A 72,089-nucleotide genomic window follows, 5' to 3' on the forward strand; every position below is an offset into this window, starting at 1 on the left:
AAAACACACATTAAATAATGTAAATGCGTACGTAAAATAACCAAAATTTGTATAAAACTATATACAAAAATACACAAAAATAATTTAAATTTGTCTGAAAAGAAATATACAAAATACACATAAAATTAGGTTAATTTGTATTGAAATACATATACAAAATACACATAAAATAATGTAAATTTGAAAGAAAATATATAAACAAATACACATATAATAACGTAAATTTGTATGAAATATATATACAAAATACAAATTAAATAATGTAAATATGAATAAAAAAAATATATACAAAACACAAATAGAATAATGTAAAATCGTATCAAAATATATACCTACACAGAATATTAATAAAATAATGTAAAATTGTATGAAAATTAAGATGCAAAATACCTATAAAATAACGCATTTTTTATAAAATTATTGATACCAAAATACACATAAAATATTTGAACTTGAATTAAAATAAATATACAAAATGCACATACAATAAGGTAAATTTGTATTGAAATAGATATGCAAAATACATATAAAATAATGTAAATTTCTTTCAAAATATATATACGAATACACATTAAATAACGTAGATTTCTATAAAAATACATATACAAAATACACATAAAATTAAGTAAATACGTATAAAAAAATGTATACATAATACACAAAAAATAATGTAAATTCGTATAAATGTAAATAACCAATATACCAATAAAAGAATGTGTATTTGTATAAATATAAATATACAAAATGCACATAAAATAACGTAAATTTATATAAAACTATATACATAAAATAAAGCATATTTCTATAAAAATATATGTACAAAAATGATCATTAAATAAATTTGCATAAAAATATATATACAAAACACACATTAGATAATGTAAATGAGTATAAAAATATGTATACAAAATACCTATGAAATAATCTAAATTCGTATCGAATTAAATTAAGAAATACCAATAAAATAATGTAATTTTGGATGAAAATATATACAAAATTCACATAAAATAACCTAAATACAAATACAAATATACACATCAAATAATCTAAAATTGAATGAAACAAATATACAAAATAAACATAAAATAAGATAAATTTGTAATGATATATATGAAAAAATACACATAAAATAATATAAATTTGTATGAAAATATATATACAAATACACATTAAATAACATGAATTTGTATAAAATTTGTATCAAAATATATACTTATACACACAATAAAATAACGTAATTTTTTATGAAAATGTATATACAAAATACACATAAAATAATTTAAATACGTAGAAAAATATATATACAAAAAACACATAAAATAATGTAAATATGTATGAAAATATATCAACAAATACACATAAAATAATGTAAATTTGAATAAAATATATATACAAAATGAACATTAAATAATGTAAATATGTATACAAAAAATATATACAAAAAACATATAGAATAATGTTAAATCGTATCAAAATAAATAAAGAGAATATCAATAAAATAATGTAAATTTGTATGAAAATAAAGATGCAAAATATCCATATAATAACGCATATTTGCATAAAAATATATATACAAAAATACATATAAAATAATTAAATTTGTATTAAAATAAATATACAAAATGCACGTACAATAAAGTAAATTTGTATTGAAATAGATATGCAAAATACACATTAATAATGTAAATTTGTATCAAAATATATATACGAATACTCATAAAATAGAGTAAATTTCTATGAAAATATACATACAAAATAGATATACAAAATACACATATAACTAGTTAAATTTGTATTTAAATACATGTACAAAAACACATAAAATAATGTAGATTTGTATGAAATGAAAACAAATACATTTTATATAAAATATATATACAAAATACACATAGAATAATGTAAAAACATATCAAAATAAATACACAGAATATCAATAAAATAATGTAAATTTGTATGAAAAAAAAGATGCAAAATACCCATTAAATAAAGCATATTTTATAAAATACATACAAAAAATACACATAGATTAATCAAATTTGTATTAAAATTAATATAAAAAATGCACATACAATAAGGTAAATTTGTATTGAAAAAATATGGAAAATACACATAAAACAATGTAAATTTGTTTCAAAATATATATACGAATACACATAAAATAACGCAGATTTCTATAGAAATATATATACAAAATACACTTGAAATAATGTAAATACGTATAAAAATATATATACAAAATACACATTAAATAATGTTAGTTCGTGTCAAAATAAATAAACAAAATATCATGAAAAGAATGTGTATTTGTATGAAAATAGATATACAAAATACACATAAAATAACCTAAATTTGTATAAAACTATATACAAAAATACACAAAAATAATTTAAACTTGTATGAAAATAAATATACAAAAAACATATAAAAATAGGTAAATTTGTATTGAAATACATATACAAAATACACTCAAAATAATGTAAATTTGAATGAAAATATATAAACATATAGACAAAATTACGTAAATTTGTATCAAATATATATACAAAAAAAACATTAAATAATGTAAATATGTATAAAAAAAAATATGTACAAAACACAAATAGAATAATGTAAAATCGTATCAAAATAAATACACAGAATATTAATGAAATAATGTAAATTTGTATGAAAATAAAGAAGCAAAATACCCATAAAATAACGCATTTTTTTTATTGATAAACATATATATACCAAAATACATATCAAAAAATTAAATTTGTATTAAAATAAATATAAAAAAACACATACAATAAGGTAAATTTGTATTGAAATAGATATGCAAAATACATATAAAACAATGTAAATTTGTTTCAAAATATATATACGAATACACATAAAATAACGTAGATTTCTATAAAAATATATATACAAAATACACATAAAATGAAGTAAATACGTATAAAAAATGTATACAAAATACACATAAAATAATGTAAATTCGTATCAAAATAAATAAACAAAATACCAATAAAAGAATGTGTATTTGTATAAATATAAATATACAAAATACACATAAAATAACGTAAATTTATATAAAACTATATAAAAAAATACACAGAAGTAATTAAATTTGTATGAAAATATATAGAAAATACACACAAAATAAGCTAAATTTGAATTGAAATATATATATAAAAATACACATATTTTGCATATCTATTTTCAAACAAATTTAAATTAATTTTGTGTATTTTTGTATATATTTATTTTTGTTATACATAGAATAATGTAAAATCGTATCAAAATAAGTACACAGAATATCAATAAAATAATTTAAATTTGTATGAAAATAAAGATGCAAAATACCCATCAGATAAAGCATTTTTTTTAAATACATATACAAAAATACACATAGAATAATTAAATTTGTATTAAAATTAATATACATAATGCACACATACAAAAAGGTAAATTTGTATTGAAAAAAAAAACGCAAAATACAAATAAAACAGTGTAAATTTGTTTCAAAATATATATACGAATGCACATAAAATAACGTGTATATTGTATATCTATTCTCATAGAAATACACATTCTTTTATTGATATTTTGTTTATTTATTTTGACGCGAATTTATATTATTTAATGTGTATTTTATATATATATATATTTTTATACGTGTTTACATCATTTGATGTGTATTTTGTATATATATTTCTATAGAAATCTACGTTGATTTATTAGTATTCGTATATAGATTTTGAAATAAATTTACACTGTCTTATGTGTATTTTGCATATTTTTTCAATACAAATTTATCTTATTGTACATGCATTTTGTATATTAATTTCAATACAAATTTAATTATGCTATGTGTATTTTTGTATATGTATTTTTATAAAAATATGCTTTATTTTATGGGTATTTTGCATTTTTATTTTCATACAAATTTACATTATTTTATTTATATTCTGTTTATTTTTTTTGAAACAATTTTACATTATTCTATGTGTATTTTGTATATCTATTTTAATACGTATTTACTTAATTTTATGTGTATTTTGTATATATATTTTTATAGAAATCTACGTTATTTTATGTGTATTCGTATCCTTCTCTCTGTACCTTTATCTCCAGTTTCCTTTCTGACCGTTCTATTTCTGCCGTGGTAGACGGTCACTGTTCTTCCCCTAAATCTATTAACAGTGGTGTCCCACAGGGTTCTGTCCTATCTCCCACTCTTTTTCTGTTGTTCATTGATGATCTTTCCAAAACGAGCTGTCCTATCCATTCCTACGCCGATGATTCCACTCTGCATTATTCAACTTCTTTTAATAGAAGACCCACCCTTCAGGAACTTAACGACTCAAGGCTGGAGACTGCAGAACGCTTAGCCTCAGACCTTACTATTATTTCCGATTGGGGTAAGAAGAACCTGGTGTCCTTCAACGCCTCAAAAACACAGTTTCTCCACCTATCCACTCGACACAATCTTCCAAACAACTATCCCCTATTCCTTGACAACACCCATCTATCACCTTCCTCAACACTAAACATTCTCGGTCTATCCTTAACTCAAAATCTCAACTGGAAACTTCATATCTCATCTCTTACTAAATCAGCTTCCTCGAGGCTGGGCGTTTTGTACCGTCTCCGCCAGTTCTTCTCCCCTGCACAGTTGCTGTCCATATACAGGGGCCTTGTCCGCCCTCGTATGGAGTATGCATCTCATGTGTGGGGGGGCTCCACTCACACAGCTCTTCTGGACAGAGTGGAGGCTAAGGCTCTTCGTCTCATCAGCTCTCCTCCTCATACTGATAGTCTTCTACCTCTTAAATTCCGCCGCAATGTTGCCTCTCTTTTTATCTTCTATCGATATTTCCACGCTGACTGCTCTTCTGAACTTGCTAACTGCATGCCTCCCACCCCTCCCGCGGCCCCGCTGCACTCGACTTTCTACTCATCCTCATCCCTATACTGTCCAAACCCCTTATGCAAGAGTTAACCAGCATCTTCACTCTTTCATCCCTCACGCTGGTAAACTCTGGAACAATCTTCCTTCATCTGTATTTCCTCCTGCCTACGACTTAAACTCTTTCAAGAGGAGGGTGTCGGGACACCTCTCCTCCCGAAACTGACCTATCTTTCGGCCACCTCTTTGGATTCTTTTTAGGAGCAGTGAGTAGCGGGCTTTTTTTTTGTTAATGTTTGCTTTTTTAATGTCTCCTTTGCTGTAAAAAAAAAAAAAAATATTTTGAAACAAATTTACATTGTTTTATATGTATTTTTGCATATCTCTTTCAATACAAGTTTACCTTATTGTATGTGCATTTTGTATATTTATTTCAATACAAATTTAAATATTTTATGTGTATTTTGGTATATATATTTTGATAAGAAATGCGCTATTTGATGGGAATTTTGCATATTTATTTTCATACAAATTTACATTATTTTATTAATATTCGGTGTATTTATTTTGTTACGATTTCACATTATTCTATTTGATTTTTGTATATATATTTTTTTTACATATTTACATTATTTAATGTGTATCTTGCATATATATTTCATACAAATTTATTATCTATTATTTATTTTCATGCAAATACACATTCTTTTCATGATATTTTGTTTATTTATTTTGACACGAGTTTACCTAGATATGTATTTTGTATATATATTTTTATACGTATTTACATAATTTCATGTGTATTTTGTATATATATTTCTATAGAAATCTACGTTATTTTATGTGTATTCGTATATATTTTTTTAAACAAACTAACTTTGTTTTATTTGTATTTTTGAATATCTCTTTCAATACATATTTACCTTACTGTATATGCATTTTGTATATTTATTTCAATACAAATTTAAATATTTTATGTGTATTTTGGTATATATATTTTTATAAAAAATGCGCTATTTTATGGGAATTTTGCATCTTTCTTTTCATACAAATTTACATTATTTTATTGATATTCTGTGTATTTATATTGATAGGATTTTACATTATTCTATTTCTTTTTTGTATATATTTTTTTATACACATTTACATTATTTAATGTGTATCTTGCACATATATTTTATACAAATTTACGTTATTTTAAGAGTATTTGTTTATATATTTTCATTCAAATTTACATTATTTTATGTGTATTTTGTATATGTATTTCAATACAAATTTACCTAATTTTATGTGTATTTTGTATATTTCTTTTCATACAAATTTTAAAATTTTTTGTGTATTTTTGTATATAGTTTTATACAAATTTAGGTTATTTTATGTACGCATTTACATTATTTAATGTGTGTTTTGTATATATATTTTTATGCAAATTTACTTTATTTTATGTGCATTTTTGTACATATATTTTTTTAGAAATTTGCGTTATTTTATGTGTATTTGTATATGTTTTCTCATACAAATTTACATTATTTTATTGCTATTTTGTTTATTTATTTTGATACGAATGAAAATAGATATACAAAATATACATAAAATAAACTAAATTTGTATTAAAATATATATACAAAATACATAAAATAATGTAAATTTGTATCAAAATATTTTAACAGATGCGCATAAAAAACGTAAATTTGTTTTAAAATATACAAAATACACATTAAATAAGGTAAATATGTATAAAAAAATATATACAAAACACAAATAGAATAATGTAAAATCGTATCAAAATAAATACACTGAATATTAATAAAACAATGTAAATTTGTATGAAAATAAAGATGCAAAATACCCATTAAATAACGCATTTTTTTATAAAAATATATATACCAAAATACACATGAAAAAATTAATTTCTATTAAAATAAATATGGAAAATAAACATTCAATAAGGTAAATATGAATTGAAAAATATATGCAAAATACATATAAAACAATGTAAATTTGTTTCAAAATATATATACGAATACACATAAAATAACGTAGATTTGTATAAATATATATATACAAAATACACATAAAATGAAGTAAATACGTATAAGAAAATGTATACAAAATACACATAAAATAATGTAAATTCGTATCAAAATAAATAAAAAAAATAAAAATAAAATAATTTTTATTTTTATAAATATAAATATAAAAAATAAAAATAAAATAACGTAAATTTGTATAAAACTATATACAAAAATACACAGAAGTAATTAAATTCGTATGAAAATAGATATACAAAATACAGATAAAATAAGCTAAATTTAAATTGAAATGTATATAGAAAATACATAAAATAATGTAAATTTGTATCAAAATATTTATAAAAATACATATAATAACGTAAATTTGTTTAAAAATATATAAACAAAATACACATTAAGTAATGTAAATACGTATAAAAAATATGTACAAAATACACATATAATCATGTAATTCGTATCAAACTAAATAAACAAAATATCAATAAAATAATGTAAATTTGTATGAGAAAACATATAATACATATAAAATAACGCTAATTTCCATAAAAATATATGTCCAAAAATGAACGTAAATAAAGTAACTTTGGATCAAAATATATATACAAAACACACATTAAATAATGTAAATCCGTACATAAAATAACCTAAATTTGTATAAAACTATATACAAAAATACAAAAAAATAATTTAAATTCGTATGAAAAGAAATATACAAAATACACATAAAATTAGGTTAATTTGTATTGAAATACATATACAAAATACATATAAAATAATGTAAATTTGAAAGAAAATATATAAACAAATACACATATAATAACGTAAATTTGTATGAAATATATAATCAAAATACACATTAAATAATGTAGATATATATAAAAAAAATATATACAAAACACATATAGAATAATGTAAAATCGTATCAAAATATATACACAGAATATTAATAAAATAATGTAAATTTGTATGAAAATTAAGATGCAAAATACATATAAAATAACGCATTTTTTATAAAAATATTGATACCAAAATACACATAAAATATTTGAATTTGTATTAAAATAAATATACAAAATACACATACAATAAGGTAAATTTGTATTGAAATAGATATGCAAAATACACATAAAATAATGTAAATTTGTCTCAAAATATATATACGAATACACATAAAATAACGTAGATTTCTATAAAAATACATATACAAAATACACATAATATTAAGTAAATACGTATAAAAAATGTATACAAAATACACATAAAATAATGTAAATTCGTATAAATGTAAATAAACAATATAACAATAAAAGAATGTGTATTTGTATAAATATAAATATACAAAATGCACATAAAATAACGTAAATTTATATAAAACTATATACATAAAATAACGCAAATTTCTATAAAAATATATGTACAAAAATGAACATAAAATAAATTTGCATAAAAATATATATACAAAACACACTTTAGATAATGTAAATGAGTATAAAAATATGTATACAAAATACCTATGAAATAATCAAAATTCGTATCGAATTAAATTAAGAATATATCAATAAAATAATGTAATTTTGGATGAAAATATATATACAAAATACACATAAAATAACCTAAATACAAATACATATATACACATAAAATAATTTAAAATTGAATGAAATAAATATACAAAATAAACATAAAATAAGGTAAATTTGTAATGAAATATATGAAAAAATACACATAAAATAATATAAATTTGTATGAAAATATATACAAATACACATTAAATAACATGAATTTGTATAAAATTTGTATCAGAATATATACTTATACACACAATAAAATAACGTAATTTTTTTATGAAAATGTATATAAAAAATACACATAAAATAATTTAAATACGTAGAAAAATATATATACAAAAAACACATAAAATAATGTAAATTTGTAAAAAAAATATATAAACAAATACACATAAAATAATGTAAATTTGGATAAAATATATATACAAAATGAACATTAAATAATGTAAATATGTATAAAAAAATATACAAAATACACATAGAATGATGTTAAATCGTATCAAAATAAATAAAGAGAATATCAATAAAATAATGTAAATTTGTATGAAATAAAGATGCAAAATATCCATATTATAACGCATATTTGCATGAAAATATATATACAAAATACATATAAAATAGTTAAATTTGTATAAAATATATATATACAAAATATACATTAAATATTTTAAATATGTATAAAAATATATTATATTATATATATTTTTATTGATATTTGCGTTATTTATGTATTTTGTATATATTTTCATAGAAATTTACATTATTTTATTGGTATCTATTTATTTTGATACGAATTACATGATTATTTCTGTATTTTGTACATTTTTTTTATGTATTTACATTATTTAATAATGTATTTTGTTTTTATATATTTATACAAATTACGTTAATATATGTGTATTTATTATAAATTTTTGATACAAATACAAATTTACATTATTTTATGTATTTTGTATATATATTTCAATCAAATTTAGCTTATTTTATGTATTTTGTATATCTATTTATTTTAATACAAAATCAAATATTTTATGTTTTTTTTGTATATATATTTTTATAAAATACGTTATTTGTATGGGTATTTGCATCTTAATTTTCATACAAATTTACATTATTTCATTAATATTTTCTGTATTTATTTTGATACGATTTTATTATTTTATTTGTGTTTTGTATATATTTTATATTTACATTATTTAATGTGTTTTTGTATATATATTTGATACAAATTACATTATTTTAAGTCTATATGTTTATATATTTTCATTCAAATTTACATTATTTTATAATGTATTTTATATGTATTTCAATATAAATTTACCTAATTTTATATAAGTTTTTGTATATTTATTTTCATACAAGTTTAAATTATTTTGTGTATTTTTGTATATAGTTTTATACAAATTTAGGTTATTTTATGTGTATTTTATATCTATTTTCACACAAATAATATTCTTTCATGATATTTTGTTTATTTATTTTGGACACGAATTAACATTATTTAATGTGTATTTTGTATATATATTTTTACGTATTTACATTTATTTCAAGTGTATTTTGTATATATATTTCTACAGAAATCTACGTTATTTTATGTAACATTCGTATATATATTTTGAAACAAATTTACATTGTTTTATGTGTATTTGCATATTTTTCAATACAATTTACCTTATTGTATAAAAGTGCATTTTGTATATTAATTTTAATACAAATTTGATTAATCTATATGTGTATTTTTTGTATATGTATTTTATAAATATATGCTTTATTTTATAGGTATTTTGCATCTTTATTTTCATAAATTTACATTTTATTTATTGATATTCTGTGTATTTATTTTGATATGTTTTTACATTATTCTATGCATTTTGTATATATATTTTATATAAAATGTATTTGTTTTCATTTCATACAAATCTACATTATTTTATGTGTTTTTTGTACATGTATTTAAATACAAATTTAACTAGTTATATGTATTTGTATATCTATTTGTATGTATATTTTCATGAGAAATTTACTCTATTTATGAGTATTCGTATATATATTTTGATATAAATTTACATTATTGATGTATTTTATATCTATTTCAATACAAATTTACTTTTATTGTACGTGCATTTGTATATTTATTTAATACAAATTTAATTATTTTATATGTATTTTTGTATATATATTTTATGCAAATATGCGTTATTATGGATATTTTGCATCTTTATTTTCATACAAATTTACATTATTTTATTGATATTCTTTTATTTATTTGATACGATTTAACATTATTCTATGTGTTTTGTATATATTTTTTTATACATATTTACATTATTTAATATTCATTTTGTATATATATTTTATCCAAATTTACATTATTTTATGTATTGTTTATATATTTTCATACATATTTACATTATTTTATGTGTTTTTTTGTATATATATTTTCTACGTATTTAAATTATTTATGTGTATTTTGTATAACATTTTCATAAAAAATTACGTTATTTTATTGTGTATAAGTATATATTTTTGATACAAATTTTATACAAATTCATGTTATTTAATATGTATTTGTATATATTTTCACACAAATTTATATTATTTTATGTATTTTTTCATATATTTCATTACAAATTTACCTTATTTTATGTTTATTTTGTATATTTATTTCATTCAATTTAAATTATTTATGTGTATATTTGTATTTGTATTTAGGTTATTTTATGTGTATTTTGTATATATATTTTCATCCAAAATTACATTATTATATTGGTATTTTTAATTTAATTCGATACGAATTTAGATTATTTCATAGGTATTTTGTATATATTTTATACCATTTACATTATCTAATGTGTGTTTTGTATATATATATTTATGCAAATTTATTTAATGTTCATTTTGTACATATATTTTATAGAAATTACCGTTATTTTATGTATATAGTTTATATAAATTTACGTTATTTTATGCATTTGTATATTTATATTTACACAAATACACATTCTTTTATTGGTATATTGTTTATTTACATTTATACGAATTTACATTATTTTATGTGTATTTTGTATACATTTTTTAATACGTATTTACTTAATTTTATGTGTATTTTGTATATGTATTTTTATAGAAATCTACGTTATTTTGTGTGTATTCGCATATATATTTTGAAACAAATTTACATTATTTTATATGTATTTTGCATATCTATTTCAATACAAATTTACCTTATTGTATGTGCATTTGTATATTTATTTTTATACAAATTCAAATATTTTATGTGTATTTTTTATATCAATAATTTTATAAAAATGTATATTTTATAAGGGTATTTTGCATCTTAATTTTCATACAAATTTACATTATTTTATTAATATTACTGTGTATATATTTTGATACGATTTTACATTATTCTATTTGTGTTTTCAATATATATATTTTTTATACATATTTACATTATTTATTTGTATGTGTATTTTGTATATATATTTATCCAAATACACATTTTACGTGTTATTATATGTATTTTGTTTATATATTTTCTTTCAAATTTACATTATTTTATGTGTATTTTGTATATGTATTTCAATGCAATTAACTAATTTTATGTGTATTTTGTATATTTTCTTTTCATACAAATCTAAACTATTTTTGTGTATTTTGTATATAGTTTTATACAAATTTAGGTTGTTTTTTATGTACTGCATATTTACATTATTTAATGTGTGTTTTGTATATATATTTTTATCCAAAGTTACTTTATTTTACGTTCATTTTTGGACATATATTTTTTATAGAAATTAGCGTTATTTTGTATGTATTTGTATATGTTTTCTCATACAAATTTACATTATTTTATTGATATTTTGTTTATTTAGTTTGAATATCCATAAAATAAAGCATATTTTTTTAAAATTAAATATACAAAAATACACATAGAATAATTAAATTTGTATTAAAATTATTATACAAAATGCACATACAATAAAATGGTAAACTCTCTATTGAAAGAGATATGCAAAATATATTTTATAAAAGCAATGTAAATATCTGTTATAAAATATATATACGAATATGCATTCGTAAATAACGTAGATTTTTTTAAAAAATATATATACTAAAAATACACATAAAATGTAATAAGTACGTATAAAAAAAATGTATGCAAAATACACGATAAATAATGTAAATTCGATAATATAATAATATATAACAAAATCTACCTCAATAAAAGAATGTATTATATAAATATAACGTTCAAAATACACATACAAAATAAAAAATAAAATAGTTTTATATTGTAATTTGAATATCCTATGTACAAATACACATAAAATAATGTAAACCCTTTATATGAAAATATATATACAAATACACATAAAATACTGTATGAATTTGTATAAATATATTCAATAATAGGTATTTTGTATCTTAATTTTCATTTTATATGTACTTTGTATATATATTTTTATAAAATGCTCACATTATTTAATGTTTATTTTGCATATATATTTTCATACAAATTACATGGTATTTTATTGATATTCTGCATATATATTTTCATATAAATTTACATTATTTTATGTGTATTTTTGTATATATATTTATTTACAAATCTACCTTATTTATGTTTATTTTTGTATGTGTATTTTGTATATTTATATTATATTCAAATACACATTCTTTAAGTGTATCTGGTTTTATATTTTTCATTCAATTTACATTTATTTTAATTCAAAATTACATTATTTATATGTGTATTTTGTATATATTTTTATACAATATTTACTTAATTTTATGTGTATTTTGTATATATATTTTTATAAAGAAATCTACGTTTTTTTTATTTGTATTTAGTATATATATTTTTGGAAACAAATTTACATTGTCTTATATGTATTTTTGCATATCTCTTCCAATACAAATTTACCTTTTAACCCAACCCGTGTATACATTTTGTATATTTATTTCCAATACAAATTTAAAAATTTTATGTGTATTTTTGAGTATATATATATTTTATAGAAGAAATGCACTTATTTTGATGGGAATTTACTGCATCTTTATTTTCATACAAATTTACATTATTTTATTAATATTCGGTGTATTATATTTTGATACGATTTACAATTAAGCTATTTGTTTTTTGTATATACTTTTTTTATACATATTTACATTATTTAATGTGTATCTTGCATATATATTTGATGGGCAAAATTTATTATCTATTATCTATTTTCATACTGTAAATACACATTCTTTTCCATGATATTTGTGTTTATTTATTTTGACACGAATTTCTACATTATTTGATATGTATTTTGTATATATATTTTCATTTATACGTATTTAAATAATTTCATATGTACTTTGGTATATATATATTTCTATAGAAATCTCTACTTTATTTTATGTGTATTCGTATATATATTTTGAAACAAATTTATTACTTTTGTTTTATATGTATTTTGAATATCTCTTTCAGCTACAAATTCTACCTTTTTGTATATGCATTTTTGTATATTTATTTCCAATACACAAATTCTAAATATTTTATGTGTATTTTGGTATATATATTTTTATAAAATACTGCGAAAATTTTTGGAATTTTGCATCTTTATTTTCATACAAATTTACATTATTTTATTGATATTCTGTGTATTTATTTTGATACGATTTTACATTATTCTATTTGTTTTTTTTGTGTATATATTTTATACATATTTATATTATTTAATGTATCTTTTGCATATATATTTTATAATAAATTTACGTTATTTTAAGTGTAGTATTTGTTTTTATATTTTCATTTTCAAATTTACATTTATTTTAATTGAAATTACATTATTTTATGTATATTTTGTATACATATTTCAATTTATACGTATTAGCTTAATTTTATGTGTATTTTGTATATATATTTTATACAAATCTACGTACTTTTTTTGTATTTTTCGTATATAGTTTTTATACAAATTTACGTTATTTTATATGTATTTTGCATATCTCTATTATACAAAATTTACTTTATTGTAAGTGCATTCTGTATATTTATTTTGATATGCAAATTTAAATTATGGCTTTATGTGTATTTTGGTATATATATTTTTTATAATGAAATTTGCACGTTATTTTATGGGAATTTCTCTGCATTCTGATTATTCAAGGCCAAATTTACATTATTTTTTATTAATATTCGGTTTATTTATTTTTGATACGAATTTACCTAATTTATGATTGCTTATTGTATTTTTACATTTTATACATTTACATTATTTAATGTGTATTATTTTGCATATATATTTTATACAAATTTACGTTATCTTATGCATTATGTATTTTCTATACAAATACACACATTCTTTTCATGATATTTTTGTTTATTTATTTTGATGAATGAATTTACCTATTTATTTAATATGTATTTTGTATATGTATTTATACGTATTTTTAGCATAATTTCATATGTATTTTGTATATATATTTCTATAGAACTAATGTATTTTATGTGTATTCGTATATATATTTTGGAAACAAATTTACATTGCTTTTACATGTATTGAATATTCTTTTCAATATATACAAATTTACGATTTTACTGTATATGCATTTTGTATATTTATTTAATACAAATTTAAATATTTTATGTGTATTTTTAAGTAAAATTTATATTTAAAAAAACGATAATTTTGGGAATTTAGCATCCTTCATATTTTTTATACGTATTTACTTAATTTTATGTGTATTTTGTATATATATTTTATAAAGAAATCTACGTTATTTAAAGTAATATTCTTATATATATTTTGGAAACAAATTTACATTTGTTTTAGTGTGTGTATTTTTGTATATCTCTTTCAACACAAATTTACCTTATTGTATGTGCAGTATTTTGTATATTTATTTTCATACGTAAATTTAAATATTTTATGTGTATTTTGGTATATTATTTTTATAAGAATGCGCTATTTTATGGGAATTTTATCTTTATTTCATACAAATTTACATTATTTTATTAATATTCGGCGCATTTTGATACGATGTTATATTGCCCTATTTGTTTTTACATACTTTTTTATATTTACATTATTTAATGTATCTTTGCATATATTTGATAAGGTAAATTTATTATCTATTATCTATTTTCATACAAATACACATTCTTTTTCTATGATATTTTGTTTATTTATTTTGACACGAATTTACATTATTTGATATGTATTTTGTATATATTTTTATAATGCATTTACATAATTTCTGTTATGTATTTGTATATATTTCTATAGAAATTACTTTATTTTATGTATTCGTATATGTATTTTAAACAGATTTACATTAATTTTATGTATTTTTGAATATCCTTTTCAACACAAATTTACCTTTTTACTGTATATGCATTTTGTATATTTATTTCAATACAAATTTGAATATTTTATGTGTATTTTGGTAAATATATTTTTATAAAAATGTGATAATTTTGGGAATTTTGCATCTTCGTTTTCATGTCAAATTTTACATTATTTTATTGATATTCTGTGTATTTATTTTGATAATATTTGTATTATTTCATTTGTTTTTGTATATATATTTTATACACATTTATATTGTTTAATGTATCTTGGTAAATATACTTTTATAAGCAAATTTACGTTATTTAAGTGTATTTGTTTATATATTTTCATTCAAATTACATTATTTGATGTGTATTTGTATATGTATTTCAATACAAATTTACCTAATTTTATGTGTATTTTAGATTTTTTCAAACAAATTTGTAAATTATTTTCGTGTATTTTTGCATATAGTTTCATACAAATTCTAGCTACTTGTACGCATTTACTATTTAGTGTGTGTTTTGTATATATATTTTTATAAATTTCTATTTTTATTTATGTATTTTGTACATATATTTTTATAGAAATTTTCGTTATTTGTATATACTTTCTCATACAAATTTCATACTTATTTTATTGCTATTTTGTTTATTTATTTTGATAAATCTACATGATTATACGTGTATTCTTGCAATATTATTTTATAATGCATCTATTTACTTAACGTGTATTTTGTTTATACATTGTTCAAATCAACGTTATTACTATATGTATTTGTATAAATATTCTTGGATTCAGATCACATTGAGTTTTATGTGGTTTTGGTATACATTCTTTAATCCAAATTTACTTATTTAGCTAGAGTTTCATGGCATTACACAAATTTAATTAATGTCTGTGTATTTTTATATAGTTTTATACAAATTTACGATATTTTATGTGTATTTTGTATATTTATATTTTACAAATACACATTCTTTTTACTGGTAATTTGTTTATTTACTGATACGATTTAAGTGTATTTTTTGTATTCATTTTTATACGTATTATTTATTTAGGTAGTATTTTGTATATATTTTCAGCAGAAATCTACGTTATTTTACATGTGTATTCGTATATATATTTTGAAACAATTTACATTAATATATGTATTTTGTATATTCATTTCAATATACCTGTAAATTCATTTTTATGTGTGCATTTTGTACATATATTTTTAGAAATTTATAAGTTATTTATGTGTATTTATGTGTTTTCTCATATAAATTTCTTACATTATTTTATTGCTATTTGGTTTATTTATTTGATAAATGAAAATAGATATACAAAATATACATAAATAAACTAAATTTGTATTGAAATATATAAACAAAATATAAAAATAATGTAGAGTGTATCAAAATATTTTAACAGATGCGCATAAAATTAACGTAAATTTGTTTTAAAATATACAAAATACACATTAAATAATGTAAATATGTATAAAAAATATATAAAACACAAATAGAATAATGTAAAATCAAAACAAAAATAAATACACAGAATATTAATAAAACAATGTAAATTTGTATGAAAAAATAAAGATGCAAAAATAATTAATAAATAACGCATTTTTTATAAAAATATATATGTACCAAAATACACATAAAAAAATTAATTTGTATTAAAATAAATATACAAAATACACATACAATAAGGTAAATCTGTAATAAAAAGATATGCAAAATATATAAATAATAAATTTGTTTCAAAATATATATACGAATACAATACAAAATAACGTTGATTTCTATAAAATAAATATAAAAATAATAACATAAATGAAGTAAATACGTATAAGAAAAATGTATACAAAATACATAAAATAATGTAAATTCTTGCATCAAAAATAAAATAAACAAAATAATAGTAGTAAAGAATGTGTATTTGTATAAAATAAAATATAAATAACGCAAATTTGTATAAAACTATATACAAAAAAAAAATACACAGAAGTAATTAAATTGCATGAAAAATAGATATACAAAATACAGATAAAATAAGCTAAATTTGAATTGAATGTATATACAAAATTACATAAAATAATGTAGATTTGTATCAAAATATTTATAAAATACTCCATAAAATAACGCATTTTTTTATTTATAAAAATATATATATACCAAAAACACATCACAAAAATTAGATTTGTATTAAATAAATATACAAAAAAACACAAACAACAATAAGGTAAATTTGTATTGGAAATAGATGCAAAAATATATATAAAGCAATGTAAATTTGTTTCAAAATATATATACGAATACATAAAGTAACGTAGATTTTGCGAAAATATATATACAAAATAATAATAAATGAAGTAAATATTTATAAAAAAATGTATACAAATACACATAAAATAACAATGTACCGTAAAAATATAAACAAACAATATATATAATAAAAGAATGTGTATTTGTATAAATATAACATACAAAATGCTAATGTGTAAAATAACGTAAATTTATATAAAACTATCTTACAAATTAACGCATATTTCTATAAAATATACAGGTACAAAAAATGAACATAAAATAAATCGTATAAAAAATATATATACAAAACACACAGACAGATAAATGTAAATGAGTATAAAAAATATGTATATGTATACCTATGAAATAATCTAAATTGTATCGAATTAAATTAAGAAAATACTAATATAATAATGTAATTTGTATGAAAATATATATACAAAATACACATAAAATAACCTAAATACAAAATACAAATATACATAAAATAATTAAAATTGAATGAAATACATATACAAAATAAATATAAATAAGGTAAATTTTAAATGAAATATATGAAAATACACATAAAATAATATAAATTTGTATGAAAATATATATACAAAGGTTACACATTAAATAATATGGGACTTGTATAAAATTTGATTCAAAAGCTATATACGAATACACTAAGCAACAAAATAACGTAATTTTTTTATGAAATGTATATAGCAGATCACATAAAATAATGTAAATTTGTATAAAAAATATAAATAAATACACATAAAATAATGTAAATTTGATAAAATATATATACAAAATAAAACCTAAATAATGTAAATATGTATAAAAAATATACAAAATACACGTAGAATTATGTTAAATCTGCATCAAAAATAAATAAAGAGAATATCAATAAAATAATGTACCAATTTGTATGAAAAAATAAAGCTGCAAAATATCCATATAATAAACGCATATTTGCATAAAAATATATATACAAAAATACATATAAATAATTAAATTTGCATTAAAATGAATATACAAAATGCAATGTGTACAATAAAGAAAATTTGTATTGAAATAGATATGCAAAATAATATCAATAATGTAATTTCTAGATCAAAAATATATATATACGAATACTTCATAAAATAGAGTAAATTTCTATGAAAATATATACAAAAATAGATATACAAAATACACATATAACTAGTTAAATTTGTATTTAAATACATAGTACACAAAAACACATAAAATAATGTAGATTTGTATGAAATGAAACAAATACATTTTATATAAAATATATATACACAAATACATATAGAATAATGTAAAATCATATCAAAATAAATACACAGAATATCAATAAAACAATGTAAATTTGTATGAAAAATAAAGATGCAAAATACCTATAAATAAAAGCATATTTTATATAAAATATATATACAAAATATATACACATAGATTAATCAAATTTGTATTAAAATTAATATACAAAATGCACATACAATAATGTAAATTTGTATTGAAAAAATATGCAAAATACAAAAAAAACAATGTAAAATTGTTTCTAAAAATATATATACGAATACACATAAATAACGCAGATTTCTATAGAAATATATATACAAAATACATTTGAAATAATGTAAATACGTATAAAAATATATATACAAAATACACATTAAATAATGTTAATTCGTGTCCAAAATAAATAAAACAAAAATATCATGAAAAGAATGTGTGTGTTTGTATGAAAATAGATATTTAAATAATACACATAAACTAACTAAATTTGGCCTTAAAATTATATACAAAAATACACAAAATAATTTAAACTTGTATAAAATAAATATACAAAAACATATCAAATTAGGTAAATTTGTGTTGAAATATATATACAAAATACACATAAAATAATGTAAATTTTTTATGAGAAAATATATAAACATAGACTTAAAATATGAAATTTGTATCAAATATATATACAAAAACACATTAAATAATGTAAATATGTATAAAAATATATACAAAATACAAAGAAAATAATGTAAAATCGTATCAAAATGAATGAGCAGTATACCAATAAATAACGTAAATTTGTATGAAAATAAAGATGCAAAATACTCATAAAATAAAGCATATTTTTATAAAAATATATATACAAAATACACATAGAATAATTAAATTTGTATTAAAATTAATATACAAAATGCATATACAATAAGGTAAATTTGTATGGAAAAATATGTGCAAATACACATAAAAGTGTAAATTTGTTTAAAAATCTATATACGAATACACATAATATAACGTAGATTTCTTTAAAGAAATATATATACAAAATAATAATAATGAAAATGATGTAAATACGAATAAATATATATACAAAATAGACATTAAATAATTTAAATTCTCGTCAAAAATAAATAAACAAAATATCAATAAAAGAATGTGTATTTGTATGAAAATAGATATACAAATACCTATAAATAATCCAAGTTTAAAGTAAAACTATATACAAAAAATACACAAAAATAATTTAAATTTGTATGAAAATAAATATAAAAAATACACATAAAATTATTTTTGTATATCTATTTTATAATAGACGTTATTTATGTGACCAGAGCTATTTCATACAAATTTACATATTTTATGTGTATTTGTACATGGTTCAAATACAAATTTGCCTAACTTTATGTGTATTTTGCATATCTATTTTCAAACAAATTTAAATTATTTTGTGTATTTTGTATATATTTTATACAAATTTTAGTTATTTTATTTGTTTTGTATATATATTTTCCTACAAATATACATTCTTTTTTGGAATTTTGTGTATTTAATTTTTACGAATTTTCATTATTTTGTGTATTTTGTATATATATTTTCTATGTATTTAAATTATTTTATGTGTATTTTATATACATTTTCATAAAATTTACGTTATTTTATTGTGTGTATTCGTATATATTTTGAAACAAATTTTATACAAATTCATGTTATTTTATGTATTTGTATATATATTTTTATACAAATTTATATTATTTTATGTGTATTCTTACATACATTTCATTACAAATTTACCTTATTTTATGTTTATTTTGTATATTTATTTCATTCAATTTTAAATTATTTAATGTGTATATTTGTATTTGCATTTACATTATTTTATGTGTGTTTTTCATATATATATATATATATATATATATATATATATATATATATATATATATATATATATATATATATATATATATATATATATATATATATATATATATCTATATATTTATATATATATATATATATATATATATATTCATTGGTATTTTGTATACATATTTTTATACTCAAATACATTATCTAATGTGTTTTGTATATATTTTTTTATGCAAACTAATTTTATGTGCATTTTTGTACATATATTTTTATAGAAACCTAAAACGTTATTTTATGTGTATTTTGTATTTGTTTTCTCATACAAATTTACATTATTTAATTAGTTTTTTGCTTATTTATTTTGATACGAATGACTTGATTGTTGGTGTATTTTGTACATATTTTTGTATACGTATTTACATTTCTTAATGTGTATTTTGTTTATATATTTTTATACAAATTTACGTTATTATATGTGTATTTGTTAAAAATATTTTGAAACGAGTTTACTCTATTTTATGTATTTTGTATATATATTTCAATTCAAATTTAGCTTTTTTTGTGTATTTTGTATATCTATTTTCATACAAATGTAATTACTTCTGTGTATTTTTGTATATTGTTTTATTCTATTTTAATTTATTTTATGTGCATTTTGTATATTTATATTTATACAAATACACATTCTCTTATCAGTATTTTGTTTATTTATATTTACTGAATTTACATTATTTTATGTGTATTTTGAATACATTTTTGTTTCGTATTTACTTAATTTTATTTGTATTTTGTATATATATATTTATACAAATCTACGTTATATTATGTGTATTCTTATATATATTTTGAAACAAATTTACATTGTTTATATATGTTTTTGCATATCTATTTCAATACAAATTTACCTTATTGTATGTGCATTTTGTATATTTATTTTAATACAAATTCAAATATTTTATGTGTATTTTGGTATATATAATTTTTAAAAAAATGTGTTATTTTATAGGTATTTTGCATCTTAGTTTTCATACAAATATACATTATTTTATTAATATTCTGTGTATATATTTTGATACGATTTTATATTATACTATTTGTGTTTTGTATATATTTTTTTATACATATTTTCATTATTTAATGTGTATTTTTTATATAAATTTTATACAAATTAACGTCATTTTAAGTGTATTTGTTTATATAATTTCATTCAAATTTACATTATTTTAAGTGTATTTTGTATATGTATTTCAATACAAATTTACCTAATTTTATGTGTATTTTGTATATTTATTTTCATACAAATTTAAATTATTTTTGTGTTTTTTTGTATATACATATAGAGTAAATTTCTATGAAAATATATATTCAAAATATATATAAAATTATGTAAATAAGTATAAAAATATCTATATCAAATACACCTAAAAAAATGAAAATTCGTATCAAAATAAATAAACAAAATTCCGATAAAAGAACGTATATTTGTAGGAAAATAAATATACAAAATACACATAAAATTACGAAAATTTGAATAACAGTATATACAAAAAAACAAAACAAAAATTTCAATTTGTATGAAAATAGATATACAAAATACACATATAATTAGTTAAATTTGTATTTAAATACATGTATATTTGATACAAATTTACGTAATTTTAAGTCTATATGTTTATATATTTTCATTCAAATTTACATTATTTTATGTGTATTTTGTATATGTATTTCAATACAAATTTACCTATTTTATATGTTTTTTGTATATTTATTTTCATACAAGTTCTAATTATTTTTGTGTATTTTTGTATATAGTTTTATACAAATTTAGGTTATTTTATGTGTATTTTGTATCTATTTTCATACAAATACACATTCTTTTCATGATATTTTATTTATTTATTTATTTAACATTATTTAATGTGTATTTTGTATATATATTTTTATACGTATTTACATTATTTCAAGTGTATTTTGTATATATATTTCTATATAAATCTGCGTTATTTTATGTGTATTCGTATATATATTTTAAAACAAATTTACATTGTTTTATGTGTATTTTGCATATTTTTTCAATACAAATCTACCTTATTGTATGTGCATTTTGTATATTAATTTTAATACAAATTTGATTAATCTATGTGTATTTTTGTATATGTATTTTTATAAAAATATGCTTTATTTTATGGGTATTTTGCATCTTTATTTTCATACAAATTTACATTATTTTATTGATATTCTGTGTATTTATTTTGATATGTTTTTACATTATTCTATGTGTATTTTGTATATATATTTTATATAAAATGTATTTGTTTTCATTTTATACAAATCTACATTATTTTATGTGTTTATTGTACATGTATTTAAATACAAATTTAACTAGTTATATGTGTATTTTGTATATCTATTTTGTATGCATATTTTCATAGAAATTTACTCTATTTTATGAGTATTCGTATATATATTTTGATACTAATTTACATTATTAATGTGTATTTTGCATATCTATTTCAATTCAAATTTACTTTATTGTACGTGCATTTTGTATATTTATTTTAATACAAATTTAATTATTTTATATGTACTTTTGTATATATATTTTTATGCAAATATGCGTTATTATATGGATATCTTGCATCTTTATTTTCATACAAATTTACATTATTTTATTGATATTCTCTTTATTTATTTTGATACGATTTAACATTATTCTATGTGTTTTTTGTATATATTTTTTTAATTCATATTTACATTATTTAATGTTCATTTTGTATATATATTTTATCCAAATTAACATTATTTTATGTGTATTTGTTTATATATTTTCATACATATTTACATTATTTTATGTTTTTTGTATATATATTTTTCTACGTATTTAAATTATTTTATGTGTATTTTGTATATACATTTTCATAAAAAAACTACGTTATTTTATTGTGTGTATAAGTATATATTTTGATACAAATTTTATACAAATTCATGTTATTTAATGTGTATTTGTATATATATTTTCATACAAATTTATATTATTTTATTAATTATTTGTTTATTTATTTGTTACAATTACATGATTATGTGTGTTTTACATATTTTTATGCATGTTACATTATTTAATGTGTATTTATTTATATATTTTCATACAAATTTACGTTATGTGTATTTATAAATATTTGATACCATTTGTTTATTTCATGTATTTTGCCTGCTAGTCAAATTAGCTTATATCGTGTGTTGACACATATATTTTATACAAATAATTACTTATGTATGTTATTTTTGTATATGATTTTTATATAAATTAACGTTATTTTATCAGCCTTATTTTATCTTCTGTCTAAATACACATTCTTTTATTGGTATTTTGTTTATTTTATTTTTGACACGTTTACATTTATTTTATGTATTTTTGTATACATTTTATACGTATTTACTTCATTTTATATAAATTTGTATATATATTATAAAGGAACATTATTTGTAACATATTCATCAGTATATTTTGAAACAAATTTGCATTATTTTTATATATTATTTTACATGTCTATTTCAATTTCAAATTTACCTTGTATGTGTTTTTATATATTGACCTAATACAAATTTAATTTTTGTATTTTGGTATATATATTTTTATAAATAAAAAAATACATTATTTTATGGGTATTTTAACTTCTTTATTTTTCATGCAAATTTACATTATTTTATTAATATTCTATTTATTTTATTCAAATTTTACATTAATCTATTGTGTTTTGCTTTTATATTTTTATACAAATTCCCATTTTTATAATTGATATAGTACATAAAAAATTTCCAATTTGTATTAAAAATAAATATACAAAATGCTTCTAATGAGTGAAATTTGGCATTGAAATAAGTATACAAAATACATATAAAATAATGTAAATTTGTTCAAAATATATATACGAATACACATAAAATAACATATAATTTTCTATAAAATACATGTACAAAATACACATAACATTAAGTAAATGCATATAAAAATGTATACAATACACATAAATAATACAAATTCGTATAAATAATAAACAATATGTAATAAAGAGATATTGTATTTATTATAAATATAAATACAAAATACACATAAAATAACGTAAATTTATATGAAACTATATACATAAAAATGTGAAATTTCTATAAAATATATGTACAAATTAACATAAAATAAATTTGCATAAAATATATACAGCACACATTAGATAGTATAAATTAGTATATAAAATATATAGAAAATACCTGAAATAATCTAAGTTCATTATCAGATTAAATTAAGAAAATACCAATAAAATAATGTAATTTTGGATGAAAATATATATACAAAATACATATAAAATATCCTAAATACATGCATAAAATATTGTGTTTTTTGTATAGCCATTTCAATTCAAATTTAGCTTATTTTATCTGTATTTTATATCATATTTTCATACTGATTAATACTACAATAATATTTTGTATAGTTTCTCTAAATTGCATTTATTTTATGTCATTTTGTACTATTATATTATACACATTCTTTATTGAGTACATTTTGTTTATTTATTTTGATACAATTTACATTATTTATGTGTATTTTATACATTTTCTTATACATATTTACTTCATTTTGCTATTTCATTTTGAATATTTTTATACAAATCTACGTTTTTATTGTTCATAACCACTGAGAGCAAATTTACATTCTTTTGTCTTATTTACATATCTTCAATACAATTTACCTTTATTATATGCTATTATTTTGTACTATTTATTAATACAAATTAATTTTTCATATGTATTTTGGTATAATATATTTAAAAAAAAAATGCACGTTATTTAATGGTATTTGCATCTTTATTTTCATACAAATTTACATTGTTTATTCTTGAAATAACATAAATTTGTATGAAAATATATATAAAAGAACATAAATAATGAATTTGTATAAAATTTGTTTTTAAAATATATACAATACACACACAATAAAATAACGTAAATTTCAGCGAAAATGTATGTATAAAATACACATAAAATAGTTTAAATACGTAAGAAAAATATACCTATACAAATATACATATAAAATAATGTAAATTTCGTAAAAATTAAATACATAAAATTACAATAAAAAGAATGTTCTTATATTTAGCAGTGAAAATATGTATATACAAAACATAAATAAGATAACTAATATTTGTGTAAAATATATGCAAAAATACACAAAAATAATTTAAATTTGTTTGAAAATAGATTCAATACACATTAAGATTAGGCAAATTGTAACATTGAAAATACTTATACAAACTCACATAAAATAATGTAAATTTGTGAGAAATATATAAACAAATACATATAAAATCACATAAATTTGGATAGAATATATATATACAAAAAATACATTAAATATTTTAAATATGTATATAAAATATATTATATTATATATATTTTATACAAATTTACATTATTTTATGTGTATTTTGTATATATTTCATACAAATTTACATTATTTTATTTATTTTGTTTATTTATTTCATTGAATTTTACATTATTTTATGTATATTTTGTATTTTTTGTATTTACGTTATTTTATGTATTTTGTATATATATTTTTATACAAATTTACGTTATTTTATGTGTATTTGTATATTTATTTTGATACAAATTTACATTATTTTATGTATTTTGTATATCTATTTATTCAAATTTACTTATTTTATGTGTATTTTGTATATTTATTTTTATACAAATTCAAATATTTTATGTATTTTGTATATATATTTTTATAAAAAATGCGTTATTTTATGGTATTTTGCATCTTAATTTTCATACAAATTTACATTATTTTATATTAATTTTGTTTATTTATTTTTATAAGATTTTACTTTATTTTATTTGTTTTTTGTTTATTTATTTTGATACGAATTTACATTATTTAATGTGTATTTTGTATATATATTTTATACAAATTTACGTTATTTTAAGTGTATTTGTTTATATATTTTCATTCAAATTTACATTATTTTATGTGTATTTTGTATATATATTTCAATACAAATTTACCTAATTTTATGTGTATTTTGTATATCTATTTTCATTCAAATTTAAGTTATATTTGAGTATATATTTTTATATAAATTTAAGTTTTTTTATCTGTATTTTGTATATTTATTTTCCTACAAATATACATTCTTTTATTGGAATTTTGTTTATTTATTTTAATTGAATTTACATTATTTTATGTGTATTTTGAATACATTTTTTATACGTATTTACACAATTTTATGTGTCTTTTGTATATATATTTTTATAGAAATTTTCGTTATTTTATGTGGATTCGATTATATATTTTGAAACAAATTTACATTGTTCTAAGTGTATTTTGCATATATATTTCAATACAAATTTACATTATTGAATATGCATTTTGTATATTTATTTAAATACAAATTTAATTATTTTATGTGTATTTTTGTATATATATTTTATAAGAAATGCGTTATTTTATGGGTATTTTGCTTCTTTATTTTCATACAAATTAACATTATTTTATTAATAATCTGTGTATTTATTTTGATACGATTTTACATTATTCTATTTGTATTTTGTATATGTATTTTATACAAAATTATTTATTATCTATTTCATACAAATTTACATTATTTTATTTATTTTTGTACATTTATTTGATATATATTTATATATTTATAATGTATTTATAATTTATATGTATTTTGTATAAATATTTCTATAGAAATCTGCGTTATTTTATGTGTATTCGTATATATATTTTGAAACAAATTTACATTGTTTTATATGTATTTTTGCATATCTCTTTCAACAGAAGTTTACCTTATTGTATGTGCATTTTGTATATTTATTTCAATACAAATTTCAATATCTTATGTGTATTTTTGAATATGTATTTTCATTAAAAAAAATGCTTTATTTTATGAGTATTTTGCATCTTTATTTTCATACAAATTTACTTTATTTTATTGATATTCTCTGTATTTATTTTGATACGATTTTACATTATTTATGTATTTTTTGTATTCGTTTTTTTATACGTATTTACTTCATTTTATGTGTATTTTGTATATATTTTTATACAAATTTACGTTATTTTAAGTGTATTTATTTATATATTTTCATTCAAATTTACATTATTTGATGTGTATTTTCTATATGTATTTCAATACAAATTTACCTAATTTTATGTGTATTTTGTATATTTCTTTTCAAACAAATTTAAATCATTTTGTGTATTTTGTATATAGTTTTATACAAATTTAGGTTATTTTATGTACGCATTTACATTATTTAGTGTGTGTTTTGTATATATATTTTTTGCAAATTTACTTTATTTTATGTGCATTTTGCATATATTTTATAGAAATTTGCATTATTTGTATATGTTTTTCATACAAATTTACATTATTTTATTGCTATTTGTATTTATTTTGATTGAAATTACATGATTATATGTGTATTTTGTACATATTTTTATACAAATTTACATTTTAATGTGTATTTGTTTATATATTTTTAAACAAATCTACGTTATTATATGTATTTGTATAAATATTTTGATACAGATTTACATTATTTTATGTATTTTGTATATATATTTCAATTCAAATTTAGCTTATTTTTGTATTTTTGTATATATATTTTCATACAATTTTACATCTGTGTATTTTATGTATATAGTTTTATACAAATTTACGATATTTTATGTGTATTTTGTATATTTATATTTTACAAATACACATTCTTTTACTGGTATTTTGTTAATTTATTTTGATACATTATTTTATGTGAATTTTGTATACATTTTTTATACGTATTTACTTCATTTTATGTGTATTTTGTATATATATTTTTATAGAAATCTACGTTATTTTATGTGTATTCGTATATATATTTTGAAACAAATTTACATTGTTTTATATGTATTTTGAATATCTATTTCAATACAAATTTACCTTATTGTATGTGCATTTTGTATATTTATTTTAATACAAGTTCAAATATTTTATGTGTATTTTGGTATATATATTTTTATAAAAAATGCGTTATTTTATGGCTATTTTGCATCTTTATTTTCATACAAATTTGCGTTTTTTTTATTAATATTCTGTGTATTTATTTTGATACGATTTTACATTTTTCTATTTGTGTTTTGTATATATTTTTTTTATACATATTTACATTATTTAATGTGTTTTTTGTATATATATTTTCATATAAATTTACATTATTTTATGTGTATTTTGTATATATTTTCATTACAAATTTACCTAATTTTATGTGTATTTTGTATATTTATTTTTCTGTATTTTTGTATATAGTTTTACAATACTTAGTTTTTTATGAGTATTTTGTATATGTATTTCAATACAATTTACATTATTTTATGTGTATTTTGAATACATTTTTTATACATATTTACTTAATTTTATGTGTATTTTGTATATATATTTTTATAGAAATCTACGTTTTTTTATTTGTATTCGTATATATATTTTGAAACAAATCTACATTGTTTTATATGTATTTTTGCATATCTCTTTCAATACAAATTTACCTTATTGTATATGCATTTTGTATATTTATTTCAATACAAATTTAAAAATTTTATGTGTATTTTGGTATATATATTTTTATAAGAAATGCGTTATTTTATGCGAATTTTGCATCTTTATTTTCATACAAATTTACATTATTTTATTAATATTCGGTGTATTTATTTTGATACGATTTTACATTATTCTATTTGTTTTTTGTATATACTTTTTTATACATATTTACATTATTTAATGTGTATCTTGCATATATATTTTATACAAATTTATTATCTATTATCTATTTTCATACAAATACACATTCTTTTCATGATATTTTGTTTATTTATTTTGACACGAATTTACATTATTTGATATGTATTTTGTATATATATTTTTATACGTATTTACATAATTTCATATGAATTTTGTATATATACTTCTATAGAAATCTACTTTATTTTATGTGTATTCGTATATATATTTTGAAACAAATTTACTTTGTTTTATATGTATTTTTGAATATCTCTTTTAATACAAATTTACCTTACAGTATATGCATTTTGTATATTTATTTCAATACAAATTTAAATATTTTATGTGTATTTTGGTATATATATTTTTATAAAAAATGCGATAATTTTTGGGAATTTTGCATCTTTATTTTCATACAAATTTACATTATTTTATTGATATTCTGTGTATTTATTTTGATACGATTTTACATTATTCTATTTGTTTTTTGTATATATATTTTTTATACACATTTACATTATTTAATGTGTATATATATATATATATATATATATATATATATATATATATATATATATATATATATATATATATATATATATATATATATATATATATATATATATATATATATATATATATATGTGTATATATATTTTATACAAATTTACGTTATTTTAAGTGTATTTGTTTATATATTTTCATTCAAATTTACATTATTTGATGTGTATTTTGTATATGTATTTCAATACAAATTTACCTGATTTTATGTGTATTTTGTATATATCTTTTCAAACAAGTTTAAATTATTTTTGTGTATTTTTGTATATAGTTTTATACAAATTTAGGTTATTTTATGTACGCATTTACATTATTTAGTGTGTGTTTTGTATATATATTTTTTTTGCAAATTTACTTTATTTTATGTGCATTTTTGTACATATATTTTATAGAAATTTGCGTTATTTGTATATGTTTTCTCATACAAATTTACATTATTTTATTGCTATTTTGTTTATTTATTTTGATACGAATTACATGATTATATATGTATTTTGTACATATTTTTTATACGTATTTACATTACTTAATGTGTATTTTGTTTATATATTTTTAAACAAATCTACGTTATTATATGTATTTGTATAAATATTTTGATACAGATTTACATTATTTTATGTATTTTGTATGTACATTTCAATTCAAATTTAGCTTATTTTAGCTGTATTTTGTATATATATTTTCATACAAATTTAATGACTTCTGTATATTTTTGTATATAGTTTTATACAAATTTACGATATTTTATGTGTATTTTGTATATTTATATTTTTACAAATACACATTCTTTTACTGGTATTTTGTTTATTTATTTTGATACGATTTTTATGTATTTTTTGTATTCATTTTTTTATACGTATTTACTTCATTTTATGTGTATTTTGTATATATTTTTTCATAGAAATCTACGTTATTTTATGTGTATTCGTATATATATTTTGAAACAAATTTACATGGTTTTATATGTATTTTGCATATCTATTTCAATACAAATTTACCTTATAGTATGTGCATTTTTTATATTTATTTCAATACAAATTTTAATATTTTATGTGTATTTTGGTATATATATTTTTATAAAAAATGCGTTAATTTATGGCTATTTTGCATCTTTATTTTCATACAAATTTACATTATTTTATTAATATTCTGTGTATTTATTGTTGATACGATTTTACATTATTCTATTTGTGTTTTGTATATATTTTTTTATACATATCTACATTATTTAATTAGTATTTTGTATATATATTTGATACAAATTTACGTTATTTTAAGTGTATATGTTTATATATTTTCATTCAAATTTCCATTATTTTATGTGTATTTTGTATATGTATTTCAATACAAATTTACCTAATTTTATGTGTATTTTGTATATTTATTTTCATACAAATTTAAATTATTTTTGTGTATTTTTGTATATAGTTTTATACAAACTTAGGTTATTTTATGAGTATTTTGTATATCTATTTTCATACAAATACACATTCTTTTATTGATATTTTGTTTATTTATTTTGACGAGAATTTAAATTATTTAATGTGTATTTTATATATATTTTTATACGTATTTACATCATTTCATGTGTATTTTGTATATATATTTCTATAGAAATCTACGTTATATTATGTGTATTCGTATATAGATTTTTAAACAAATTTACACTTTTATGTGTATTTTGCTTATTTTTTCAAAACAAATTTACCTTATTGTATATGCATTTTGTATATTAATTTTAATACAAATTTAATTATTCTATGTGTATTTTTGTATATGTATTTTTATAAAAATATGCTTTATTTTATGGGTATTTTGCATCTTTATTTTCATACAAATTTACGTTATTTTATTGATATTCTGCTCATTCATTTTGATACGATTTGACATTATTCTATGTGTATTTTGTATATATTTTTCATACAAATTTACGTTATTTTATGTGTATTTGTTTATATATTTTGACACAAATTTAAAATATTTTATGGGTATTATGTATATATATTTCAAAAGAAATTTACCTAGTTTTATGTGTATTTTGAATATCTATTTTCATACAAACTCAAATTATTTTTATGTATTTTTGTATATATTTCAATACAAATTTTAGTTATGTTATATGTATTTTGTAAATCTATTTTCATTCAAATATATATTATTTTATTGGTATTTGAATTGAAATATATATACAAAATACATAAAATAATGTAAATTTATATCAAAATACTTATACAAATACACATATAATAACGTAAATTTGTATAAAAATATAAACAAAATACTCATTAAATAATGTAAATACGTATAAAAAAAATGTACAAAATACACAAATAATCATGTAATTCGTATCATAATAAAGAGACAAAATACCAATAAAATGATGTAAATTTCTATGAGAAAACATATACAAAATACACATAAATAACGCAAATATCAATAAAAATATATATAATATAATATATTTTAATACATATTTAAAATATTTAATGTATATTTTGTATATATATTTTATCCAAATTTACGTTATTTTATATGCATTTGTTTATATATTTTAATACAAATTTACATTATTTTATGTGAGTTTTGTATATGTATTTCAATACAAATTTCCCTAACTTTATGTGTATTTTGCATATCTATTTTCAAACAAATTTAAATTATTTTTGTGTATTTTTGTATATATTTTTATACAAATTATAGTTATTTTATTTGTTTTTTGTATATATATTTTCCTACAAATATACATTCTTTTATTGGAAATTTGTGTATTTAATTTTTTACGAATTTACATTATTTTATGTGTATTTTGTATATATATTTTTCTACGTACTTAAATTATTTTATGTGTATTTTATATATACATTTTCATAAAAATTTACGTTATTTTATTGTGTGTATTCGTATATATTTTGAAACAAATTTTATACAATTTATATTTTCATATAAATTTACATTATTTTATGTGTATTTTGTTCATATATTTCATTACAAATTTACCTTATTTTATGTTTATTTTGTATGTGTATTTTGTACATTTATATTTATACAAATACAAATTTTTTTATTGGTATTCTGTTTATTTATTTTGTTTCGAATTTACATTATTTTATGTGTATTTTGTTTACATTTTTTCATACAAATTTATATTATTTTATGTGTATTCTTACATATGTTTTATTACAAATTTACCTTATTTTATGTTTATTTTGTATATTTATTTCATTTAATATAATCAAATTTAAATTTATTGTATATGCATTTTGTATATCAATTTTAATTCAAATTTAATTATTCTACGTGTATTTTTCTATATGTATTTTTATAAAAATATGCTTTATTTTATGGGTATTTTGCATCTTTATTTTCATACAAATTTACGTTATTTTATTGATATTCTGCTCATTCATTTTGATACGATTTGACATTATTCTATGTGTATTTTGTATATATTTTTCATACAAATTTACGTTATTTTATGTGTATTTGGTTATATATTTTGACACAAATTTACAATATTTTATAAGTATTTTGTATATATATTTCAAAGGAAATTTAACTAGTTTTGTGTGTATTTTGAATATCTATTTTCATACAAACTCAAATTATTTTTATGTATTTTTGTATGTATTTCAATACAAATTTTAGTTAGGTTATGTGTATTTTGTAAACCTATTTTCATTCAAATATATATTATTTTATTGGTATTTTGTTCATTTATATTGATACGAATTTACATTATTTTATATGTACTTTGTATATATATTTTTATACGCATTTACATTATTTAATATTTATTTTGAATATTTAATTTTAAACAAATTCATGGTATTTTATGTGTATTTGTACATATATTTTCATATAAATTTACATTATTTTATGTGTATTTTGTTCATATATTTCATTACAAATTTACCTTATTTTATGTTTATTTTGTATGTGTATTTTGTACATTTATATTTATACAAATACAAATTTTTTTATTGGTATTCTGTTTATTTATTTTGTTTCGAATTTACATTATTTTATGTGTATTTTGTTTACATTTTTTTATACGTATTTACTTAATTTTATGTGTATTTTGTATATATATTTTTATAGAAATGTACGTTATTTGATTTGTATTCGTACATATATTTTGAAACAAATTTACATTGTTTTATATGTACAATTAGGTAAATTTGTATTGAAATAGATATGCAAAATACATATAAAGCAATGTAAATTTGTTTCAAAATATGTATACGAATACACATAAAATAACGTAGATTTCTATAAAAAATATATATACAAAATACACATAAAATGAAGTAAATACGTATAAAAAAATGTATGCAAAACACACATAGAATAATTTAATTCGTATCAAAATAAATAAACAAAATACAAATAAAAGAATGTGTATTTATATAAATATAAATATACAAAATACACATAAAATAACGTAAATTTATATAAAACTATATACAAAAATACACAGAAGTAGTTAAATTTGTATGAAAATATATACAAAATACACACAAAATAAGCTAAATTTGAATTGAAATATATATACAAAATATATAAACAAATACACTTAAAATAACGTAAATTTGTATGAAATATATAGAAAATACACATTAAATAATGTAAATATGTATAAAAAAAATATATACAAAACACAAATAGAATAATGTAAAATAGTATCAAAATAAATACACAGAATATTAATAAAATAATGTAAATTTGTATGAAAATAAAGATGCAAAATACCCATAAAACAACGCATATTTTATGAAAATATATATACCAAAATACACATAAAATATTTAAATTTGTATTACAATAAATATACAAAATGCACATACAATAAAGTAAATTTGTATTGAAATAGATATGCAAAATACACATAAAACAATGTAAATTTGTTTCAAAATATATAAACGAATACACATAAAATAACGTAGATTTCTATAAAAATATATAAAATACACATAAAATGAAGTAAATACGTATAAGAAAATGTATACAAAATATTCATAAAATAATGTAAACTCGTATCAAAATAAATAAACTAAATGCCAATAAAAGAATGTTTACTTGTATAAATATAAATATGCAAAATACACATAAAATAACGAAAAATTGTATAAAACTATATACAAAAATAAACAAAAATAATTAAATTTGTATGAAAATAGATATACAAAAGACACATAAAATAAGCTAAATTTGAATGGAAATAAATATAGAAAATACATAAAATAATGTAAATTTGTATCAAAATATATATTCAAATACACATATATTAAAATTAATATACAAAATGCGTATATAATAAGGTAAATTTTATTGAAAAAATATGCAACATACACGTTTACTCATACAAATTTATATTATTTTATTGGTATTTTGTTTATTTATTTTGATACGAATTACATGATTATATGTGTATTTTGTACATATTTTTTATACGTATTTACATTATTTAATGTGTATTTTGTTTATATATTTTCATACAAATTTACGTTATTATATGTGTATTTGTATAAATATTTTGATACAAATTTACTTTATTTCATGTATTTTGTATATATATTTCAATTCAAATTTAGCTTATTTTGTGTGTATTTTGTATATATTTTCATACAAATTTAATTACTTCTGTGTATTTTTGTATATAGTTTTATATAAATTTACGTTATTTTATGTGTATTTTGTATATTTATATATATACAAATACACATTCTTTTATTGCTATTTTGTTTATTTATTTTGATACGAATTTCCATTATTTTATGTGTATTTTGTATACATTTTTTTTATACGTATTTACTTCATTTTATGTGTATTTTGTATATATGTTTTTATAGAAATCTACGTTATTATATGTGTATTCGTATATATATTTTGAAACAAATTTACATTGTTTTATATGTATTTTGCATATCTATTTAAATACAAATTTACCTTATTGTATGTGTTTTTTGTATATTTATTTTAATACAAATTTAATTTTTTGATGTGTATTTTGGTATATATATTTTTATAAATAAAAAAATGCGTTATTTTATGGGTATTTTGCTTCTTTATTTTCATACAAGTTTACATTATTTTTTTAATATTCTGTGTATTTATTTTGTTACGATTTTACATTATTCTATTTGTGTTTTGTACATATTTTTTTATACAAATCTACGTTATTTTAAGTGTATTTGTTTATGTATTTTCATTCAAATTTACATTATTTTATGTGAATATTGTGTATGTATTTCAATAAAAATTTACCTAATTTCATGTGTATTTTGTATATTTATTTTCATACAAATTTAAAATATTTTTGTGTTTTTTTGTATATAGTTTGATAGAAATTTAGGTTATTTTATGTGTATTTTGTATATCTATTTTCATACAAATACACATTCTTTCATTGATATTTTGTTTATTTATTTTGACGCGAATTTTATGTGAATTTGTTTTCATTTCATACAAATTTACATTATTTTATGTGTATTTTGTACATGTATTTAAATACAAATTTAACTAATTATATGTGTATTTTGTATATCTATTTTCATACAAATTGAAATTTATTTTTTTGTTTTTTTGTATATATTTTTATTCAAATTTTCGTTATCTTATAAAAATATATATACCAAAATACACATAAAATATTTAAATTTGCATTGAAATAAATATACAAAATGCACATACAATAAGGTAAATTTGTATTGAAAGAGATATGCAAAAATACATATAAAACAATGTAAATTTGTTTCAAAATATATATACGAATACAAATAAAATAACGTAGATTTCTATAAAAATATATATAAAAAATACACATAAAATTAAGTAAATACGTATAAAAAAATGTATACAAAATACACATAAAATAATGTAAATTCGAATTAAAATAAATAAACAAAATACCAATAAAAGAATGTGTATTTGGATAAATATAAATATACAAAATACACATACAAAATAAACATAAAATAAGGTAGATTTGTAAAAAACTATATGTACAAAATACACATAAAATAATGTAAATTTATATAAAAATATATATACAAATACACATAAAATACCATGAATTTGTATAAAAATATATATTCAAAATAAATATTAAATAATATAAAAGCGTATAAAAATATATATACAAATACAGATACAAAAATACACATCGAATAATTAAATTTGTATTAAAATTAATATACAAAGTGCGTATATAATAAGGTAAATTTGTATTGAAAAAATATGCAACATACACGTTTACTCATACAAATTTATATTATTTTATTGGTATTTTGTTTATTTATTTTGATACGAATTACATGATTATATGTGTATTTTGTACATATTTTTTATACGTATTTACATTATTTAATGTGTATTTTGTTTATGTATTTTCATACAAATTTACGTTATTATATGTGTATTTGTATAAATATTTTGATACAAATTTACTTTATTTAATGTATTTTGTATATATATTTCAATTCAAATTTAGCTTATTTTGTGTGTATTTTGTATATATTTTCATACAAATTTAATTACTTTGAGTATTTTTGTATATAGTTTATATAAATTTACGTTATTTTATGTGTATTTTGAATATTTATATTTGTACAAATACACATTCTTTTATTGGTATTTTGTTTATTTATTTTGATACGAATTTACATTATTTTATGTGTTTTTTGTATACATTTTTTTATACGTATTTACGTCATTTTATGTGTATTTTGTATATATATTTTTATAGAAATCTACGTTATTTTATGTGTATTCGTATATATATTTTGAAACAAATTTACATTGTTTTATATGTATTTTGCATATCTATTTCAATACAAATTTACCTTATTGTATGTGTTTTTTGTATATTTATTTTAATACTAATTTAATTTTTTAATGTGTATTTCTGTATATATATTTTTATAAATAAAAAAATGCGTTATTTTATTGGTATTTTGCTTCTTTATTTTCATACAAATTTACATTATTTTATTAATATTCTGTGTATTTATTTTGATACGATTTTACATTATTCTATTTGTGTTTTGTACATATTTTTTTTTACAAATTTACGTTATTTTAAGTGTATTTGTTTATGTATTTTCATTCAAATTTACATTATTTTATGTGTATTTTGTGTATGTATTTCAATACAAATTTACCTAATTTTATGTGTATTTTGTATATTTATTTTCATACAAATTCAAAATATTTTTGTGTATTTTTGTATATAGTTTGATACAAATTTAGGTTATTTTATGTGTATTTTGTATATCTATTTTCATACAAATACACATTCTTTTATTGATATTTTGTTTATTTATTTTGACGCGAATTTTATGTGAATTTGTTTTCATTTCATACAAATTTACATTATTTTATGTGTATTTTGTACATGTATTTAAATACAAATTTAACTAATTATATGTGTATTTTGTATATCTATTTTCATACAAATTGAAATTTTTCGTAATCTTATAAAAATATATATACCAAAATACACATAAAATATTTAAATTTGTATTAAAATAAATATACAAAATAGACATACAATAAGGTAAATTTGTATTGAAATAGATATGCAAAATACATATAAAACAATGTAAATTTGTTTCAAAATATATATACGAATACACATAAAAAAATAAAGATTTCTATAAAAATATATATACAAAATACACTTAAAATGAGGTAAATACGTATAAAAAAAATGTATACAAAATACACTTAAAATAATGTAAACTCGTATCAAAATAATTAAACAAAATACAAATAAAAAAAAGTGTATTTATTTAAATATAAATATACAAAATACACATAAAATAACGTAAAATAAGAATTTGTAAAACTATATACAAAATAAACAAAAATAATTAAATTTGTATGAAATATATATACAAATACACATAAAATAAACTAAATTTGAATAAAATAAATATAGAAAATACATAAAATAATGTAAATTTGTATCAAAATATATATTCAAATACACATATATTAAAATTAATATACAAAATGCGTATATAATAAGGTAAATTTGTATTGAAAAAATATGCAACATACACGTTTACTCATACAAATTTATATTATTTTATTGGCATTTTGTTTATTTATTTTGATACGAATTATATGATTATATGTGTATTTTGTACATATTTTTTTATACGCATTTACATTATTTAATGTGTATTTTGTTTATATATTTTCATACAAATTTACGTTATTATATGTGTATTTGTATAAATATTTTGAAACAAATTTACTTTATTTCATGTATTTTGTATATATATTTCAATTCAAATTTAGCTTATTTTGTGTGTATTTTGTATATATTTTCATACAAATTTAATTACTTCTGTGTATTTTTGTATATAGTTTTATATAAAGTTACGTTATTTTATGTACATTTTGTATATTTATATTTATACAAATACACATTCTTTTATTGGTATTTTGTTTATTTATTTTGATACGAATTTACATTATTTTATGTGTATTTTGTATACATTTTTTTATACGTATTTACTTCATTTTATGTGTATTTTGTATATATATTTTTATAGAAATCTACGTTATTATATGTGTATTCGTATATATATTTTGAAACAAATTTACATTGTTTTATATGTATTTTGCATATCTATTTCAATACAAATTTACCTTATTGTATGTGTTTTTTCTATATTTATTTTAATACAAAATAATTTTTTGATGTGTATTTTGGTATATATATTTTTATAAATAAAAAAAATGCGTTATTTTATGGGTATTTTGCTTCTTTATTTTCATACAAATTTACATTATTTTATTAATATTCTGTGTATTTATTTTGATACGATTTTACATTATTCTATTTGTGTTTTGTACATATTTCATTATACAAATCTACGTTATTTCAAGTGTATTTGTTTATGTATTTTCATTCAAATTTACATTATTTTATGTGTATTTTGTGTATGTATTTTAATACAAATTTACCTAATTTTATGTGTATTTTGTATATTTATTTTCATACAAATTTAAAATATTTTTGTGTATTTTTGTATATAGTTTGATACAAATCTAGGTTATTTTATGTGTATTTTGTATATCTATTTTCATACAAATACACATTCTTTTATTGATATTTTGTTTATTTATTTTGACGCGAATTTTATGTGAATTTGTTTTCATTTCATACAAATTTACATTATTTTATGTGTATTTTGTACATGTATTTAAATACAAATTTAACTAATTATATGTGTATTATGTATATCTATTTTCATACAAATTGAAATTATTTTTTTTGTTTTTTTGTATATATTTTTATTCAAATTTTCGTAATCTTATAAAAATATATATACCAAAATACACATAAAATATTTAAATTTGCATTGAAATAAATATAGAAAATGCACATACAATAAGGTAAATTTGTATTGAAAGAGATATGCAAAAATACATATAAAACAATGAAAATTTGTTTCAAAATATATATACGAATACAAACAAAAAAACGTAGATTTCTATAAAAATATATATACAAAATACACATAAAATTAAGTAAATACGTATAAAAAAAATGTAAATTCGAATTAAAATAAATAAACAAAATACCAATAAAAGAATGAGTATTTGGATAAAGATAAATATACAAAATACACATACAAAATAATCATAAAATTAGGTAGATTTGTAAAAAAATATATGTACAAAATACACATAAAATAGTGTAAATTTATATAAAAATATATATACATATACATATAAAATACCATGAATTTGTATTAAAATATATATTCAAAATAAATATTAAATGATGTAAAAGCGTATAAAAATATATATACAAATACAGATACAAAAATACACATCGAATAATTAAATTTGTATAAAAATTAATATACAAAATGCGTATATAATAAGGTAAATTTGAATTGAAAAAATATGCAACATACACGTTTACTCATACAAATTTATATTATTTTATTGGTATTTTGTTTATTTATTTTGATACGAATTACATGATTATATGTGTATTTTGTACATATTTTTTATACGTATTTACATTATTTAATGTGTATTTTGTTTATATATTTTCATACAAATTTACGTTATTATATGTGTATTTCTATAAATATTTTGATACAAATTTACTTTATTTCATGTATTTTGTATATATATTTCAATTCAAATTTAGCTTATTTTGTGTGTATTTTGTATATATTTTCATACAAACTTAATTACTTGTGTTTATTTTTGTATACTGTTTTATATAAATTTACGTTATTTTATGTATTTTGTATATTTATATTTATACAAATACACATTCTTTTATTGGTATTTTGTTTATTTATTTTGATACGAATTTACATTATTTTATGTGTATTTTGTATACATTTTTTTATACGTATTTACTTCATTTTGTGTGTATTTTGTATATATATTTTTATAGAAATCTACGTTATTATATGTGTATTCGTTATATTATATATTATATATATTATATAAATACACAGAATATTAATAAAATAATGTAAATTTGTATGAAAATAAAGATGCAAAATACCCATAAAACAACGCATTTTTTATGAAAATATATATACCAAAATACACAAAAAATATTTAAATTTTTATTACAATAAATATACAAAATGACATACAATAAGGTAAATTTGTATTGAAACAGATATGCAAAATACACATAAAACAATGTAAATTTGTTTCAAAATATATATACGAATACACATAAAATAACGTAGATTTCTATAAAAAATATATATACAAAATACACATAAAATGAAGTAAATACGTATAAGAAAATGTATACAAAATACACATAAAATAATGTAAACTCGTATCAAAATAAATAAACTAAATACCAATAAAAGAATGTTTACTTGTATAAATATAAATATACAAAATACACATAAAATAACGTAAAATTGTATAAAACTATATACAAAAATAAACAAAAATAATTAAATTTGTATGAAAATAGATATACAAAAGACACATAAAATAAACTAAATTTGAATTGAAATAAATATAGAAAATACATAAAATAATGTAAATTTGTATCAAAATATATATTCAAATACACATATACTAAAATTAATATACAAAATGCGTATATAATAAGGTAAATTTGTATTGAAAAAATATGCAACATACACGTTTACTCATACAAATTTATATTATTTTATTGGCATTTTGTTTATTTATTTTGATACGAATTATATGATTATATGTGTATTTTGTACATATTTTTTTATACGTATTTACATTATTTAATGTGTATTTTGTTTATATATTTTCATACAAATTTACGTTATTATATGTGTATTTGTATAAATATTTTGAAACAAATTTACTTTATTTCATGTATTTTGTATATATATTTCAATTCAAATTTAGCTTATTTTGTGTGTATTTTGTATATATTTTCATACAAATTTAATTACTTCTGTGTATTTTTGTATATAGTTTTATATAAAATTGTTATTTTATGTACATTTTGTATATTTATATTTATACAAATACACATTCTTTTATTGGTATTTTGTTTATTTATTTTGATACGAATTTACATTATTTTATGTGTATTTTGTATACATTTTTTTATACGTATTTACTTCATTTTATGTGTATTTTGTATATATATTTTTATAGAAATCTACGTTATTATATGTGTATTCGTATATATATTTTGAAACAAATTTACATTGTTTTATATGTATTTTGCATATCTATTTCAATACAAATTTACCTTATTGTATGTGTTTTTTCTATATATATTTTAATACAAAATAATTTTTTGATGTGTATTTTGGTATATATATTTTTATAAATAAAAAAAATGCGTTATTTTATGGGTATTTTGCTTCTTTTTTTTCATACAAATTTACATTATTCTATTAATATTCTGTGTATTTATTTTGATACGATTTTACATTATTCTATTTGTGTTTTGTACATATTTTTTATACAAATTTACGTTATTTCAAGTGTATTTGTTTATGTATTTTCATTCAAATTTACATTATTTTATGTGTATTTTGTGTATGTATTTTAATACAAATTTACCTAATTTTATGTGTATTTTGTATATTTATTTTCATACAAATTTAAAATATTTTTGTGTATTTTTGTATATAGTTTGATACAAATCTAGGTTATTTTATGTGTATTTTGTATTTCTATTTTCATACAAATACACATTCTTTTATTGATATTTTGTTTATTTATTTTGACGCGAATTTTATGTGAATTTGTTTTCATTTCATACAAATTTACATTATTTTATGTGTATTTTGTTCATGTATTTAAATACAAATTTAACTAATTATATGTCTATTTTCATACAAATTGAAATTATTTTTTTAGTTTTTTTGTATATATTTTTATTCAAATTTTCGTAATCTTATAAAAATATATATACCAAAATACACATAAAATATTTAAATTTGCATTGAAATAAATATAGAAAATGCACATACAATAAGGTAAATTTGTATTGAAAGAGATATGCAAAAATACATATAAAACAATGAAAATTTGTTTCAAAATATATATACGAATACAAATAAAAAAACGTAGATTTCTATAAAAATATATATACAAAAAACACATAAAATTAAGTAAATACGTATAAAAAAATGTTTACAAAATACACATAAAATAATGTAAATTCGAATTAAAATAAATAAACAAAATACCAATAAAAGAATGTGTATTTGGATAAAGATAAATATACAAAATACACATACAAAATAAACATAAAATTAGGTAGATTTGTAAAAAAATATATGTACAAAATACACATAAATGTAAATTTATATAAAATATATATACATACATATACACATAAATATGAATTTGTATAAAATATATATTCAAAATAAATATTAAATAATGTAAAAGCGTATAAAATATATATACAAATACAGATACAAAATACACATCGAATAATTAAATTTGTATTAAAATTAATATACAAAATGCGTATATATAATAAGGTAAATTTGTATTGAAAAAATATGCAACATACACGTTTACTCATACAAATTTATATTATTTTATTGGTATTTTGTTTATTTATTTTGATACGAATTACATGATTATATGTGTATTTTGTACATATTTTTTATACGTATTTACATTATTTAATGTGTATTTTGTTTATATATTTTCATACAAATTTACGTTATTATATGTGTATTTCTATAAACATTTTGATACAAATTTACTTTATTTCATGTATTTTGTATATATATTTCAATTCAAATTTAGCTTATTTTGTGTGTATTTTGTATATATTTTCATACAAACTTAATTACTTCTGTTTATTTTTGTATACTGTTTTATATAAATTTACGTTATTTTATGTGTATTTTGTATATTTATATTTATACAAATACTTATTCTTTTATTGGTATTTTGTTTATTTATTTTGATACGAATTTACATTATTTTATGTGTTTTTTGTATTCATTTTTTTATATGTATTTACTTCATTTTATGTGTATTTTGTATATATATTTTTATAGAAATCTACGTTATTTTATGTGTATTCGTATATATATTTTGAAACAAATTTACATTGTTTTATATGTATTTTGCATATCTATTTCAATACAAATTTACCTTATTGTATGTGTTTTTTGTATATTTATTTTAATACAAATTTAATTTTTTGATGTGTATTTTGGTATATATATTTTTATAAATAAAAAAAATGCGTTATTTTATGGGTATTTTCCTTCTTTATTTTCATACAAATTTACATTATTTTATTAATATTCTGTGTATTTATTTTGATACGATTTTACGTTATTCTATTTGTGTTTTGTACATTTTTTTTATACAAATTTACGTTATTTTAAGTGTATTTGTTTATGTATTTTCATTCAAATTTACATTATTTTATATGTATTTTGTGTATGTATTTCAATACAAATTTACCTAATTTTATGTGTATTTTCTATATTTATTTTCATACAAATTTAAAATATTTTTGTGTATTTTTGTATATAGTTTGATACAAATTTAGGTTATTTTATGTGTATTTTGTATATCTATTTTCCTACAAATACACTTTCTTTTATTGGTATTGTGTTTATTTATTTTGACGCGAATTTTATGTGAATTTGTTTTCATTTCATACAAATTTACATTATTTTATGTGCATTTTGTACATGTATTTAAATACAAATTTAACTAATTATATGTGTATTTTTTATATCTATTTTCATACAAATTGAAATTTATTTTTTTTGTTTTTTTGTATATATTTTTATTCAAATTTTCGTTATCTTATAAAAATATATATACCAAAATACACATAAAATATTTAAATTTGCATTGAAATAAATATACAAAATGCACATACAATAAGGTAAATTTGTATTGAAAGAGATATGCAAAAATACATATAAAACAATGTAAATTTGTTTCAAAATATATATACGAATACAAATAAAAAAACGTATATTTCTATAAAAATATATATACAAAATAGACTTAATATTAAGTAAATACGTATAAATGTATACAAAATACACATAAAATAAAGTAAATTCAATTAAAATAAAATAAACAAAATACCAATAAAAGAATGTATTTGGATAAATATAAATATACAAAAACACATACAAAATAAACATAAAATAAGGAAGATTTGTAAAATAATATGCAAAATACACATAAATTTAATATAAAATATATATACAAATACACATAAAATACCATGAATTTGTATAAAAATATATATTCAAAATAAATATTAAATAATGTAAAAGCGTATAAAAATATATATACAAATACAGATACAAAAATACACATCGAATAATTAAATTTCTATTAAAATTAATATACAAAATGCGTATATAATAAGGTAAATTTGTATTGAAAAAATATGCAACATACACGTTTACTCATATAAATTTATATTATTTTATTGGTATTTTGTTTATTTATTTTAATACGAATTACATGATTATATGTGTATTTTGTACATATTTTTTTATACGTATTTACATTATATAATGTGTATTTTGTTTATATATTTTCATACAAATTTACGTTATTATATGTGTATTTGAATAAATATTTTAATACAAATTTACTTTATTTCATGTATTTTGTATATATCTTTCAATTCAAATTTAGCTTATTTTGTATGTATTTTGTATATATTTTCATACAAATTTAATTACTTCTGTGTATTTTTGTATATAGTTTTATATAAATTTACGTTATTTTATTTGTATTTTGTATATTTATATTTATACAAATACACATTCTTTTATTGGTATTTTGTTTATTTATTTTGATACGAATTTACATTATTTTATGTGTTTTTTGTATACATTTTTTTATACGTATTTACTTCATTTTATGTGTATTTTGTATATATATTTTTATAGAAATCTACGTTATTTTATGTATGTTCGTATATATATTTTGAAACAAATTTATATTGTTTTATATGTATTTTGCATATCTATTTCAATACAAATTTACCTTATTGTATGTGTTTTTTGTATATTTATTTTAATACAAATTTAATTTTTTGATATGTATTTTGGTATATATATTTTTATAAATAAAAAAAATGCGTTATTTTATGGTTATTTTGCTTCTTCATTTTCATACAAATTTACTTTATTTTATTAATATTCTGTGTATTTATTTTGATACGATTTTACATTATTCTATTTGTGTTTTGTACATATTTTTTTTATACAAATTTACGTTATTTTAAGTGTATTTGTTTATGTATTTTTATTCAAATTTACATTATTTTATGTGTATTTTGTGTATGTATTTCAGTACAAATTTACTTAATTTTATGTGTAATATGTATATTTATTTTAATGCAAATTTAAAATATTTTTGTTTATTTTTGTATATAGTTTGATACAAATTTAGGTTATTTTATGTGTATTTTGTATATCTATTTTCATACAAATGCACATTCTTTTATTAATATTTTGTTTATTTATTTTGACGCGAATTTTATGTGAATTTGTTTTCATTTCATACAAATTTATATTATTTTATGTGTATTTTTTACATGTATTTAAATACAAATTTAACTAATTATATGTGTATTTTGTATATCTATTTTCAAACAAATTGAAATATTTTTTTTTATTTTTTGTATATATTTTTATTCAAATTTTCGTAATCTTATAAAAATATATATACCAAAAAACACATAAAATATTTAAATTTGCATTGAAATAAATATACAAAATGCACATACAATAAGGTAAATTTGTATTGAAAGAGATATGCAAAAATACATATAAAACAATGTAAATTTATTTCAAAATATATATACGAATACAAATAAAAAAAACGTAGATTTCTATAAAAATATATATACAAAATACACATAAAATTAAGTGAATACGTATAAAAAAATGTATACAAAATACATATAAAATAATGTAAATTCGAATTAAAATAAATAAACAAAATACCAATAAAAGAATGTGTATTTGGATAAATTTAAATATACAAAATACACATACAAAATAAACATAAAATAAGGTAGATTTGTAAAAAAAATATATGTACAAAATACACATAAAATAATGTAAATTTATATAAAAATATATATACAAATACACATAAAATACCATGAATTTGTATAAAAATATATATTCAAAATAAATATTAAATAATGTAAAAGCGTATAAAAATATATATACAAAGTACATATAAAATAATGTAAATTCGTATCAATATAAATCAACAAAACACCAATAAAATAATATATATTTGAATGAAAATAAATTTACAAAATACACATAACATAAATAAAATTTGTATTAAAATATATACAAAAATACATAGAAATAATTTGAGTTTGTATGAAAATAGATATACAAAATACACATAAAACTAGGTAAATTTCTTTTGAAATGTATATACAAAATACCCATAAAATATTGTAAATTTGTGTCAAAATATATAAGCAAATACGCATAAAATAACGTAAATTTGTATGAAAAATATTTACAAAATACACATAGAATAATATTAATTCGTATCAAAATGAATGAGCAGAATATCAATAAAATAATGTAAATTTGTATGAAAATAAAGATGCAAAATACCAAAAAAATAAAACATATGTTTATACAAATACAGATACAAAAATACACATCGAATAATTAAATTTGTATTAAAATTAATATAAAAAATGCGTATATAATAAGGTAGATTTGTATTGAAAAAATATGCAACATACACGTTTACTCATACAAATTTATATTATTTTATTGGTATTTTGTTTATTTATTTTGATACGAATTACATGATTATATGTGTATTTTGTACATATTTTTTATACGTATTTACATTATTTAATGTGTATTTTGTTTATATATTTTCATACAAATATACGTTATTATATGTGTATTTGTATAAATATTTTGATACAAATTTACTTTATTTCATGTATTTTGTATATATATTTCAATTCAAATTTAGCTTATTTTGTGTTTATTTTGTATATATTTTCATACAAATTTAATTACTTCTGTGTATTTTTGCATATAGTTTTATATAAATTTACGTTATTTTATGTGTATTTTGTATATTTATATTTATACAAATACACATTCTTTTATTGGTATTTTGTTTATTTATTTTGATACGAATTTACATTATTTTATGTGTTTTTTGTATACGTTTTTTTTATACGTATTTACTTCATTTTATGTGTATTTTGTATATATATTTTTATAGAAATCTACGTTATTTTATGTGTATTCGTATATATATTTTGAAACAAATTTACATTGTTTTATATGTATTTTGCATATTTATTTCAATACAAATTTACCTTATTGTATGTGTTTTTTCTATATTTATTTTAATACAAATTTAATTTTTTGATGTGTATTTTGGTATATATATTTTTATAAATAAAAAAAATGCGTTATTTTATGGGTATTTTGCTTCTTTATTTTCATACAAATTTACATTATTTTATTAATATTCTGTGTATTTATTTTGATACGATTTTACATTATTCTATTTGTGTTTTGTACATATTTTTTTTATACAAATTTACGTTATTTTAAGTGTCTTTGTTTATGTATTTTCATTCAAATTTACATTATTTTATGTGTATTTTGTGAATGTATTTCAATACAAATTTACCTAATTTTATGTGTATTTTGTATATTTATTTTCATACAAATTTAAAATATTTTTGTGTATTTTTGTATATAGTTTGATACAAATTTAGGTTATTTTATGTGCATTTTGTATATATATTTTCATACAAATACACATTCTTTTATTGATATTTTGTTTATTTATTTTGACGCGAATTTACATTATTTAATTTGTATTTTGTATATATATTTTTATACGTATTTACATCATTTCATGTGTATTTTGTATAGTTTTAAACAAATTTATATTATTTAATGTGTATTTTGTATATATATATTTATACAAATACACAATCTTTTATTGGTATTTTGTTTATTTATTTTGATACTAATTTACATTATTTTATGTGTATTTTGTATACATTTTTTATACGTATTTACTTAATTTTATGTGTATTTTGTATACATATTTTTATAGAAAGCTACCTTATTTCATGTGTATTCGTATATATATTTTGAAACAAATTTACATTGTTTATATGTATTTTGCATATCTATTTTTGTGTATTCTGTATTTATTTTTGTTATACATAGAATAATGTAAAATCGTATCAAAATAAGTACACAGAATATCAATAAAATAATTTAAATTTGTATGAAAATAAAGATGCAAAATACCCATAAGATAAAGCATATTTTTTTTTAAAAATACATATACAAAAATACACATAGAATAATTAAATTTGTATTAAAATTATTATACAAAATGCACACATACAATAAGGTAAATTTGTATTGAAAAAAAACGCAAAACACAAATAAAACAGTGTAAATTTGTTTCAAAATATATATACGAATACACATAAAATAACGTAGATTTCTATAGAAATATATATACAAAATACACATGAAATTATGTAAATACGTATAAAAATATATATATAAAATACATATTAAGTAATGTAAATTCGTGACAAAATAAATAAACAAAATATCATGAAAAGAATGTGTATTTGTATGAAAATAAATAATAGATAATAAATTTGTACGTAATATATATGCAAGATACATTTAAATAATGTAAATATGTATAAAAAAAATATATACAAAAAAAATAGAATAATTTAAAATCGTATCAAAATAAATACACCGAATATTAATAAAATAATGTAAATTTGTATGAAAATAAAGATGCAAAATTCCCATCAAATAGCGCATTTCTTATAAAAATATATATACCAAAATACACATAAAATATTTAAATTTGTATTGAAATAAATATACAAAATGCACATACAATAAGGTAAACTTCTATTGAAAGAGATATGCAAAAATACATATAAAACAATCTAAAATTTGTTTCAAAATATATATACGAATACACATAAAATAACGTAGATTTCTATAAAAATATATATACAAAATACACATAAAATTAAGTAAATACGTATAAAAAAATGTAAACAAAATACATATAAAATAATGTAAATTCGAAACAAAATAAATAAACAAAATACCAATAAAAGAATGTATATCTATTTATTTTAATACAAAATCAAATATTTTATGTTTTTCGTATATATATTTTATAAAAATGCGTTATTTTATGGGTATTTTGCATCTTAATTTTCATACAAATTTACATTATTTTATTAATATTTTCTGTATTTATTTTGATACGATTTTACATTATTTTATTTATGTTTTGTATATATTTTTTTATACATATTTACATTATTTAATGAGTTTTTTGTATATATATTTGATACATAATTACGTTATTTTAAGTTATTTTATGTGTATTTGTTTATATATTTTGACACAAATTTACAATATTTTATGGGTATTTTGTATATATATTTTAAAAGAAATTTACCTAGTTTTATATGTACTTTGAATGTCTATTTTCATACAAACTCAAATTATTTTTATGCATTTTTGTATATATTTCAATACAAATTTTAGTTATGTGTATTTTGTAAATCTATTTTCATTCAAATATATATTATTTTATTGGTATTTTGTTGATTTATATTGAAACGAATTTACATTATTTTATATGTACTTTGTATATATATTTTTATACGCATTTACATTATTTAATATTTATTTTGAATATATAATTTTATACAAATTCATGGTATTTTATGTGTATTTGTATATATATTTTCATATAAATTTACATTATTTTATGTGTATTTTGTACATATATTTCATTACAAATTTACCTTATTTTATGTTTATTTTGTATATGTATTTTGTACATTTATATTTATACAAATACACATTCTTTTATTGGTATTTTGTTTATTTATTTTGTTTCGAATTTACATTATTTTATGTGTATTTTGTTTACATTTTTTTATACGTATTTACTTAATTTTATGTGTATTTTGTAAATATATTTTTATAGAAATCTACGTTATTTTATGTGTATTCTTATAAATATTTTGAAACAAATATACATTGTTTTATATGTATTTTTGCATATCTCTTTCAATAGAAGTTTACCTTATTGTATGTGCATTTTGTATATTTATTTCAATACAAATTTAAATATTTTATGTGTATACATGTACAAAAAATACATAAAATAATGTAGATTTGTATGAAATGAAAACAAATACATTTTATATAAAATTTATATACAAAATACACATAGAATAATGTAAAATCAATAAATACACAGAATATCAATAAAATAATGTAAATTTGTATGAAAATAAAGATGCAAAATACCAATAAAATAAAGCATATTTTTATAAAAATACATATACAAAAATACACATAGATTAATCAAATTTGTATTAAAATTAATATACAAAATGCACATACAATAAGGTAAATTTGTATTGAAAAAATATGCAAAATACATATAAAACAATGTAAATTTGTTTCAAAATATATATACGAATACATATAAAATAACGCAGATTTCTATAGAAATATATATACAAAATACATTTGAAATAATGTAAATACGTATAAAAATATATATACAAAATACACATTAAATAATGTTAATTCGTGTCAAAATAAATAAACAAAATATCATGAAAAGAATGTGTATTTATATGAAAATAGATATACAAAATACAAATAAAATAACCTAAATTTGTATAAAACTATAAATAAAAACACACAAAAATAATTTAAACTTGAATGAAAATAAATATACAAAAATCATAAAAAATTAGGTAAATTTGTATTGAAAAACATATACAAAATACACATAAAATAATGTAAATTTGAATGAAAATATATAAACATATAGACTTAAAATAACGTAAATTTGTATCAAATATATATTCAAAAAACACATTAAATAATGTAAATATGTATAAAAAACAATATATACAAAACACAAATAGAATAATGTAAAATCGTATCAAAATAAATACACAGAATATTAATTAAATGATGTAAATTTGTATGAAAATAAAGATGCAAAATAGCCATAAAACAACGCATTTTTTATAAAAATATATATACGAAAAAACTTAAAATATTTGATTTTATATTAAAATAAATAGATATACAAAATACACATAAAATAAGCTAAATTAAATGAAAAATATGTACAAAATACACATAGAATAATGTAAAATCGTATCAAAATAAATACACAGAATATCAATAAAATAATGTAATTTTGTATGAAAATAAAGATGCAAAATACCCATAAAATAAAGCATATTTTTTTAAAAATACATATACAAAAATAAACATAGAATAATTAAATTAGTATTAAAATTAATATACAAAATGCACGTACAATAAGGTAAATTTGTATTGAAAAAATATACAAAATGCATATTAAAGCGTAAATTTGTTTAAAAATCTATATACAAATACACATAAAATAACGTAGTTTCTATAGAAATATATATACAAAATACTCATGAAATGATGTAAATACGTATAAAAATATATATATACAAAATACACATTAAATAATTTAAATTCTCGTCAAAATAAATAAACAAAATATCAATAAAAGAATGTGTATTTGTATGAAAATAGATATACAAAATACTCATAAAATAATTTAAATTTGTATGAAAATAAATATACAAAATACACATAAAATTAGGTAAATTTGTACTGAAATACATATACAAAATACACATAAAATAATGGAAATTTGAATGAAAATATATAAACATATACACTTAAAATATCGTAAATTTGTATCAAATATATATAGAAAATACTAATTAAATAATGTAAATATGTATAAAAAAATATATACAGAACACAAATAGAATAATGTAAAATCGTATCAAAATAAATACACAGAATATTAATTAAATAATGTAAATTTGTATGAAAATAAAGATGCAAAATAGCCATAAAATAACGCATTTTTTATAAAAATATATATACCAAAATACACATAAAATATTAAAATTTGTATTAAAATAAATATAAAAAATGCACATTCTGTAAGGTAAATTTGTATTGAAATAGATATGCAAAATACACATAAAACAATGTAAATTTGTTTCAAAATATATATACGAATACACATAAAATAACGTTGATTTCTATAAAAATATATACAAAATACACATAAAATGAAGTAAATACGTATAAAAAAATGAATACAAAATACACATAAAAATCGTATCAAAATAAATAAACAAAATACCAGTAAAAGAATGTGTATTTGTATAAATATAAATACAAAATACACATAAAATATCGTAAATTTGTATAAAACTATATACAAAAATACACAGAACAAATACACATTCTTTTATTGGTATTATGTTTATTTATTTTGTTTCGAATTTATATTATTTTATGTGTATTTTGTTTACATTTTTTTATACGTATTTACCTAATTTTATATGTATTTTGTATATATATTTTTATAGAAATCTACGTTATTTTATGTGTATTCGTATATATATTTTGAAACAAATTTACAATTTTTTATATGTATTTTTGCATATCTCTTTCAACAGAAGTTTACCTTATTGTATGTGCATTTTGTATATTTATTTCAATACAAATTTAAATATTTTATGTGTATTTTGGTATATATATTTTTATAAGAAATGCGCTATTTGATGGGAATTTTGCATCTTTATTTTCATACAAATTTACATTATTTTATTAATATTCGGTGTATTTATTTTGATACGATTTTACATTATTCTATTTGTTTTTTGTATATATTTTTTTTATACATATTTACATTATTTAATGTGTATCTTGCATATATATTACATACAAATTTATTATCTATTATTTATTTTCATACAAATACACATTCTTTTCATGATATTTTGTTTATTTATTTTGTCACGAATTTACATTACTTAATATGTATTTTATATATATATTTTTATGCGTATTTACATAATTTCATGTGTATATTGTATATATATTTCTATAGAAATCTACGTTATTTTATGTGTATTCGTATATATATTTTGAAACAAATTTACACTGTTTTATTTGTATTTTGCTTTTTTTTCAATACAAATTTACCTTATTGTATGTGTGCATTTTGTATATTAATTTTAATACAAATTTAATTATTCTATGAGTATTTTTGTATATGTATTTAAAAAAAATGCTTTATCTTATGGGTATTTTGCATCTTTATTTTCATACAAATTTAAATTATTTTATTGATATTCTGTGTACCTATTTTGATACGATTTTACATTATTCTATGTATAACAAAAATAAATACAGAATACAAAAAATAGATATGCAAAATACATATAAACAATGTAAATTTGTTTCAAAATATATATACGAATACACATGAAATAAGGTAGATTTCTATAAAAATATATATTCAAAATACACATAAAATTAAGTAAATACGTATAAAAAATGTATACAAAATACATATAAAATAATGTAAATTAGTATCAAAATAAATAAACAAAATACCAATAAAAGAATGTGTATTTGTATAAATATATATATACAAAATACACATTAAATAATATAAATTTGTTTAAAACTATACAAAATACACATGAAATGATGTAAATACGTATAAAAATATATATACAAAATACACATTAAATAATGTAAACTCGCGTCAAAATAAATAAACAAAATATAAATAAAAGAAAGTGTATTTGTATGAAAATAGATATACAAAATACACATAAAATAACCTAAGTTTGTATCAAACTATATACAAATATACACCAAAATATTTTAAATTTGTATGAAAATAAATATACAAAATACACATAAAATTAGGTAAATTTGTATTGAAATACATACACAAAATACAAATAAAATAATGTAAATTTGAATGAGAATACATAAACAAATACACTTAAAATAACGTAAATTTGTATAAAAAAAATATGTACAAAACACAAATAGAATAATGTAAAATCGTATCAAAATAAATACACAGAATATTAATAAAATAATGTAAATTTGTATGAAAATAAAGAAGGAAAATACCCATAAAATAACGCATTTTTTTTATTTATAAAAATATATATACCAAAATACACATCAAAAAATTAAATTTGTATTAAAATAAATATACAAAAAACACATACAATAAGGTAAATTTGTATTGAAATAGATATGCAAAATTCATATAAAACAATGTAAATTTGTTTCAAAATATATATACGAATACACATAAAATAACGTAGATTTCTATAAAAATATATATACAAAATACACATAAAATGATGAAAATTCTTATAAAAAAATGTATACAAAAAACACATAAAATAATGTAAATTCGTATCAAAATAAATAAACAAAATACCAATAAAAGAATAAGTATTTGTATAAATATAAATATACAAAATACACATACAATAACGTAAATTTATATAAAACTATATACAAAAATACACAGAAGTAATTAAATTTGTATGAAAATATATACAAAATACACACAAAATATGCTAAATTTGAATTGAAATATATATACAAAATACATGAAATAAAGTAAATTTGTATCAAAATATTTATACAAATACACATAATAACGTAAATTTGTATGAAAATATATAAACAAAATACACATTAAATAATGTAAATACGTATAAAAAAATATGTACAAAATACAAATATAATCAAGTTATTCGTATCAAAATAAATGAACAAAATACCAATAAAATAATATAAATTTGTATGAGTAAAAGAGTATGTTGCATATTTTTTCAATACAAATTTACCTTATTATATACGCATTTTGTATATTAATTTTGATACAAATTTAATTATTCGATGTGTATTTTTGTATCTGTATTTTTATAAACATATGCTTTATTTTTTGGGTATTTTGCATCTTTATTTTCATACAAATTTACATTATTTTATTGATATTCTGCTCATTCATTTTGATACGAATTGACATTATTCTTTGTGTATTTTGTATATATTTTTCATACAAATTTACGTTATTTTATGTGTATTTGCTTATATTTTTTGACACAAATTTACAATATTTTATGGGTATTTTGTATATACATTTCAAAAGAAATTTACCTAGTTTTATGTGTATTTTGTATATCTATTTTCATACAAACTCAAATTATTTCTATGTATTTTTATATGTTATGTGTATTTTGTAAATTTATTTTCATTCAAATATATATTATTTTATTGGTGTTTTGTTGATTTATATTGATACGTATTTACATTATTTTATATGTACTTTGTATATATATTTTTATACGCTATTACATTATTTAATATTTATTTTGAATACATATTTTTATACAAATTCATGGTATTTTATGTGTATTTGTATATATATTTTTATATAAATTTACATTATTTTATGTGTATTTTGTACATATATTTTTTTACAAATCTACCTTATTTTATGTTTATTTTGTATGTGTATTTTGTATATTTATATTTATCTAAATACACATTCTTTTATTGGTATTTTGTTTATTTATTTTCATTCGGATTTACATTATTTTATGTGTATTTTGTATACATTTTTTTATACGTATTTATTTAATTTTATGTGTATTTTGTATATATATTTTTATAGAAACCTGCGTTTTTTTATTTGTATTCGTATATATATTTTGAAACAAATTTACATTGTTTTATATGCATTTTTGCATATCTCTTTCAATACAAATTTACCTTATTGTATGTGCATTTTGTACATTTATTTCAATGCAAATTTAAATATTTTATGTGTTTTTTGGTATATGTATTTTTATAAGATTACGAAAATTTGAATAAAAATATGTACAAAAAAACAAAAAAATAAATTTCAATTTGTATGAAAATAGATATACAAAATACACATATAATTAGCTAAATTTGTATTTAAATACATGTACAAAATACACATAAAATAATGTAAATTTGTATGAAATGAAAACAAATTCACATAAAATTCGCGTCAAAATAAATAAACAAAATATCAATAAAAGAATGTGTATTTGTATGAAAATAGATATACAAAATACACATAAAATAACCTAAATTTGTATCAAACTATATACAAAAAATACACAAAAATATTTTAAATTTGTATGAAAATAAATATACAAAATACATATAAAATTAGGTAAATTTGTATTGAAATACATACACAAAATACACATAAAATAATGTAAATTTGAATGAGAATACGTAAACAAATACACTTAAAAATAACGTAAATTTGTATAAAAAAATATGTACAAAACACAAAAAGAATAATGTAAAATCGTATCAAAATAAATACACAGAATATTAATAAAATAATGTAAATTTGTATGAAAATAAAGAAGCAAAATACCCATAAAATAACGCATTTATAAAAATATATATACCAAAATACACATAAAAAAATTAAATTTGTATTAAAATAAATATACAAAAAACACATACAATAAGGTAAATTTGTATTGAAATAGATATGCAAAATACATAAAAAACAATGAAAAATTCTTTTAAAATATATATACGAATACACATAAAATAACGCAAATTTATATAAATTTATATATACAAAATAAACAAAAAATGAAGTAAATACGTATAAAAAATGTATACAAAATACATAAAATAATGTAAATTGTATCAAAATAAATAAACAAAATACCAATAAAAGAATATCTATTTGTAAGAAAAAAAATATATAAAATACACATAAATTAACGTAAATTTGTATATAACTATATACAAAAATACATTAAAGTAATTTCAACTTGTATTAAAATAGATATACAAAATACACATAAAATAAATTAGATTTGAATTGAAACATATATATAATATACATGAAATAAAGTAAATTTGTATCAAAATATTTATACAAATACACATATAATAACGTAAATTTGTATGAAAATATATAAAAAAAATACACATTAAATAATGTAAATACGTATAAAGAAATATGTACAAAATACACATATAATCATGTAATTCATATCAAAATAAATAAACAAAATACCAATAAAATAATATAAATTTGTATGAGTAAACGTGTATGTTGCATATTTTTTCAATACAAATTTACCTTATTATATACGCATTTTGTATATTAATTTTAATATATGTATTTGAATATATATTTTGATACAAATTTACTTTATTTTTTGTATTTTCTATATTTATTTAAATTCAAATTTAGATTATTTTATGTGTCTTTTGTATATCTATTTTCATACAAATTTAATTATTTTTGTTTATTTTGTACATAGTTTTATACAATTTTCCGTTATTTTATGTGTATTTTGTATATTTATATTTATACAAGTAAATATTCTTTTATTGGCATTTAGTTTATTTATTTTGATACGAATTTACATTATTTTATGTGTATTTTGTATACATTTTCTTATACGTATTTACTTCATTTTATGTGTATTTTGTAAATATTTTTATAGAAATCTACGTTATTTTATGTGTATTCGTATATATATTTTGAAACAAATTTACATTGTTTTATGTGTATTTTGCATATCTATTTCAATACAAATTTACCTTATTGTATGTGCATTTTGTATATTTATTGTAATACAAATTTAAATATTTTATGTGTATTTTGGTATATATATTTCATAAAAAATGCGTTGTTTTATGCGTATTTTGCATCTTTATTTTCATACAAATTTACATTATTTTATTAATATTCTGTGTATTTATTTTGATACTATTTTACATTATTCTATTTGTGTTTTGTATATATTTTTTATACATATTTACATTATTTAATGTGTATTTTCTATATATATTTCATACAAATTTACGTTATTTTAAGTGTATTTGTTTATATATTTTCATTCAAATTTACATTATTTTATGTGTATTTTGTATATGTATTTCAATAGAAATTTAACTAGTTTTATGTGTATTTGGATATATATTTTATACAAATTTACATTATTTTTGTGTATTTTTTTAATAGAGTTTTATACAAATTTACAATATTTTATGTGTATTTTGTATATCTATTTTCATACAAATACACATTCTTTTATTGATATTTTGCTTATTTATTTTGATGCGAATTTACATTATTTAATGTGTATTGTGTATATATTTTTATACGTATTTACGTCATTTCATGTGTATTTTGTATATATATTTCTATAGAAATATACGTTATTTTATGTGTATTCGTATATATATTTTGAAACAAATATACATTGTTTTATGTGCATTTTGTATATTTTTCTATACAAATTTCCTTATTGTACGTGCATTTTGTATATTAATTTTAATACAAATTTAATTATTCTATGTGTATTCTTGTATATGTATTTTTAAAAAAATATGCTTTATTTTATGGGTATTTTGCATCTTTATTTTCATACAAATTTACATTATTTTATTGATATTCTGTGTATTTATTTTGATACGATTTTACATTATTTTATGTATATTTTGTATATCTATTTTATACAAATGTACGTTATTTTATGTGAATTTGTTTTCATTTCATACAAATTTACATTATTTTATGTGTATTTTGTACATGTATTTAAATACAAATTTAGCTAATTATATGTGTATTTTGTATATCTATCTTCATACAAATTGAAATTTATTTTTTTGTTTTTTTGTATATACTTTTATTCAAATTTTCGTAATTTTATGTGTATTTTGTATATTTATTTTCCTACAAATATACGTTTTATCGGAATTTTGTTTATTTATTTTGATACGAATTTTCATTTTTTTAGGTGTATTTGATATATATATTTTTATACTTATTTACATAATTTTATATGTATTTTGAATATATATTTTCATAGAAATTTACTCTATATGTATATACAAAAAAACACAAAAATAATTTAAATTTGTATGAAAATAAATATACAAAATACACATAAAATTAGGTAAATTTGTATTGAAATACATATACAAAATACACTTAAAATAATGTAAATTTGAATGAAATTATATAAACAAATACACTTAAATGACGTTAATTTGTATAAAATATATAAAAAATACACATTAAATAATGAAAATATGTATAAAAAAATATATACAAAACACAAATAGTATAATATAAAATCGTATTAAAATATATACACAGAATATTAATAAAATAATGTACATTTGTATGAAAACTAGGATGCAAAATACCTATAAAATAACGCATTTTTTATAAAATTATATATACCAAAATACACCTAAAATATTTGAATTTGTATTAAAATAAATATACAAAATGCACATACAATAAGTTAAATTTGTATTGGAATAGATATGCAAAAAACATATAAAACAATGTAAATTTGTTTCAAAATATATATACGAACACACATAAAATAACGTAGATTTCTAGAAATATATATATACAAAATACAAATAAAATTAAGTAAATACGAATCAAAAATGTATACAAAATACACATAAACTAATGTAAATTCGTATAAATATAAATAAACAAAATACCAATAAGAGAATGTGTGTTTGTATAAATATAAATATACAAAATGCACATAAAATAACGTAAATTTGTATAAAACTATATACAAAAATACACAGAAGTAATTAAATTTGTATGAAAATAGATATACAAAATACACACAAAATAAGCTAAATTTGAATTGAAATATATATACAAAATACATAAAATAAAGTAAATTCGTTTCAAAATATTTTTAACAAATACACATATAATAACGTAAATTTGTAAAAAAAATATAAACAAAATACATTAAGTAATGTAAATACGTATAAAAAACTATTTACAAAAAACACCACTAAACAAGTCATTCGTATCAAAATAAATAAACAAAACCTAATTAACTAATGTAAATTTGTATGAGAAAACATATACAAAATACACATAAAATAACGTTTTAAGTTTCTATAAAAATATATGTACAAAAATGCACATAAAATTAGTTTGCATAAAAAAATATATACAAAACACACATTAGATAATATAAATGAGTATAAAAATATGTATACAAAATACCTATGAAATAATCTAAATTCGTATCGAGTTAAATTAAGAAAATAACAATAAAATAATGTAATTTTGGATGAAAATATATATAGAAAACACACATAAAATAACCTAAATAAAAATACAAATATACACATTAAATAATTTAAAATTGAATGAAATAAATATACAAAATAAACATAAAATAAGGTAAATTTGTAATAAAATATATGTAAGAATACACATAAAATAATATAAATTTGTATGAAAATATATATACAAATACACATAAAATAACATGAATTTGTATAAAATTTGTTTCAAAATATATACGAATACACACAATAAAATAACGTAAATTTTTATGCAAATGTATTTATAAAATACACATAAAATAGTTTAAATACGTAGAAAAATATATATACAAAATACACATAAAATAATGTAAATTCGTAAAAAATTAAATACACAAAATTCCAATAAAAGAATGTATATTTGTAGGAAAATATATATACAAAAAACAAATAAAATAACTAAAATTTGTATAAAAATATATACAAAAATACACTAAAATAATTTAAATTTGTTTGAAAATAGATATGCAAAATACACATAAAGTTAGGCAAATTTGTATTGATATACATATACAAAACTCACATAAAATAATGTAAATTTGTATGAAAATATATAAACAAATACATATAAAATCACGTAAATTTGGATAAAATATATATATACAAAATATACATTAAATATTTTAAATACGTATAAAAATATATTGTATTATATATATTTTTTTGATATTTGCGTTATTTATGTGTATTTTGAAAATGTTTTCTCATAGAAATTTACATTATTTTATTGGTATTTTGTCTATTTATTTTGATACGAGTTACATGATTATTTGTGTATTTTTTACATTTTTTTATACGTATTTACATTATTTAATGTGTATTCTGTTTATATATTTTTATACAAATTTACGTTATTATATGTGTATTTGTATAGGTATTTTGATACAAATTTACATTATTTTATGTATTTTGTATATATATTTCAATTCAAATTTAGCTTATTTTATGTGTATTTTGTATATCTATTTATTTTAATACAAAATCAAATATTTTATGTTTTTTCGTATATATATTTTTATAAAAAATGCGTTATTTTATGGGTATTTTACATCTTAATTTTCATACAAATTTACATTATTTTATTAATATTTTCTGTATTTATTTTGATACGATTTTACATTATTTTATTTGTGTTTTGTATATATTTTTTTATACATATTTACATTATTTAATGTTTTTTTTAATATATATTTGATACAAATTTACGTTATTTTAAGTCTATATGTTTATATATTTTCATTCAAATTTACATTATTTTGTGTATTTTGTATATGTATTTCAATACAAATTTACCTATTTTTATATGTTTTTTGTATATTTATTTTCATACAAGTTTAAATTATTTTTTTGTATTTTTGCATATAGTTTTATACAAATTTAGGTTATTTTATGTGTATTTTGTATATCTATTTTCATACAAATACACATTCTTTTCATGATATTTTGTTTATTTATTTTGACACGAATTAACATTATTTAATGTGTATTTTGTATATATAATTTTATACGTATTTACATTATTTCAAGTGTATTTTGTATATATATTTCTATAGAAATCTGCGTTATTTTATGTGTATTCGTATGTATATTTTGAAACAAATTTACTTTGTTTTATGTGTATTTTGCATATTTTTTCAAAACAAATTTACCTTATTGTATGTGCATTTTGTATATTAATTTTCATACAAATTTGATTAATCTATGTGTATTTTTGTATATGTATTTTTATAAAAATATGCTTTATTTTATGGGTATTTTGCATCTTTATTTTCATACAAATTTACATTATTTTATTGATATTCTGTGTATTTATTTTGATATGTTTTTACATTATTTTATGTGTATTTTGTATATATATTTTATATAAAATGTATTTGTTTTCATTTCATACAAATCTACATTATTTTATGTGTTTTTTGTACATGTATTTAAATACAAATTTAACTAGTTATATGTGTATTTTGTATATCTATTTTGTATGTATATTTTCATAGAAATTTACTCTATTTTATGAAAATTCGTATATATATTTTGATACAAATTTACATTATTAATGTGTATTTTGCATATCTATTTCAATACAAATTTACTTTATTGTACGTGCATTTTGTATATTCATTTTAATACAAATTTATTTATTTTATATGTATTTTGTATATATTTTTATGCAAATATGCGTTATTATATGGATATTTTGCATCTTTATTTTCATACAAATTTACATTATTTTATTGATATTCTCTATTTATTTTGATACGATTTAACATTATTCTATGTGTTTTTGTATATATTTTTTTATACATATTTACATTATTTAATGTTCATTTTGTATATATTTATCCAAATTTACATTATTTTATGTGTATTTGTTTATATTTTTTCATACATATTTACATTATTTGATGTGTTTTTTGTATACATATTTTTCTACGTATTTAAATTATTTTATGTGTATTTTGTATATACATTTTCATAAAAAAATTACGTTATTTTATTGTGAATATAAGTATATATTTTGATACAAATTTTATACAAATTCATGTTATTTAATGTGTATTTGTATATATATTTTCATACAAATTTATATTATTTTATGTGTATTTTTTCATATATTTCAATACAAATTTACCTTTTTTTATGTTTATTTTGTATATTTATTTCATTCAATTTTAAATTATTTTATGTGTATATTTGTATTTGTATTTAGGTTATTTTATGTGTATTTTGTATAAATATTTTCATCCAAAATTACATTATTATATTGGTATTTTCTTAATTTAATTCGATACGAATTTAGATTATTTCATAGGTATTTTGTACGAAATATACATATTTTTATACTCATTTACATTATCTAATGTGTGTTTTGTATATATATTTTTATGCAAATTTATTTTATGTTCATTTTTGTACATATATTTTTATAGAAATTTGCGTTATTTTGTGTATATAGTTTTATATAAATTTACGTTATTTTATGTGTATTTTGTATATTTATATTTATACAAATACACATACTTTTATTGCTATATTGTTTATTTATATATATACGAATTTACATTATTTTATGTGTATTTTTTATACATTTTTTTATACGTATTTACTTAATTTTATGTGTATTTTGTATATGTATTTTTATAGAAATCTACGTTATTTTATGTGTATTCGCATATATATTTTGAAACAAATTTACATTATTTTATATGTATTTTGCATATCTATTTCAATACAAATTTACCTTATTGTATGTGCATTTTGCATATTTATTTTGATACAAATTCAAATATTTTATGTGTATTTTGGTATCAATAATTTTATAAAAAATACGTTATTTTATAGGTATTTTGCATCTTAATTTTCATACAAATTTACATTATTTTATTAATATTCTGTGTATATATTTTGATACGATTTTACATTATTCTATTTGTGTTTTCTATATATTTTTTTATACATATTTACATTATTTAATGTGTATTTTGTATATATATTTCATACAAATTTACGTTATTATATGTGTATTTGTTTATATATTTTCTTTCAAATTTACATTATTTTATGTGTATTTTGTATATGTATTTCAATAGAAATTAACCTAATTTTATGTGTATTTTGTATATTTCTTTTCGTACAAATTTAAATTATTTTTGTGTATTTTTGTATATAGTTTTATACAAATTAAGGTTATTTTATGTACGCATTTACATTATTTAATGTGTGTTTTGTATATATATTTTTATCCAAATTTAATTTATTTGACGTTCATTTTTGGACATATATTTTTATAGAAATTAGCGTTATTTTATATGTATTTGTATATGTTTTCTCATACAAATTTACTTTATTTTATTGCTATTTTGTTTATTTAGTTTTATACGAATTACATGATTATATGTGTATTTTGTACATATTTTTTATACGCATTTACATTACTTAATGTGTATTTTGTTTATATATTTTTAAACAAATTTACGTTATTATATGTATTTTTATAAATATTTTGATACAAATTTACATTATTTTATGTATTTTGTATATACATTTCAATTCAAATTTAGCTTGTTTTATCTGTATATTGTATATCTATTTTCATACGAATTTAATTACTTCTGTGTATTTTTGTATATAGTTTTATTCAAATTTACGTTATTTTATGTGTATTTTGTATATTTATATTTATACACATACACATTCTTTTATTGGTATTTTGTTTATTTATTTTGATACGAATTTACATTATTTTATGTGTATTTTGAATACATTTTTTTATACGTATTTACTTCATTTGACGTGTATTTTGTATATATATTTTTATACAAATCTACGTTATTTTATGTGTATTCGTATATATATTTTGAAACAAATTTACATTGTTTTATATGTATTTTGCATATCTATTTCAATACAGATTTACCTTATTGTATGTGTATTTTGTATATTTATTTTAATACAAATAATTTTTTTTATGTGTATTTTTGTATATATATTTTAAAAAAATGCGTTATTTTATGGGTATTTTGCTTCTTTATTTTCATACAAATTTACATTATTTTATTATTATTCTGTGTATTTATTTTGATACGATTTTACATTATTCTATTTGTGTTTTGTATATATTTTTTATACAAATTTACGTTATTTTAAGTGTATTTGTTTAAGTATTTTCATTCAAATTTACAGTATTTTATGTGTATTTTGTATATGTATTTCCATACAAATTTACCTTATTTTATGTGTATTTTGTATATTTATTTTCACACAAATTTAAATTATTTTTGTGTATTTTTGTATATAGTTTTATACAAATTTATGTTATCTTATGTGTATTTTGTATATTTATTTTCATTCAAATATACATTCTTTTATTGACATTTTGTTTATTTATTTTGACGCGAATTTACATTATTTTATGTGTATTTTGTATATATATTTTATACGTATTTACATCCTTTCATGTGTATTTTGTATATTTATAAAAATGCGTTATTTTATGGAATTTTGCATCTTTATTTTCATACAAATTTACATTATTTTATTTACATTCTGTGTATTTATTTTAATACGATTTTACATTTTTCTATTTGTGTTTTGTATTTATATTTTTTATACATATTTACATTATTTAATGAGTATTTTTATATATATTATACAAATTTATGTTAATTTAAGTGTATTTGTTTATATAATTTCATTCAAATTTACATTATTTTATGTGTATTTTGTATATGTATTTCTTTACAAATTTACCTAATTTTATGTGTATTTTGTATATTTATTTTCATACAAATTTAACTTATTTTTGTGTATTTTTATATATAGTTTTATACAAATTTACGTTATTTTATGTGTATTTTGTATATGTATTTTCATACAAATACACATTCTTTTATTGATATTTTAATTATTTATTTTGACACGAATTTAAATTATTTAATGTGTATTTTGTATATATATTTTTATACGTATTTACAATTTTTCATGTGTATTTTGTATATATATTTCTATAGAAATCTACGTTTTTTTTATGTGTATTCGTATATATATTTTGAAACAAATCCATATTATTTTGTGTATTTTGTATATATATTTCATTATAAATTTGCCTTATTTTAAGTTTATTTTTATATCTATTTTCATTTAAATTCAAATTATTTTATGTGTATATATTTATTTGTATTTTTGTTATTTTATGTGTATTTTCTATATATATTTTCATTCAAAATTACATTTTTTTATCGGTATTTTGTTCATTTATTTCGATACGAATTTAGATTATTTCATGTGTATTTTCTATACATATACATATAGAGTAAATTTCTATGAAAATATATATTCAAAATACATATAAAATTATGTAAATAAGTATAAAAATATATATATCAAATACACCTAAAAAAATGAAAATTCGCATCAAAATAAATAAATAAAATTCCGATAAAAGAACGTATATTTGTAGGAAAATAATATACAAAATACACATAAAATTACGAAAATTTGAATAAAAATATATACAAAAATACACAAAATTAATTTCAATTTGTATGAAAATAGATATACAAAATACCCATATAATTAGTTAAATTTGTATTTAAATACATGTACAAAATACACATAAAATAAAGTAAATTTGTATGAAATGAAAACAAATTCACATAAAATAACGTACATTTGTATAAAATAGATATACAAAATATACATAGAATAATGTAAAATCGTATCAAAATAAATACACAGAATATCAGTAAAATAATGTAGTTTTGTATGAAAATAAAGATGCAAAATACCCATAAAATAAAGCATATTTTTTTCAAAATACATATACAAAAATACATATAGAATAGCTAAATTTGTATTAAAATTAATATACAAAATGCACGTACAATAAGGTAAATTTGTATTGAAAAAATATGCAAAATGCACATAAAACAATGTATATTTGTTTCAAAATATATATACGAATACACATAAAATAACGTATATTTCTATAGAAATATATATAGAAAATACACATGAAATGACGTAAATACGTATAAAAATATATATACACAATACACATTAAATAATGTAAATTCGCATCAAAATATATAAACAAAATATCAATAAAAGAGTGTGTATTTGTATGAAAATAGATATACAAAATACACATAAAATATTGTAAATTTGTATAAAACTCTATACAAAAATACACAAAAAATAATTTAAATTTGTATAAAATATATATACAAAATACATATAAAACTAGTTAAATTTCTATTGAAATACATATACAAAATACACATAAAATAATGTAAATTTGAATGAAAATATATAAACAAATACACTTACATAACGTAAATTTGTATGAAATATATATAGAAAATACACATTAAATAATGTAAATATGTATAAAAAAATATATACAAAACACAAATAAAATAATGTAAAATAGTATCAAAATAAATACACACAATATTAATAAAATAATGTAAATTTGTATGAAAATAAAGATGCAAAATACCCATAAAACAACGCATTTTTTATGAAAATATATATACCAAAATACACATAAAATATTTAAATTTGTATTACAATAAATATACAAAATGCACATACAATAAGGTAAATTTGTATTGAAATAGATATGCTAAATACTTATAAAACAATGTAAATTTGTTTCAAAATATATATACGAATACACATAAAACAACGTAGATTTCTATAAAAATATATATACAAAATATACATAAAATGAAGTAAATACGTATAAGAAAATGTATACAAAATACACATAAAATAATGTAAATTCGTATCAAAATAAATAAACTAAATGCCAATAAAAGAATGTTTACTTATATAAATATAAATATACAAAATACACATAAAATAACGTAAAATGGTATAAAACTATATACAAAAATAAACAAAAATAATTAAATTTGTATGAAAATAGATATACAAAAGACACATAAAATAAGCTAAATTTGAATTGAAATAAATATAGAAAATACATAAAATAATGTAAATTTGTATCAAAATATATATTCAAATACACATATAATAACGTAAATTTGTATAAAAATATATAAACAAAATACACATTAAATAATGTAAATACGTATAAAAGATATGTACGTAATGTAAAAATTTATAAAATTAAAGATGCAAAATACCCATCAAATAACTCATATTTTAAAAAAAATATATACAAAAATACACATTAAATAATTGAATTTGTGTTAAAATAAATATACAAAATACACATACAATAAGGTAGATTTTTATTGAAATAGATATGCAAAAAACACATAAAATAATGAAATTTTTTATCAAAATATATACGAATACACACAATAAAATTACGTAAATTCTTATGAAAATATATATACAAAATACACATAAAATAATGTAAATACATAGAAAAATATATATACAAAATACACATAAAATAATGTAAATTCGTATCAAAATAAATAAACAAAATTTCCTCTAAAAGAATGTATATTTGTAGGGAAATATATATACAAAATACAAATAAAATAACAAAAATTTGTATAAAAATATATAAAAAATACACAAAAATAATTTAAATTTGTTTGAAAATAGATATGCAAAATACACATGAAATTAGGCAAATTTTTTTTAAATACATATACAAAATACACATAAAATAATGTAAATTTGTATGAAAATATATAAACAAATACACATAAGATAACGTAAATTTCCATAAAATATATGTACAAAATATACATTAAATAATGTATATATGTCTAAAAATATATATACAAAATACACAGAATAACGTAAAATCGTATCAAAATAAATAAACAGACTATCAATAAAATAATGTAAATTTGTATGAAAATAAAGATGCAAAATACCCATATAATAACGCATATTTGTTTAAAAATATATATACAAAAATACACATAAAATAATTAAATTTGTATCAAAATAAATATACAAAAGGCACATACAATAAAGAAAATTTGTATTGAAATAAATATGCGAAATACACATAAATAATGTAAATTTTTATCAAAATATATATACGAAAACACATAAAATAAAGCATTTTTTTATGAAAATACATATACAAAAATACACATAGAATAATTAAATTTGTATTATTTTATATGTACTTTGTATATATATTTTTGTACTCATTTACATTATTTAACATTTATTTAATTTAATTACTTCTGTGTATTTTTGTATATAGTTTTATACAAATTTACAATATTTTATGTGTATTTTGTATATTTATATTTATACAAATACACATTCTTTTATTGGTATTTTGTTTATTTATTTTGATACGATTTTACATTATTTTATGTGTATTTTGTATTCATTTTTTTATACGTGTTTATTTCATTTTATGTGTATTTTGTATATATTTTTATAGAAATCTACGGTATTTTATGTGTTTTCGTATATATATTTTGAAACAAATTTACATTGTTTTATATGTATTTTGCATATCTATTTCAATACAAACTTACAAAAATGCACATAAAATAAAGTAAATTTGCATTAAAATATACATACAAAACACACATTAAATAATGCAAATGCGCATAAAATAACCTAAATTTGTATAAAACTATATACAAAATACACAAAAATAATTAAAATTTGTATGAAAAGAAATATACAAAATACACATAAAATTAGGTAAATTTGTATTGAAATACATATACAAAATACACATAAAATAATGTAAATTTGAATGAAAATATATAAACAAATACACTTAAATAACGTAAATTTGTATAAAATATATATGCAAGATACACATTAAATAATGTAAATGTGTATAAAAAAAATATATACAAAAAAGAAATAGAATAATGTAAAATCGTATGAAAATAAATACAGAGAATATCAACAAAATAATGTAAATTTGTATGAAAAGAAAGATGCAAAATTCCCATAAAATAGCACATTTTTTCTAAAAATATATATACCAAAATACACATAAAATATTTAAATTTGTATTGAAATAAATATACTAAATGCATATACAGTAAGATAAATTTGTATTGAAAGAGATATTCAAAAATACATATAAAACAATGTAAATTTGTTTCAAAATATATATACGAATACACATAAAATAACGTAGATTTCTATAGAAATATATATACAAAATACACATGAAATTATGTAAATACGTATAAAAATATATATACAAAATACATATTAAGTAATGTAAATTCGTGTCAAAATAAATAAACAAAATATCATGAAAAGAATGTGTATTTGTATGAAAATAAATAATAGATAATAAATTTGTATGAAATATATATGCAAGATACACATTAAATAATGTAAATATGTA

Source organism: Eriocheir sinensis, unplaced genomic scaffold (assembly GCF_024679095.1).
Source record: "Eriocheir sinensis breed Jianghai 21 unplaced genomic scaffold, ASM2467909v1 Scaffold43, whole genome shotgun sequence".
NCBI lineage: Eukaryota > Metazoa > Arthropoda > Malacostraca > Decapoda > Varunidae > Eriocheir > Eriocheir sinensis.